The sequence below is a fragment of the Pleurodeles waltl genome, chromosome 12 (genome assembly GCF_031143425.1).
Source record: "Pleurodeles waltl isolate 20211129_DDA chromosome 12, aPleWal1.hap1.20221129, whole genome shotgun sequence".
NCBI classification, from domain to species: domain Eukaryota; kingdom Metazoa; phylum Chordata; class Amphibia; order Caudata; family Salamandridae; genus Pleurodeles; species Pleurodeles waltl.
In genome coordinates this window covers 164,095,736-164,167,824 of record NC_090451.1, presented here as the reverse complement: position 1 = coordinate 164,167,824, position 72,089 = coordinate 164,095,736, and positions in this window count along the sequence as shown.

The following is a 72,089-nucleotide window of genomic DNA, read 5'->3' as shown; positions in this document are numbered from 1 at the left end:
TACTGTCAGAAAGAGTATTCAGGTGTTGTTTCACCGCTGTTAAGGTGTTCGTTTGTACCCATTGTTGGCACAGCTTGCCCACACTGTATGTTGTGATTATACCAGCATGCTGACCTGACAAAAAGTGAGGGTCTGGTCTATGAATGGAAAAACCCCCTGAAGAGTTCAAAAAACGCCCCTGACACTCATCAGTATCGGTGGGCCATACCAACCATCCCCCGGGACTGGAAAGTGAAGAATTATAATCACCAGCCTTCACCAATGCATCTAACCTTTCCTCAGAAACATTTAGAAAGTGTTGCCAATCTTTAAATTTTGTCGGTGTAGGGATACTGGGCGTGTTTAGATCCTTTATTTTAGCTAATCCCAGACATGATGTCTGCTCAACAGTGTCATTTAAAAAAATCATTTGTACAGGAATTAAACAAGCTCGAAACAAAGCCTCCCTACCCTGTATCTGCCAATCTTGCGTCCCCCATACACTCTTCAAATCGATAGTGTTCTTCCAATATTCATAACCCTCAATAGAAAGTCGGGAAACAAAGGGATCTGAATAAATCAGTTTTGTATCCGTTAGCAACAGTTTTCTAATGTATGTTTTAGGTAATTTAAAATAATAAGATTCAGCTTTCGTTGTATTATGCCCAGAAAAGTATGTGAATTTGTCACTGTAATACTTTGGACTCCCCACCCGTGGTGTTGAACAATGTTCCCATTGTGTGTAGTTAAAAAGAGGCCTATATCTAGTTGCACGGTGCAGGTAGTGATGTCCCCAATTATTATAGCAGAACATTTCACCATAATTCATTGTAAAATCATATACATCATCACTTCCAAAAGCGGAGTAGTCCTTCATTTCAGTTAGCATGTAATCCACTGTTTGGACATCCCAATCATCAGAGACAACATTAGGTGTAATAACATCAGACATAGAAATTTTGAACACGTATGGTATTTGAATTATCTCTGTAGGCCCGTATATATCGAACGGAACTTTGTCCCAAACAATCCCATCAGAAATTGGAATAGCTGTAATATTGACAGGGGACAAATCACGTCGGACCTTATGTGACGAAAGATGTGGTGTTAAAATTACATCAATAGTCTCCACTGAGGAGCGATCAGCAATATAGTGACCATTAATTAGTAAAAAGAAAACAGTCACAAAACCAACCCATAAAAACAATGCAATAAATGTCAAACAGAACCAGAGATAGTTCCATGGATATATCAAATAGTTCTTTTTAAGCCATTGATAGAACTTGCTACCTCTGGAAAGTTTGTCATTTTCAGTTGAGGATGAATCTGAAGAAAAATCATCAATGTCCACAAAATAGCCAGAGGAAGTCTCCGCAAACACAGGACTCATCTAATTCCCATCCACTGTTCGTGGATGTTCATGATAGATGACGTTACCAGTCGTGGAAGTGTTAGTGTAAAATACAGCCAAATCCTGTAGCGGTGCGTTCTCCGAAGTTGTCACAGGAACCAACAAAAGTTCATTTTCCGCCCTCCCCATGGTCGAGGAAGTGTCTGGAACAGCAGCTGACATAATTGCATAGTCAGTAGTAGCGATGGTCATCCTACTATGTAGAGGGATGTCCTGTTGGGTAGTGAGAGGGGATCGGGAACCACCCAAGGGACCTCCTGGTCTACTGTGAAGAATCGGCCACATGGTGTAATTTGATGTCATCAATGGAGATGAATCTGTTTGATTTGGAACCAGATAATGGCGGAAGGATGACAGTCCTGGTGCCTTTTATCCCCAAGACCGGTACAGGTGCTCTGTATGCTGGACCAAATTCTTTTTTCACAGCGATCTTCTCACGAACCAGATCCCCAACGCTAGGAATCCAGCCAGTCGAAGTTTTCGCCAAATCCCTTATTCCCAAGGTGGCAGCGCTTGCAGATGATTTATCATCACGGAATTGTTGAAGCTCCTGTAAAACAGCGAGAGGTTCTTTTATGTCAAATGGTGTTTCTGCTGCCACCATACCAGGGGCATCAAGATCGGGAACATACATAGTTGTCCCAAAGAGAACCTCATATGGAGACTTTCCCCCCAAGGACCGTCTTGGCAGATTATTCAGTGCTCTCTGGGCCCCATATAGGTGATGTTACCAACTACGGCCTGAACCTAATACTCGAGCTGTTAAGGACTGCTTTAGATCACGATTCCGCCCCTCTCCATGACCGAATTTCCCTCGGGATGGTATGGTGAGGAGTAATGGAGTTCAACACCCATCGTCCTTATGGTGTCCCTGAAAGCCTTAGAGGCAAATGCAGGGCCCTGGTCCGAATGGAATGCTGCAACCGCATATGTACCGATAAAGATCAGCAAATCTTTTATAACAGTCCGGGCGTCAGCCGAACGTTGTGGCCATACCCACAGGAATCTAGAACAGGAATCTACAGCCACTAAAATCTACTTGTATGCACCATCAGGTTGCAAAGGACCACAATGGTCCAGGTACACACAATGGAGTGGTTTGTCTGACACTAAGAGAGATGTCTGCGGAGGGCGTCTGATATTCGAGCCCTTAATCTGCTGACAAATGTCACAGCAAAGGACATACTGTTTAGTCCGTCTGCATAGACCAGGCCACCAGTACCGTTGTTGTAGAATGGTGATAGTGGCCTGTATACCAGCATGTGCAGAAGCGACACCTTCATGTGCAGCTGTAATCAGTTCCAATCTTTGGTCTTCATTTGGGATCACTCGATCACCAACATCAGGAATTGTTGCAAAAGCAACATTCTGTGCACTGATATGATATGTATAGTTCGTAGGGTATCCTTTCGGAAGGGGCTTGCCTGCAGCCGAGGCTTTAACGGCAATCAGTATTTCATTATCCAACCTCGTCCGAGAATGAGTCACTGCAGCCACAGAAGCAGTAGCTACTGAAGCTTTGGCTGCTTCGTCAGCCAATGTATTACCGGCAACATGTATTCCTACACGTTGGTGCCCCAATGTATGAACTACATGGACACATGGCAGCTTATCCTTAAGATCAGCCACCCTTCCCCACAATATTTTGTGTTTAATGGTGTTCCCTTTAGAATCTCTAAACCCGTTCAGTATCCAATGATTGAGGTATTCATTGTATGACTGGACGCAGTAATACGAATCACAGACGATCAAAGTCTGTGTTCCTGGCTCTGAATGTTCGAGCGCTAGAAGAAGAGCCTTAAGCTCGGCCAACTGGGCTGTGCAGTCCCCTAAGGTCTGAGTGTACGTGTTATGAGGATGGAAAACTCCGTCTTCCATTACCCCGCACACGGCTGCGCAAGCTGCAGAGTATTGATGTTTAGTACCCACAGCCGGTTGCGCCGATCCGTCAGTGTAGATGATGGTATCATAACTGTCTATTGGCAATATGTGTAAGGGAGCGGGGCACTCTTGTTCATACTGGAGAAATTCTTGTGTCTGAAGTCTTGGGTCAAACACATAATCATCAGTGGCGGTCAGAGATGTTGCCCATTGAATCCAGCGTGGATGCAATGCCTTAGCGTTAGGAACGCTCGCTTTAGTGACAGCCTCTAAGGCCGGAACCAGGGAGACAACAACAATGCGTTTCCCCTGAGCAAGCGGTCTCTCCTTTATGACGGCAATCTGAACTGCCGTTAGAATCTTTTCAGTAGGAGCAAAACGTTTTTCTGCATTGGAGTACAAATGTGATTTGTATGCTATTGGCACTTTGTCACCCTCATTAAAGGTGACATAGGTAAATCCTAGGGCACCAGCTATTATTCTGATGACCAAATTCGTTTTAATGTCCCGTGTGTACAAGTGTCTAGCTTCTAGCATGTCTCGTTGTATGTCCCTTAGGAGGTGTGTGTGTTCAATTGTCCATCGCCTGCTACAATAATTGGGCTGAATTAAGTCATATAGTGGCTTTACGCGCTCAGCATAATCTGGAATATATGTTCTGCCAAAATTAAAGAAACCCAGTAATGACTGCAATTTTTTTTAAGCGTGTTCGGAGGCTGTAGCTGAGCACACTTCTCTAGGAAGTGTGGGGCCAGGCTCTTCCCTTCGTTTGATAGTTCATATCCTATGAACAATACACTAAGAAACGCTATCTTGCTTTTCTTAAAATTAAATTTATATCCGAAGGCGGCAAATCCCAAAATTATCCATTCGACCCTGGCAAGATGAATGTCAAGGGTGTCATCAGTGAGATAGATATCATCCACATATGATAATGCCTCGGAATCAAGCTCCTGTAAGATTGATGTGACACGGGCCGAATACAGTCCTGGGCTGTTTTTATAGCCTTGTAGTAAACGACAAAAGTGTTTCTGAGAACCATAGGAAAATGCACTTAGGTCTCTACTTTCATGTGCTAAATTCTGGCAGAAAAAACCATTAGATATATCCAATGTAGTTTTGTATTTCTTACGCACTATATTATTAATTAGTGCTGTGCTGTGTGAATTTTGTATAGCATAAGTGCGTGCATGACTATTCAAGTGCCTATAATCAACCACTATTCTATATGAATGATCAGGTTTCGCAATGGGAAATAGCGGATTATTCATTGCCGATGTACAGGGCTCATTTACTCCCTGGTATTCAAGTTGTGACAGCATCTCCGTCACTGGAGCTTTTGCTTCATGTTTAACAGGGTATTGTGGCTGCGGGTGTGGTGTTGACCGAACGGGAATAACATGACAAGGAGAGTCCTTGTCCCATCCTACATGATTACGGTATAATGCAGGTGCCTGTGCTAAAGCCCATTCAGCAGCTAATGCTTGTTTGTCTGTCTCCGGAACAAGATCGGAGAACGAAGGCAAAATGACATCTTCCCCATGTGGGAGCATGCGGACATGTTCAGGTGGCCAGTCTCTCTCGGCCAACAGGATATCACTAGTAAGTTCATCCCAAAATATTACACTAATAATGCGTTCCACGTCTCCCTCTATCTGAATTGTTAAATCAAAAACCCGATCGGGTGGAAGTACGCGGCCATCCGCCGTTTCAACTGCGATGTAATCGCTAGTTGCTGTCGCATCCAGATGATCTTTCAGACTCTGGCGACATATCGTGACCTCTGCCGCGCTGCCCAACAGAGTCACTGCCCACTTCTTGTCCCTCAACAGTGTTCTCAATACTACCGGCATTTTTAATGGTCAGTGCAGCCACTTTTTTCTTTTTAAATTGTGGCTTTTGTTGTGCAGTCTTTTCTTCTTTCTTAACAGTAGACTGTGGCGAGTCTTTCTTTTCTTTCACGTATTCCGGACGTCGATCTTGACGGCCCCCTCTCTCGCTACGTCTATCCGGTGCGTCCTGAAAGGAACGAGAAGGACGTGAATCAGTATATCTGTCTGGAGTTCTAATGTTATCCCTATTCCTGAGATTATACCTCCTTTCGGAGTACTCCGGATGAGGAGAATCAGCTCTTTTGTTTCTCCTATCCTTGAAATCCTTTTGTTTGTCCCAGCGCTTTTTAGACCCCTCTAGTGCTTGCCTTGTACCTTCCCTAAGGGTGGTACTTGGTATGTCCAATTTTTTAGGTTTGGCTCCTAGCCCATCCCGTCCTATACTAGTATAGGTATCAGAAATTATTTTCGGTAGCTGTCTCTCTTGTTCCTGGTGTGGAGTTTCCCGGAGACGCTGGCGTATCGCCAGTGCTACTGCTTCCCCTTTAATATTACTCAATATTATCGAGGAGACGGCGTCAAAGTTACGCATCAATTTCATCCCCAGATCTAGGGCTGGTGCAGCCCCATGCTCATTTTGTATTTGTTTCAACACTTCCGGCAAATTGGCCAGTGTAGGGGTACCATGCGTGGTAGTATAAACGGCAGCGAAGACTGTACCCCAAGTGGCACATTCATCAACCAAGGGAACCATCCCGAATGGCAAGCACATAGTGAGCAATCTATGTTTCTCCTGTGGCCCCGTATGGGGGAACACAGCTTCCAGCTGATTTGTTTTCTGAGCAATCCAGATTTTTTCTCGATCCGAGGGCACTTTACCCATAATGGTATGTACCGTTTGTGGATTAATCCCAGTAGCCAATTGATATCCACCAGCTACTGGCGGTGCTGGACACGCTGGTGTAGTGTTCAATGTCCGCATTACGAACTGGACCAATCGTCTATATAATGCTACTAATTCATTATATAATATCCTTGAATCTACAAGCGGCATAGTCTGTATGCCTGGGTGAGGTGTATATGTGGCAAACATGGGCCACGTAGGCCCTTCATTACTTAAAGGACCTAACCTCACCCACCGCAGTATATGTGGTAGGGCGCCTTCAAACCAGTTTTGATGCTCCTGATATGTGAGCGATATTTCATGATACTGGTATGCTTCGTACCTTACGGGTACGTCCGTAATGTCATAAGTGTGAAATGTGTGCGTTCGTTGGTCAGCCTCAGGAAAAGCCCCCCCAACAGTAAAATGTTTCTGTTTGGTATGCTTCAGTTGATTCTATAATCAAAGTAACTTCCCCGCCCTCTTCTGTAAGGCCATGTGCTAATAGATGTTGTGTAAGTGCATGTCTAGCATTCGCAGGAATGTCTATGGTATTAGTCATAGTTGTTTAGAGAAACGGAACACCAAAATAGGGGAAGTTTTTTCCTTTTGTGAGTTCAAGCTCGAACAACCTACAGCCTAAGCAGGTGTTACCTGCGTGGCTGAGGAGGATTCTCCCAAAGACCACGGACGTCTCCGTATAATGGTACTGAGGGTACCTGTTGTCTGTGAGACAGTGATAGTAAGGGTAACCGTAAATTAGTGCCTAAACACCATCGTTGGTGGCGCCATGTCGTAGTTTGGACTCTTGCTCTGAGCAAGACTGCTGGTCTCAGGATGACAGTACTTTCGTTTGTAGGTGACTAAGTCTCTTCCTACAACTATTTGTAACTGTTGTCCAAACCTTACCGGCTTACTAGCAGTACCTCACCAAAAACACAATAGTAAAAGGTGATTTGTAGCAGTCGCTTACGCATGGACTCAAAATACAATATCTCAGGGTTGTCGTGGTTAAACGGAAATTACCCTTTTCTCACAGATTTATTATGTCTCATACAAACAAAGGCAATAACACAGGTGCAGTAAAGTTATAATAGTTTTTATTCAACATAACTGCAATTTGTGATAAGTTGCATGAACTGCAATGATTAGGATAATGAATATACCAAGCAACAGTATTGTAAAGAGGAGAGTCATTGATATAAAGACCCCCACCATTATGCAATATATGAAAGAAATATATGTATATGTAAAAGATGGAATAAGCCCTAATACCCTAAGGAGAGTAGGTCTAACCTCCTACCTAAAAAGGAAGAGCTGGGTTCGTTAAACCTAATCTGCCAAAACTGTGTCCATGAGAGGAGCCCCCAACCCTCGTTACCTTGGAATGAGGTCTCTATCTCAGACTCCGCAGGGACACGAAGACTGGATCAGTGTCAAGATGACTGCAGCATCGGTATCAGCGATGGTGGCGATGCCCTCTGGTCGGAATCCCTCTGATTATCTGTCTAAAAGTGTGTTGTATTTATACAGATCTACAAGGTCCCCTGACATAAGTGTTATTCATAACAATAGATAACAGGCATGCTTGGGACGGCAATTAATATCAACAATCTCTCGAAAGTATAGAGAGGGAAAATCCCTAAGTGTGAATGCCTACTGTATGTTTGTCTTTCGTGCTTGATCTTGACGCCTTGGCGCAGTGACACTGATAATAGAACTCATAACAAGTGGCCTAACTATAAACAAGGCCGCCATTTTAAAGGAAATAGATAATTAAATGGACTAAGCCAGAGCAAGCTAAGTAGGTTAAAAGTCATTGGGTGACGGGGGCACGAGTTTACAAGCCTACGGCTAAGCTAACTCCTGTTAACCCATTAAAACAAACTAGGATTCACCACAGTGTAAAGTATTTGTACCAAGACACACAGTAATACAGTAAGAACACTACAAAAATGGACACCAAACCAGTTTAGAAAAATAGGTAATAGTTATCTAAATCAGACATGACCAAAACAACAAAAATCCAACATACACAAGTCAAGATATGAATTTTCAAAAGAATAAGACTCTTATTCCATAGGAAACAATGGAAACATTGATTTTACACAAAGTATCTGGTTTGCGTCAAAAATGAAGCCGCACGGGTGAGTGTGCATTAGAAAAGTCAGCAATTTGTTGATTCCTCATTCGCAAGTGATTCGGTGCATCACTTCTCCTCCGGTCGGGTAGGCGATGCGCCGATTTTCTCCCTCACAAGAGAGCGATGTGTCGATTTCAGGACAGGGCACCTCGGATCCGTACAGATTCACAATCAGTTTGACACCTATGCATTTGAAATCTGGACGAACGTTGTTGGAAAATTGCACTGCATGGGGTTTCCATTGTTATCAGTAGCTGCAAGCAGGTGTCGCATCGTTTCTCTAGTCCTGATGCATCGATCTCCCAGCCGCGATGGAGGTGGAGCATTGATTCTTGCAGCGAAGCGGGTGGCGTGCCGTTTTTTAGCCGGGTCGTAGGTGATGCATCAAAAATGTCCTGCACGGTGTTCGATGTGTGGATTTCAGCCCTTGTTCTTCCAACTTCACCTTTCAAGGGCTCAAGGACTGGATGGGGCACCACTTGGCAGTGCAGGAGTTTCAGCAGAGAGTTCAGGTGCTGGCAGAGGAAATCTTTGGTGGCCTTGAGACTTCAAAACAGGAGGCAAGCTCAGTCCAAGCCCTTGGAGATTATTTTCAAACAGAAATGCACAACAAAGTCTAGTCTTTATCCCCTTTCACAGGCAGAAGCAGCAACTGCAGTATAGCCCAACAAAGCACCGTCACAGGCAGGGGCGGCACTTCTCCTCAGCTCTTCTCCTTGGCAGAGGTTCCTCTTGAATCCTGACGTGATCTTGCAGAAATCTAAAGTCTGGGGTTTTGGGTCCACTACTTATAGCCTGTTCTGCCTTTGAAGTAGGCAAACTTCAAAGGAAAGTCTCTGTTGTTTACAGGATCCTACCTTACCCAGGTCAGGCCTCAGACACACACCAGGGGATTGGAGACTGCATTGTGTGAGGGCAGGCACAGCCCATTCAGATGTAAGTGATCACTCCTCCCTCCACTCTAGCCCAGATGGCTCATCAGGATATGTAGGCTACACCCCAGCTCTCTTCGTGTCACTGTCTAGAGGAGATTCACCAACAGCCCAACTGTCAGTCTGACCCACACAGGGAATCCACAAACAGGCAGAGTCACAGAATGGTTAAAGCAAGAAAATGCCTACTTTCTAAAAGTGGCATTTTCAAACGAATAATCTAAAAAACAAATTCACTAAAATATTGTGAGCTCGGAGACCCCAAAGTCTACATGTCTATCTGCTCTTAAGGAGAAACTGAACTTTAAGGATACTTAAAGGCAGCCCTCATGCTAACCTATGAGAGGGATAGGCCTTGCAACAGTGAAAAACAAATTTGGTTGTATTTCACTGTAAGGACATGCAAAACACATCAGTAAATGTCCCACCTTTAACATACACTGCACCCTGCCCACGGGGCTACCTAGGACCTAACTTAGGGGTGCCTTACATGTATAAAAAGGGAAGGTCTAGGCCTGGCAAGAGGGTACATTTGCCAAGTTGAATTGGCACTTTAACACTGCACACACAGACACAGCAGTGACAGGTCTAGACCATGTTTACAGGGCTACTCAAGTGGGTGGAACAATCAGTGCTGTAGGCCAACTAGTAGCATTTGATTTATAGGGCCTGGGCACCCCTAGTGCACTTTACTAGGGAGTTACTAGTAAATCAATTTTAGAAAAGCCATTTACACATACAATTTCACATAGGGAGAACTTGCACTTTAGCACTGGTCAGCAGTGGTAAAGTGCCCTGAGTAACAAAAACAGCAAAAACAGAGTCCAGCACACAGCAACAACCTGGGAAGTAGAGGCAAAAAGGTAGGGGAGACCATGCAAAGGATTCCAGCTCTAACAAATATATTGCATCCTGCCATCTGGGGACAATGTATAAAAAGGGAAGGATTGGGCCTAGCAAAAAGGTTAGTGTAGCAGTGCAAAACTGCATACACAGGCTCTGCAATGGTAGGCCTTAGACATGGTTGAAGGGCTACTTATGTGGGTGGAACAATCAGTGCTGCAGGCCCCTGAATAGCCTTTAACTTACAGGTCTTGGTCACATGTAGTACACTTTACTAGGGACTTACACGCAAATTAAATATGCCAATTGGGGCTAAGTCAATATTATCATCTTTAGGGGCACGAGCACTGGTTAGCAGTGGTATTTTGCATAGAGTCCTAATAATAGCAACAACAAGGTCAGAAAGCTGGCGAAGGTAGGCACAATGTTGAGGGAAGACCACCTTAAGGCTGTTGAGTCTAATAATTTGCTAAAATAACTGAGATGTTCATGTCAATCATACAAAGGTGGAAGTTGGCAGGGCAGTGGTGTAACATAATGTGAGGAGCCCCCCCCCTGCAAAGTACATTGAGGGGGCCCCCTCCTCCCCGGACCACCGCCTACTAATTTTGCTAAGGGTCCCCACTCCACACCACGGAGCCTGCAGGGGCTTTTGTTACCTCACTGAGACAGGAGCTATTGGGCACAATGTGGCCATATTTTTTTAATTTCACAAAGATAGTTCTCCTATTTTTGGTTAAAAAATAACCATTATGTGATGGTTGTTTGTGACAGTTGTGATGCTCCAGCTGAAATGTGCTGTGAAGCCAATGGAAGGGCAGGCAGGTAAAAAATAAATATGCCTTGTCAAGGTGTCTTCTGCCCTGAAAAGATGTAAATGGGTGCAATTGGTGAATCTGCAAATGTAAAAGTTACCTGAAAGCTGGTACTGGCTTTAATTAGTAGTCACTTGAAACTTGTGATGACAAATATGTTTTTTCTTTTTGAGAGGTACTGTAAGGGTGGTAGCAGCTGAGGTGTGGTGTGCATGCTTTTTAACAGACAAATGTTTGCACTAGGTACAGTCTGATTGTTTATAAATAAAATCTACATTTTAAAAGCACTTACCTTAAATCTATTTTTAGCGCTTTTTGTAACCACCTGTCTTACTGTGTGTAATAGTGCATGTTAGACCTGTCATCCTTGGTGTGGCTTCCCCTATCTTTTTGCCTTGGCTTCCTGTATTTTTGACTGTGTGCTGGACTTTGTTGTTTTTGGTTTTGAACTCTGGGCACTTTACCACTGCTAACCAGTGCTAAGGTGCAAGTGCTCTCTGTGTAAAGTGCATGGGTGATTGGCTTTTCCATGAGTGCCATATTTGGTATTCTATTAAGTCCCTACTAAAGGGCAGTAGAGGTGCCCAGGGTCTGTAAATCAAATGCTACTAGAGGTCCTGCAGCAATGATTGTGCCACCCACATGAGTAGTCCTGTAAACATGGCTTAGACCTGCCAGTAAAGTGTCTGAGTGTGCAGTTTTAAACTGTTAGTTTGACAGGCCCAAACCTTCCCTTTTTGTACATGTAAGGCACTCCTAAGGTGGGCCGTAGCTAGCCTCATGGGTAGGTTACAGTGCATTGAAAAGGTAGGGCATGTACTGATGTGTTTTAAATGTCCTGATAGTGAAATACTGCCAAATACGGCTTTTACTATTGCAAGGCCTATCGCTCCCATAGGTTAACATGGGGACTGCCTTTAAATATCTTTTAAGTGCAGTTTCCATTGGAAGCAAGTAGAGATATGGAGGGTGGGGTCTCTGAACTCACAATATAAAAATACATATTTTGTTAAGTTGGTTTGTAGGTTGTCAGTTTGAAATTGCCACTTTTAGAAAGGTGGCATTTTTCTTGATTAACCATTCTGTGCCTCTGCTTGCCTGTGGAATCCATGTCTGGATCACACTGACAGTTGGATTGTTTGTGAATTCTTGCTAGACAGTGATACAAAGGGAGCTGGGGTGTGTCCTGCATATCCTGATGAGTCTCCTGGGCTACAGTGGGGAGGGAGGAGCTGACACCTACACATGACAGGGCTATGCCTGTCCTTACACAATGCAGTCTCCAACACCCTGGTGTGAGTCTGGAGCCAAGGCAGGATCTTGTCAACAACAGAGACTTTCCTTTGAAGTTTGCCTACTTCAAAGACAGAAATGGGTATAAGTACTGGACCCAAAACCCCAAATTTTTAGAAACCTTCTGGATCAAGGGGAACCTCTGCCAAGGAGAAGAGCTAAAGAGCTAATGGAGAAATACTGCCCCTTTGCTGTGTGTGGTTGGCTGGGTTGGTCTGAAGTTGCTGCTTCTGACTTAAAGACTGGACTTTGCTATATATCCTGTTTGTTAAGTTTCTCCAAGAGTTTGGACTGAGCTTGCCTCCTGTTAAGAAGTCTCAGTGACAGCAAAGACTTCACCTACCAGCATCCCTAACTCGCCAGGTGGTGCCTATTCCAGTTTCTGGACCCATGGGAGTGAAAGCTGGTTGAAAATCCAGAAAAAACTATTAAAATGGTGCCCAGAGTGATGCCTCTGCCTGACCATGCAGAGCCGCCTGCAACCAAAGCTGTGGTCCCCGTTGGAGTGCAATGACCCCAACTGATATTGCAGGCCTGAAGCCGCTGCAGCCTCGCTGATGTCCCATGACTTCATGAGTCCCGGGTGCCGTGTCATGGACGTCACTGACACCTGACTCCACTGCATTACGTACAGCCCTGTGGCGTGACTGGACCACATGAGGTCATCCCACCTGGTCTTGACCTGCCCGACATCAACCCAACTGGAGCATGAGGACCTGATGCTTCACACCAACCCCTTTCTTATCTCCTGTGCTCCACAGCAAGGACCAGATGCTTTGCATCGATGCCTCTGCTCGATTGCTTCACAGCACCGGAAATGATGCCGCACCAGATCCTGCGATGCCTTGCTTACCCAACTCCATGCACCGGCTTGTTTCCTAACTTTCAAAAGGTACTGTACCTCTGGGTCCATGTGACTCCGTGACCGACATCATTCGCATCAGTTTGTTGGTTACGGCGCCGTGATAATACCACATTGAGGCATTTGTATTTCCAAGCGCTATATTGAAGTTTAATCTTTGAAAATTCATAACCTTGCTTGTGTATGTTGGATTTTTGTCATTTTTGTCTAGTTTTACTCAGATAAATATTGAGTGCTTTTGTGGTGTTTTCACTGAGTTACTGTGTGTGTTGGTACAAATAATATACACATTGCCTCTGAGATAAGCCTGACTGCTTGTACCAAGCTACCAAGAGGGTGAGCGGGGTTATCTGAGCTGTGTATCTCCCTTACCCTGACTAGAGTGAGGGTCCCTGCTTGGACAGACTGCAAACTGACTGCCAACCAGAGACCCCATTTCTAACAGTGTATTTCCCATTTATTAGTTTATGGTTGATTTATATTTCATTGAAGGTGTGTGTTATTTATATGCTAAGTGAAGGTCGAAATGCATCAAAATAGTTACTGAATATGCTGTACATTTTAGCCCCTCCTATGACCCCGCTGCCACACACTCTGACTCCACCCTCATTGCACTAAGTACCACACTTCACATATTTTTTTTGATACACTTAAATCCCTAGAGTTGCATATACAATTACAGTAGGGTTGCTTCGTATCTTTTTTTAATTAAATAAAGTCAACTCAGTCGAACCTACAATTTCAATTCATACTTTAAAAATAAGCTCTAAAAATAAAATGATATGTAGTATCGGCCGCTCAACGTTCTAAGTGGCAAAATGGCATTCCAGAATACTGTAATACAGAACGTGTCGGTTAACTTGAAAGACTGAAGTCAAGAAGGTACTCGGAAAAAAGACACTTGGGATATAAAAAAAACAAATGAAGTAGAAAATCTTTGAAAATAAGCAGAAAAAAATAAAAAAGATAAGAATAAAAAAAACGTGTGTTTGTCTTGAAGGCGACTATCTACAAGGCTTTAGTAATTGTTATCACTAGTCATTTGCCAACCCTTGTAATTAATGTATGCACTTAAAATAATTAACTGCTTTATCCAAAATTTTAATAAGCAATGGTAACTATTTAAAGGATCATTAAGTAAACACCCATTAAAGAAAATGCGGCTGCGTATTGTTTGATAAGAGAAACAGGCTCATCAGATTTGCCTTTTAATTCCTAATGTACCTGTTATCACCACGGGGCTGTAATTAGCGTGGAGATGCGATAAGGCTTTTTTTTGTTAAATGGCTACTGACAGTGAGTGATAAAAGCCAGGAGGTATTTATTACTCTACTTTTTCATACGTGGAGTCCAATATATATAATTTATATGAGAATATGAAACCGTGAGTTGAAATGCAGACTCTTCCTTGTATCTCCAAGGCAACAACAAAAGCAGAAAACACATTATTTGGCAGAGATGCAATCTACAATTCAAAGATACAATTATGAGGCAGTAAAAGCCTGAGAAAGTTAAATAGCTTGTCTTTCCATCTGCAGAGCAGAGTTTCACGGCTTGTAATATGCAATTCATCAAATCGGCATATTTCCAATGTTCCATCCCCAAACAAGACAAAATTAAACCTTTTCTACTCAGTTAAGATCCGCTTAATATTCAATATACCCCTTGTTTTGTTAATGAATATCCACGGAACTAGAAACATAGAAATGTGTGATACATTTTAGCATGAGTAGTTTTGGGAAAGATTATCTTTAAAGTTTATGCCCGTGATCACCTCGTTCAGTGAAATGGCGTGGGCCAACCTCTGACACAGATCTGAATGCCCAAAGTGCGTAGCTAGTCGAGTGGCACTAGGCCCTGCATGCACAAGCCTGTGTGATTGGACAAAGGTAATGGACAGAGAGTACGTGGGTCAGAGGGCCAAGCCCATGCTCAGAGGCACCTAAACACAGCTGAGGCTCTGTGCAGGAGTTCTCCTCAACTTAACACACAAAAGTTCCGACCCCGACTTTTTACCTAAGACAGCATTTGATCTTTGAGTTAGGAGGCAGGTTTAGTCATTCAGTAGCACCGAGAATAAACCCACTAGTGGATGACCTAGTGAAAGGGGACTCGGCTTCTCTTACTTCAAAGGTAGTTCCAAGTTCTCCGGAAAATGAAAGAACCCCATTCGTTTTAAAGGTGCATTAACTCCCATATTTTTTTCCATTTGGGGAGAGTCAGTGTCAACTCTTGAAGTAGTTGCTGTTTTTACTTCTTAATGACACAGATTTTGTCTAATCCCATTTCCTATCTACTGTGAGAAATCCAGCTCAAGGGTCTCATGGCAATCAAAAGTTACTGAAACACAAACCAGGACACTGGAGGGTTTCACCAGTGGTGTCATTGACCTTCATCGGTAGACCAAGCACAATTTTTCTCACATGTTACTTTCCTGTATGAACATGGAGGATGTAGGTGTGCCTGATGATTGGAGTATTCACTTTATTGGGTTGTGTCCCATTTCTGAAAAGAACATTTGAGAATGTCCAATGTCTGATGCTTTGAATAGAGTAAAAGAGATCTCAATGTTGCCAAATCATCAGTAAGAGGTTTTTGACTGTATCAGTTCAGAGTTGCAAATGGTGATCTGGGTATCAACCTGAACAACAATATTCCACTACATCTATTTAGCCCTGAAGAATCGATTTACAGCTGTGAAGCGTGTGTTAGCTGTGGCCATACTTGTAGCCTGTTGGTCTTATTGATGATTGTGATTTTAAACATACATGAAATTACAGAAAACGATTTAATTGAACATCATTGAGATCTTTCAAGATTGATTAAGTGGGAGATGTATGTGTGGATTATAATTTACGGTAGAAACACTGTTTTTACATATCTGTTGTTATAGTAGATATTGGAGCTACCTAATAAAAAAAAATATTTATAGAACAGATTTTTGATTTTTTTGACTGCCTAATGAGTTTGGTCCGTGTGTGGTGCCCCATGATGTTGTATAAACTGTACCTAAATGTGTGAACCAGTAGGGTTACTGACTTAATGGGTGGCAACCAGCACAGGGCCATTATTCTCCCTTTAATCCGATTTTTGAGAGTTTTAGTCACAATCGTAAATTACAAGTATATAAAACTGCATTACAAACTATACTAAGCGTCTGTATATTGCTGTCAGATCAGCGTATAAGCGACGGACTTCAGCTACTGTTTGGTTCTCTGCAGCAGGGTGAGGTTTATAAGTGGCCAATAAAGGCCAGGTAGGACCACCATTACTTAGAGGACCTAACCTAATGTATAAAGTTGTGTGGGGTAGGGTGCCTTCAAGCCAATTATTATGTTCTTGATAAGATAAAGGCATTTCTAAATATGCATATGCACTGTTTTGTGCAGGTACGTTTTACAGGTGTATAATGATGAAATATATTTGTGTTCCCATTAACTGCAGGAAATGTGACCCAAGAAAAAAAAAAGTTCTGTTCTATAGGCTGGGTGAGCATCAACAACAAATGTGACTTGACCCCATGGGCCGTTAGGCCATGTGACGGTAAATGTGCAGTAAGTGGTGGTCTCATATTGATTGCAATTGCTACCTATTGTGGATTCGCCATATTGAATTGTAAATTTGTTCAGAGATAAACACACCAAATGGCTATTATCCTTTTTAATTGTTCAAGCTTGAACAATCTACAGTGTTAGTTAGGTACTCCCTACTTAGCTGCAGAGGAAATCCTCAATACTACGGACATATCTGTATATAGTACTGAGCTCCAACACCTTCTGAGGCCCAAAAACATAGACTGCTCGCAAGCGGTCTCCCCACCTTTGAAAAAGAGGAAAGCAGGAGGAAAGGCCAAAAGCTCAAAGCGAGCTCCTGGTAACAAAAGGAAAAGCCTTTCCTTACCGGGGAAACCTGCTAATAGTTTGGTAGTCCCCGATATGACAAGTGGGTGCAGCGTGAAGGAAGTTTTTCCGAATTATGCTACCTATTTAATTGATTCTATACTCAAACCTTTATGCCTAGCTTTGGAAGAGAAGCTTATCAGCCTGATAACTAAGAGACTGGATCTTCTTCATACCAGTATGTCAAGTATGCTATTACAGACCATTAACGAATCACTCAATCTCGGGCTGCTGCACAACCAATATGTGACCCATAGAAATAGAAGTCTACCTTCGAACTCCTCATCAAATGATACTGGTTTATCTTCAGGTGGCCCTGACATTGTACATATGGAACTCAAGCCAAGCCCAGAAACCTGCAATGGGGGACTCTCTGGACACCGATCTTCGCCCCGCTCTTGCTCCAAAAAAATCTGCGAGGAGCCATTACAATTACCCCCTGCTTGTGCTCCATATGTTTTGGTCTTAGTAAATGTTCCCTCCTTGGATGCTAGCCATAATGAAGACGCCCAATCTCTAATCAGAAAGTCTGCCCACTGGTTGAGGACTAAATCAGGTTATGATGGAGATTTATTCAACAAGTTTCTTATGGCACGCAGAGTGAACTGGGTTGGTAAATCAAAGAAAGCATACAAGGGCGATTGCGTTGTAATTAACTTTGCTAATCCGCATTTAGTAAAGCGGTTGTTAGTTGACTTGGCTCACCCTGTTCTGAACAAGGAGGGGATTCAAACTTACTCTTTAAGTCATTTCTACGCCGCCCCAGTAGCGTGGCGTGATTTTAGTTCTGGCCTATCTCTGTCCCAAGTCCAGCCCACTGTTCATATTACTCACCGCTGCCTGGTCCCAAACTTTTTAGATGAAAATGATTGACTCTTAAGCACCAATAGACTCACAAGGGCTGTCTTTATGGGCAAAGTGGAAGGAGCCCTGCACAATACTTTTTAAATAGGGGATGGTATTGATGATGTGAGCATTTCACCTGGTGTTACTGTACCACTTTTTAATAGGAGTGATCAGGAGGCGAACTAGTCCGCAAACCTCTGAGTCTAATCAGTTGGAATGTTGCAGGGCTCCAGTCTAAGTCAAAAAACGCAGACTGGCTGAATCCACTATCCATGCATGACATAATCTGTTTACAGGAGAGCTGGTCAAAGGACCCCTTCTTATTGGATGGTTATGTATCTTTACACCAACCTGCAATTGCCTCCTCTGCGGGAAGGGCAAGTGGGGGACCTTTAGTTCTCATTTCTTTACAACTATCAAAAATGGAGGCAACCTTAATTTTGTCTTCCCCCTACTTTATGATTGTTCTACTCCAGATCGAGGGGAGCAAAGATATGTTGGAAATACATTTTTATAACAACATACCACGCAGCACTCTGAAAGGGAGCCTTGAGGAGGTAACAAATTTCTTGGATTCATCCACTTGGCTCCAAAAAAAAAAAGATCTAACTTTGATATGGCGAGGAGATTTCAATATGCCCCTCTGTCACCAGGAAGCCCCTTATGTATGCAACATCCGTATGGAGGGCAGACAGGTGACAACCCATTTCATCTACTCAAATCAAGGTGAAGACCTAAATTCTTTCATGTATAAGTATGACCTTGTACATGCGAGGGAGAAGGCCCCTGCAAAAGTCCAAAAAATTCCAACGTTTACAGGGAATCCCAGAGAGCATTTTATCCTCATTAATTCTTCAGATCTCCATTTAATTCTTAATTTTAAGGTAATCCCACATTGCGCTAGTGACCATAATCCCATATGCGTTATTTTAGCCTATAATTTTAAACCGGACATCACAAATAGGGAAGACATTTGTAAATCTGTATTTAAAAGAAATTTTGGAGTACGAATGAAATGGGAAAAGGTAGATCCTAAGATATTTAACCAGAAAAGTATTAAAGAAAATCTAGATTCCATCACCTTCTGTCTGTTGCCTCATCCAATTCATGAGCATATAGTATTGGAATATGAGCATTTAAGTGAAGTAATTTCTGAGGCACTGGTAAGGGACAAGATTTCTCAGGGTCCTGAGGCTCACCGCTGATTTAATTCTGCATGTTCAGCCGCTCATAATGATTTAAAAAAAAACCTCGGGTCTGTTCCCTTTTCCCGTGCTTTAGTAAAACTAGCCAGGGGTCAGTATAAGTCAATACTAGAAGAAAGGAAAATGGAAATTAGAATTAAAGCATGGACCTTATGGAAGCTACAGAACTGAGGGATACATCCAAATTCTGGAGGCTGGCAAATCACCCTTTTTTTTCCGGATATGAAACACAGGCTGATGAATGCCTAATCCCGAAATCTGTTTGGGTGAATCACTTTACAGGGTATTTCAGCCCAGTAATGCTTTGAATTTGGTAGGGGTTGATGGTATCGACCCGAAGCCTGCGGAACCCTCTGTGAATACAATAGATTTATCCTTCGAGCATCATGAAGTTATTACAGCAATTAAACATCTAAGGGCAGGCAAGGCTCCCGGCCCTGACGGGGTTCCTGCAGACCTCTGTAAATCTATTGCAAATTTTTGGGGGCCTTTTATAGCAAATGTTCTAAGGAGCATAGTAAAGAGCAACATCCCTTCCTCATGGTAGTTGGCCATAATAATCCCTATTTTTTAAAAGGGCAATAGACAAGATCCATCTTGTTATAGACAAATTTCCCTTATAGGCTCAACTGCTAAGATTTTGGGGAGCGTGATCCTGACATGGCTAGAGGAGTGGGCAACAGAGGCAAAGATACTCTCCCTGATCCAATATGGATTTAGACCTAGCCTAGGCACTGTAGAGCAAGCACTTAGGCCCATATTTATACTTTTTTAGCGCCGCATTTGCGTACTTTTTTGACGCAAAATCGGCGCAAACCTACAAAATACAATTGTATTTTGTAAGTTTCCGACGTTTTTGCATCAAAAAGCGGCACAAATGCGGTGCTAAAAAAGTATAAATATGGGCCTTAATTTACATCTTATTCTCAGTAAATACGTCACTGGTAGGAAGGAATCTATTCACATGGCATTCGTCGATCTGTCAAGTGCCTTTGATTTGGTTAACAGAGGCAAACTCTGGCAGATCATGAAAACCATGGGGATCGATCAGCACCTGCTGGAACTAATAAAGCGCTTACATACTGATTTACTGATCTCAGTGCAATATGGCATTCATGGTGAGAAAACTGACCCTTTTCCAAACACACAAGGAGTTCAACAGGGTGGCATACTAGCGCCATTTCTATTTTTGCTATGTATAAACGGGCTCTATGATTTTCTAGCAAATAATGGGAAGGATTTCCCTAGGATGAGATCGAGACAGCTTCCATTCCTTTTGTATTCTGATGACGCGGTTATAATCGCGCGCATAGCTTACGGTCTCCAAAATATGTTGGATCTTTTTTTAACTTTCATGCAGGATCTTGACCTGAAAGTTAATTACTCAAAGACATATGTTATGACCTGCGGCCCCCGAAATATAAAGTCAAAGCAATTTATTATGGGAGGAAACATCATTAACAAAGTTAAATACTTCTGTTATTCAGGTATTCACGTAAGCTCCTCTATGCTATGGAACACCCATCTTAGAATATAGACTCAGCAAATGGCGAGAAATGTCAAAGCAGTTTTTCGTTTTGCTCGTAAACTGGGACACAGACCTGCATATCAGATTGCTATGCTCTATAATTCTAAATGTGTCTCAGCAGCCACTTATGGGGCGGGCATACAGGGGGCTATACTAAATCAGATCAGCTCCAACGGGTCTAGAATAAATATGCCCACAGACTACTGCAGGTACCTAAGAATTTAGCAAATATTATCTGTCATCAGGAATTGGGCTTACGATATGTAGAGGATCTGACTGCGGTTGCCCCTCTCTTATTATGGGTCAGATGCTGGAGTAACCCCCAGGCTATTCTGGTACAAGACTGTTTGTCTGATTGTATCTCTTTGGCTAAAATAAATAGAATTCCCTGTTTTTTACACCTGCATGCATCCTTCCGAAATTTGGGGCTCAAGTCCATGTTCCTTGAGCCAAGGTCTTTACAAACAAACGCAAAGGAGTTGGTGAAAAATCAGCACTAAAAGTACATTTTGAATCTTAGAGTACATGGGGCTTTGAATCTGAAAACTTTCGATCCCTATGTTCAAATTTCAGCTACGGATACTCTGGAACCTTATTTAACCTGGTTCTCGAGCCCCCAAGTATGTTCTTTGTTATCCTCAATTAAATTGAATTTAATTCATTTTAGAGTGGCATTCCCAAAACAATGTGTTTGGCAAAAAGAGCTTCCAAATTGTCCTTGTGACGCTAGATCTAAGGAGAGCACATGTCACTTTCTACTATTTTGTACATTATATACTGCACATAGACAAGTTTTTATTCTGCCCAGTTTACATAAATTAAAATTTGCATCACATAAGGCTGCTCTGATCTATGTTCAAAAATTGTCAACTATTCAAATTTACAATTTTGTATTACATTTTATCAGGTCTGCTAGTACAGTTAGGAAGCGATATGAACAGTCCGATTAGGCTGTATTTTTGCATAATCCAGATATGGATAAATTCACAAAATTAACCTATGATTTTAACTTAACTAACTATACGCCACTTTTTTATTTTTTATATTTTGTATTTTATTTTGTTCAGTAGTACTGTTTTTAATCTGTTAGTTCTGTGCTTAGGCCTTTTAGGATACAATATGATTCCGAACTGTAGTGACATGCTCTTAATCTCTCATATATTGTAACCATTAATTGTTAACAATATGAATAGCCTGATAAGGCTGCATAACTCGGATATGATCAAGTTCACTAAATTTTCAGATTTTAATTTAATTAAGTATATGCTTTTATGCCAAAATAATAATCTGTCCAACTTGTTCAAAATGTCTCTGTACTTTTATGGCAACTTGCTGAATAAAGAACTTTTTGACTTTTTTTTAGTAGTATTGAGGTGTCTTTGTATGTAGTGAGACAGAGATACTCAAGAGGGCCCGAAAATTAGTGCCTGACCAAATGTTGGCAGCGCTATGTGACGTAGGCTCTCATTATTCTAATGAGACTACTGGATTTGAGCGACAGAATCATCTGCGGTGTGGGAGACTGAGTCTAACCCACTACAGGTGACACCTATCGCCCCAATCCGGGTTTTGCTCCGGCTAACTAGCAGTGCCTCATCTCTACCCAAGAGCCGGGATGATTGGGCAGTGGAGCGAATGACACAATTGACTCCTCAGGGAAATCGTGGTCACTCAGATCTCTTCCGTTTCTCTCAGTTACATTAGTCTCACATATACAAGGACAAGCAGAGGCAGTATATGTTTCAATAAGGTTTTTAATGAAGCAGCTGCATCTTAAACAATAAAGCATGTACTACAATAACCAGGACAATAAAGCTTGACAGGATTAATATTGTGACAAGGAGAGTAAAGCATATAACTAACGCTAGCATATTGGCACTAGAGTCAATAGACTAATTCCTACCTAGGCTATATCAGGGCACAGCATGATAAGCTCTAGTTCTGCCCTTGAAGTACCCTTGGGAAAACATCATCCCCCATACCGGCCTGAAGTCTGCATGAGCAGCTGTGGCAAAGCGTTGAGCAATCAGCATACAGTCGTGGTCACCTGGGTGGAATCTCCCTCTAACGTGAATGGGACAGGGAAGTGTTTTTCTAATAAAAAAGCTGAGGTTCTGAGAAAATGTCCCTACATAATGATGTGTATGTTTCTATGAATACCAGAAACAAATCGTTTCCACATTTTACCAGCAACCGATCTTACTGCAGCCTTGAGAGAAGCACAGAGTGAACAAGAATGTCTTGTTTAAGAACGTAGTGCTGGCCTAGGGAAAGAACAGCTAGATAGAGAGAAATAAACAAAACCGCAAATGTGGCTATTGCTAAAATAATAAACAAAGCCAAATAAAACATATCTAGGTTCAAGTGCACAGCGGCAGGCCTAGTGTGCTAAAATAAAGTGCATGGAGCTATAACTGAAATGGCTACACAACAAAACAATCACAAAAAAAAGTAACCTTTGTTCTGCCTTGTATTTCTCAAATGCCCTGGGAAGCTTTTGGCACATTGAGAGAGATACCTTCAAACAGGTACAGCAAAACAAATGTTGCTGCGCTTTTAACTTGACTGTTTGGCTTTGTGATGGCATGTATAAAGGAACCATTTTGTCATACATTATCAACAAAATAAAGTCTACAGTTCCCCAAAGGTAAGCACTCCCTCCTTCCACCAGCCACCATCAGTTACAGTTAGGCAGTCTCAAGTTCCCCAAAAAGTCAAATGAAAAGTAATAACCTGATGAAAAATAACCAAACAGAATTAAGACATTTCTCCACAAAATGCCATTTCATGGCGAGGAAGGAGTGTTTTGGCATGAACATGTCAGGGTCAAATTGTGTCCTAGATCATGTCAAGCCCAGCAAAGAATTTTATCTGCTGCTAGTCTGAGCAACAAGAAACATTGGTTCTCGCAAGCCTAAGCTCTCCTAGAGGAACAGAGCATTTTTAGAAGGACAAATATACATATGCATATTTGTATCAATATATTCATTTACTTATATACACAGTTGAACAGCATGTAGGTGCTCCACAAATGGTGCAGTGCAGGTGGATTGTGACAAGTGGTATTGCTGGAGCGCATGTGATATTTACAAAGAATGATAAACTGCGACTGATTGGCAGTACAACAGTGGTAGCACAGAAATCCAGTGCTCAGTACACTGTGCATAAATACACAATGAATGACAGACAACAGTGCAATACATCAACATTTCAATCCTCTACACCCAGTGGCGGCCGGCAGCTTTAGGAGGGAGGGGGGTGGGCAGGGCACACACACACACACACACACTCATTCTTTCACACACAGACATGCACGCACATCCATTAACAACACTCATACCATTCAAACATGCGGGCACGCACCAAACATTAAATTTGAAACATCACACACATACACACACACACACTTACCTTCGGCCTCCAGGTCCCAGGATGGTTGGGACTGCTGCCTTCCCTCATTGGTCAGCCAATGAGGGAAGGCAGCAGTCCCAGCCTCGTCACAGAGTCCCAGGGAGAGTGTCAATTGGGGACGCTTTCCTCATCACCCAGGGGAGGACCTTGAGGCACGTTTGCTGGGCAGAGGAGGTCACGCCCATAGGAGCTGTGATCTCCTCAGCCCAGCAAAGTTTAGCTCAGGCAGCCAGGAGTCTGCTCAAATCGCGCATGTCTGCTCCTGGCTGCCTGACCTGAACATGAAGAGTGTCTGTCAGGCTGACCTTTGTTCAGCCTGACAGACACTCTCCATGGGGGGAAAAAGGTGGAGGGGTGTGGCCCCTCCGCCCTAAAGGACGGGCCGCCACTGTCTACACCGCCATCTTCGTTAGGACAAACAGAATGGTAGCAACCCGGATAAGTGGTCCACTAATCTGTAAAGGGTCCTGCAATGAGAGGACCTCAAAGTACTTCAGTTTGGAGAAAAACCTGTTCTCTTCAAAATGAGTAACACACTGCCAACAGATCAGTGTGCGTACTGCCAGTCATGCAGCAGTGTCTAGGCAGACAGTGATTTTTGTTGCTAGTTTACTGCCCAGGTTCCCATGAATACCGGGTTGTCCCAAAACTGGTTTCAGACCACTTGTCTGACGCACAGAACAGGTCTCATGAGATTCAGGTCTATTCAGTCAGTATATAGCAGATACTCTTACTAGAATGTTTTACTGAAAGAAAGAAATACACGCTCTTTCTTAGAGATAATGTAATCCCTGGCACGGAATTATCGTTCTATACACAAGTTTGCATCCACAAAATACTTCTGTATTCAGAGAAAATTCCATAAGTGAAATACGTGATGATTTTAGACGCTTTAGAAAGTTTGTGGAAGTGAGGTCCACATTTCACTCTTGCAGCCTGTCAAATGTTTCCTCATGCCTTCCAGTTATATTTCCATGTGGAGGCTACTGACACATATTAACCTAAAATGAGATAATTTGTTATCACCTTTACACTGGCCAGTTGCCATCCTGGCACTACCATATGTAAGTTAGGACTCTGAAAGAATAAACATTCATAGTGCAGAGTATTCAATTACACAACAGATATTAAAATACAGTTATCATCAAAATCTGAGTTTATGGACATAGACGAAGGAACATTTTTTATTGTCAGCTGAATGTTACGCTCATCCCCAATCAAGAAAAAGCTATCACCGTACACAGTAACTAGAAGTGGCAGCATTAATCACAGTACTTTAAATGTTTATCCTCAGAATGAAGACTAAGTGCAGGAACTTGTGTTTGCTCACCAATGTTGGATAATTTTTGCCTGCCGTTTAAAAGATAAATGTGTCCAAGGAAAACCCTGAAGATGCCGGTAACACTGAAACACTTTTCATCCCTAATCCCAGAAATCTTATTTATCCTCGAATCAGAATTACCTAAAAAGTAATAATGAAGATATATTTAATTCATCTGGGAATATTATCACATTCACCAATAAATCGAGATTAAGGGACTAATTTATGGTTTGGTGGACAGGGTACTCCACAAAAAATGTGGTAAACCACTCTGTTCTTTAAACTGTCAGTCCACCCACTCCAATTGGAGTCAGGTGGGTTGTCAGGTTTCAGACAGAGGTAACCTCCCCGGCTCTGCCATTAGAAATCTTACTCATAGCCTGAAGGAGTAGAGGCGGTCGATGTAAGAACATCAGACTGCCCACCCTACTTAGAGTGTGACCACCAAGGTTGTGAACAGAAAACTAAAACTAATAACCCCAACATTTTGGCAGAAAACTCCAAGGATGTCACAGTCATTAGTATTTTGGTTCTTCTAAAACAAACACCTGCTTTGGGAGTCTGAAAAACAGTTTGGTCAGTGGCTGTCTGAAACACTGGAGCTACTCCCCAAACCTTTCCTGCATTCACGGGAGCGGCGGTGGCAGCAGTTCCTGTGAAGGAACCGGGACGACCACAGAGCTGGTGGTGATCTCAAAATATGGCTGACTGCAGTCTGCCAGGTTGGCAGGGGTAATACCCTCCACCACCGTGACGGATGTCGGGCCCCCCGCCAAACAATTAATTAGGATCAAAGATTGGAAAGTATAGCAGTGTATATTTACTGAAACGACACTACGACAATGTCATTATTGTTAAAATGATGGGTACTTGCGCTGATACACCCAAGTGAAAACCCCGTGACGCGAAGCTCATTTTGCTCTCGGAAAAGGGCACCTTTACAGCAGAAAACACCTTTCGAAGTAAATACCTAATGAGTCGTTAATGTGGGTTTGAGTTGAGTTTTCAAAGCTCCAAATATTACCGATACATAGAACTCAAAAAACTAATACATTTATGGGCCTTTTTAATAAATAAATATGTAGCTGGCTAGATTTCAACAGTTCATATAGTGATTAATATGCAGAAAACACGTTTTAAAGTGGAAATCGTCTTAGTTCTGTAAGGATAAGATATTTAAATTTTAAATGTAAAATAGTAAACACTATCACCTGAAACAATTTTTAGTATAAACTACAGTGAAGTAATACATTTCAAATCTCTGTTTTCGCCAGCACACACTTCTAAATCTTTACTTTGTGGTTTTGAATGCCAGCGATATAATTCTGTGCTCTCTTTTTTGTTTCCTTGGAGACTCGAGAAAATGTCTGCATTTGCAATCACTGATTCATATTCTGGTATAAATTATATATTAGGTGTTCCGCGAAGTTAAAAACAATTTCCAAAATTACTCTTCATTTTCATTTTCATTGCTCACCTTGAGCAAGCACTTTAATAAACCATCTCACAGGTTTTACTAAATATGTACTAATTGGAGGCACAGTTACAACAGGTGACTCTAGAATTACTGTACAAACTTCACAGGCAAACACTTTATTTTCTCTCACGTAGCACGTAGCAATCTTCTTTTGTATTAATGTGCATCTAACTTTAAATGCTTGCATACACACTCTTAACATCACATTTGAGAATAAGAGCCTCTTATTAGGAGGGCAAATCGTGGAGTGAGGTACGATAGAGAACGTTATGCGTTTTTGCAATGCCAGTGAAAATGAAATGAATGTAGCTCAAAACACGTTATTTAGAACAAGTGTAGCAGTTACACGTATTCACATTACTTCTATACATGGGTAAAATCCATATTATTGTCACTGTACTTTGTAAGCGGCCAGAAATAACACAATACTGTCTCTCAAATTGTCTAAATGACTTGTCAGAGAACCCCATAAATAGTCAAATGGCCTACCCAGTGTAACTTTGCCTCAAAGGTTCAACTCATATATTCGAATTTTGGATTAAAATACATAACTGCTAAACATTATCGGCATTACAAACACCACATGAAGAATGACAAAGTGTAATTTAATTCCCTATTACTAGTTTTTAGGCAGTGAAAGGGCACTATCTTACGCTGAAGGCTATGCTGCTCAAGAGTCAGGGCCCACATTCAAGAAGGTTAATTGATGGCATACTACACCCCTGCACATCTACATGCATTTTCTCTATCTCTCTTTTCTCTCTCATCTCGCCGCACCACCCCTTTAGGAGTAGTAAATCACTTAAGGGCATATATACAATGTAAGACCATGTCATCTAAAACACAGGAGACTGGGGCAAGTATTAGAACTGTCGGCTTTGTGACATGCAAAAACTACAAGGCCTGCCAATCCAGCAAAAATATGCAATCTTTCACTATACCAACTACCAATCGGAAATTTAAGATTCTGAAGGTTCTAGTACCATCCACAAGGTGAAAGACGTATATTGGAACACATGAGAGCTGTCATCCGGTGTGACAGAGACATTTCAGGGACTTTCATTCAGGTAACACTGACCTGCTGCAATTCTTTGCCTTTGATCAGATCCCTGTGAACATCCAAGGTGTGGATGAGTGTGATCACTTAGAAGGTTGGAATCTCAATAAATAATCTATTCCAGCATGATGCACCCATCAGGGCTCAACATGAGTAAAGAACTGGTAGTACATCTGAAATAATGGGTATAATGATTCGGTAGTCCTACTCTGCCAACCTGGTAACTTTAGCTTTTCAACTGAGCCCCCTCCTTTTTAACTATGTTGGTTTTAACTGTGTATTTAAAAAAAAAAGAAATTCACACAGGTCTTATTGTGTAGCCTGTGGCGTCAAATAGGGGGCTACTGAAGCTAAGCTTGAACGTTTTTGTTAATATTCTTGAATTTTTTAGATGGAACTCCTTCAGGGTCCACATGAATTTAGTTTGTGGTTTATGCATGTTGGTAGAAATAAAAACAATGTCATCCATGAAATGTGTGCACATAACAATGAAATTGCATCATTGTTGTCAATTCCACATGATGTGACCTCCTCATCAACCCCAAGTCAGAAATACGTGGTCAGACTGTACTGCCATTTGATAAAGTTTGTTTTGACCAATGACTTTGTGTTTCACCACTGCGCATATTAGTTGCTCAATGTTCACCAGTAGCACATGGTATGTTTTGTTCAGTTTAGCCGCCTATGGGCTTTGACATGGCATTAGCCATTACTTTCTGTATTCAGTTTAGCCGCCTATGGGCTTTGACATTGCATTAGTCATTACATTCTGTATTCTGCCTATTGGCTTTGACATTGCATTAGCCATTACATTCTGTATTCTGCCTATTGGCTTTGACATGCTGTATCCAGTCTAGCCGCCTATTGGCTTTGACATTGCATGCCTATTGACTTTGACATGATGTATTCAGTTTAGCTGCCTATTGACTTTGACATGCTATTAGATATTCTGCCTATTGGCTTTGACATGATATCATATATTACATTTTGTATTCAGCTCAGCTGCCTATGGGCTTTGACATGATATTATACATTGCATTTTATATTCAGCTCAGCTGCCTATTGGCTTTGACATGACACTAGACATTGCATTTGATATTTAGGTCAGCTGCCTATTGCCTTTAACATGACATTGCATTTGATATTTAGGTTAGCTGCCCATTGCCTTTAACGTGGAGTTAGATCTTGCAGTTGAGAATCCAAGCTGTATTTTTCCAAGCTGTGTTTTTGCACCAGAGAACCAAGATGTTTTTCTCACAGTAGACTAGACATGATAAGAGAGAGTACATGGGTGTTGTTTTTTCTTCGCTTGAGCTTGGGAACAGGAGTAGTCTTGGAGACCTGGCCAGTCTCCAAAAGGCTTGCTCAGTTTCCCAGGTCTGAGAGGAGGGGGCACACCTTTGTAACGAATGTAACAGGCTGCAGAGGGTCAGATTCGAATCTGCCGGACCTCGTGCTGGAGCTTGGCGCCAGCTGCCAGCATCCCGTGTGGGTAGATGAAACTCTTTCTCGCGGCTGACAGGGGTCATCAGCTTGCAGACCTTAGAAAGATGTAGCTGTAAATAGTTCCCACACGGTGAAGTATTTGTTTTGCTTTGCATTCAATATCTTATAAATATAACCTGCTGTGTATATTGCAAACTGATATATTTTGTTTGATTAACGCGGACTTGAAAGCTACTAATTCGTCATTCATAAAAATTGGGGTTGGGGAAGAATTAACAACAATAAAAGTCTTCTTTGACCTCACAAGTGCATTTCTGTTGTGTTATGTTAGTGCTTAGAAACTAGATAAGAGGAAAGCACTACACAGACATGCCCTGCAACCTAGGCCTGAAGCAACTGATTGACAGATCAGAGGTGAGGTGACATGTAGCACGTAGACAAACGTGCAAATAGGAAAAACACAGATTGATCCATCAGATAGGCAGTGACCCGAAAATACTTATAGGAGAGAAACTTATTGGCCAGAGGCGTGCTCGTTCCCAAAACACCATAAAGTTAGATGCCACACAAAGCTGGGAACACTCAGCTAATCAGACCACACCACATATGCAACAGGCAGTGATCATGCACTCCCTATGCCCGACATCTGGACATGTTATCTACTGGCCCACAATATGTCCATGCAAGGTCGAGACCCACTTGCACACTTTATCAGATGGTCAGATTTATGACTCCATGACTAGGCCCGGATTCCTTTCTGCAAAGAATGCACAGAATTGTTTTATATATCCCTTCAAAAATTGTATATAAAGGTGCTCAGAACTCTGTAATGTAAAAAGACAGTCATTAGCCCCTGACTCTGTACTGCCATCTCCCGTCCGCTGCGCTTAATTAAACCAACTGATCTTGTTTTGCCAAACGCCTCTTGTCTTTCATTTCTGTAAGGTAAATCTGCATTCCAACAACATTTTCCAAAGCCAGCCAGGAAAGATTTGTCCTTTGAGCCCATAATGCAGCTGAAAGAAGGGGACCCCACCCATACAGATTCACATCTGTGCAAATAAAAAGAGGTGAGAAGACCCCGCAATTGACTGAAAGCTCTGCTGAATCTACAGGGCGGAGATCCATCCTGAAGCTGCCATCAGTGGGTAAGAGACTACCTACATCTGATCCTTAGTCCCAGCATGTTCCAGAGGGAAAACTAGTGCTCTGCTTGGACCGCTGGACAAGACACAGATGGTACGCATGTCCCTGGGTGTGATATAGGGCTCTGCTTGGACCGCTGGCCAAGACACAGATCTTATGCATGACCCTGGTTGTGATAAAGGGCTCCTCTTGAACCGCTGGGCAAGATACAGATGGTACACTTGATCCCTGAGTATGACACAGGGACGAGGCCTCAATGCTTGGACCACTGGGTGTGACACAGATGGTACACATAGGCTCTGGTTGTGATGTAGGGCCAACACCTCAATCTTATTTTTTAGTCTAAAAGCGTTTCTCACCACTAACCGGTCTCTTAAACACTGGTGGTGCCTGAAAGAAATGAGAGGTTTTATTTGCTTGGGCCACTGAGCGTGACACAGATGGCACATTAGGGCCCATATTTATACTTTTTTAGCGCTGCATTTGCGTCATTTTTTTACGCAAAAGTGGCGCAAAATTACGAAATACAATTGTATTTTGTAAGTTTGTGCCGCTTTTGCGTAAAAAAATGACACAAATGTGACGCTAAAAAAGTATAAATATGGGCCTAAGTCCCTACGTGTGAAACAGGGTGCAATTCAGGTGCAAGGGAAAATAGTTGGATCTTGGTAATTGGGTGTAGCTTGTGTTTGGCAAAGGAGGGCTTGTAGTTGTCGAATTGTTCCTTCTTCTCCGCGTAAAGTTTTTGCTATCTTTGTCCTTGAGCTTACATTGACAAATTATTGGGCTCAGTTAGGGCCAGATGTAGGTAGGAAAAATTTAGCGAGTCAGAAATTGCGAGTCAATGCGAATCGCAATTTCCGACTCGCAAAATGGGATCCAAGAAAAAAAAGCGACATCAATTTGCGACTCGCAAATTATGTCGCACCGCAGATTGCGAGTCCGCTGTTAGCGAGGTTGCTTTTTGCGACCTCGCTAAAAGCGAACTCGCAATTTGCGAGTCGGGTGACGCAATTTGCGACTGGCCCGCAAATTGCATGCAGGTGCAGCAAAACATTTGGAAAAACACTTCCTGGCTCTTGCTGATGACATCAGAACCAGGAAGTCATCAAATACACCTGGGAGGAGGGAGAACCACACCCTTTTCAAACTGCTGTGCAACTACCTGGAGAGGGGAGCTGCTTTCTCCCATGGAAGACACAGGCAGTGCAGGAAGGAAAAGGAAACTCAAGTTCTCAAAAAAAGAACTTGAGGCGCTAGAAGAAGAATGCTGCCAGCACCATGACCAACTTTTTGGTAAGGCAGCCCTGAGTGTCCCAGACACTGAGAAGAGGAAGATCTGGCTGGAAATCCAGGAGAGGATAAATGCCATTGGGGTGAGCCACCAAACCCTTGATGAAATCAAAAAAAGGTGATACGACCCGCGCTCAAGAACAAAGGAGAGGGTGACAGAGCGCCTCAGGGAAATGAGGGGCACAGGAGGAGGCCCATCCACCATCCCACCACCCACAGCCATGGAGGAATTGGTGGAGCAGACACTGGAGCCTGAGGCTGTGACAGGAACGGGAGCACTGGACACGTCAGTGCAAAGGACATCCAAAAGTGAGTACCATGAAATATGCATGTACCCCTACATATGCTATATCCACATGGGCCACATTAGCCACGCAGTTGACATGTTGGAGGCCAGGCAGGTGGCAAGGGGCACGGGAGAGACCCCTCAGGACAGTGAGGAGGGGTCCACTATCAGCAGTGTATCTGCCACTGACACATGTGTACTGAGGAGTGGAAGTGCACGTCAGGGGTCAGCTGACCCACCTGGGACGAGCAATGCTGGCCAAACCAGGAGGAGGATGTAGGCAAGAGCACAGCAGGACTAATGAGGCACATGCAGTTAATGTGTCCTCATAAAGGGTGGACATGTGCAGCCCCTTACAGACAGTTATGTTCTTTAGACATTTGGTTCACTAATTAAAAAGTTTTGTTTGTTCCACTACACAACTGGGCTCTTTGTGTGTGACATTAGTGAGTGTAGTGTCAGTTGCCACGTACCTTCCATTGGGTTTCAATGTGGTCCGTCTCTGTCTGCCTTGATTTGCAATGCATCTATCTCCAGGCTGCCGATGTGGTAGCTCTTGCTCCTCATCCTCCGAATCTGGGGCTGCAGGGGTGAGATGTAGTCCACGTCTGGTGGCCATGTTGTGTAGTATTGCACATGCACAAACTATCTTGAATGCTGTTATTGGGGCATACTGGAGCGCACCTCCACTTCTGTGGAGGCATCGGAATCTTACCTTTAACAGTCCAAAGGTCCTCTCTATGACATTTCTGGTCTGCCGATGTGCACTGTTATATCACCTCTCATTCTCATTGCTAGATTTTAGGTACAGGGTTAGTATCCATGGTCGTAGCGCATATGCACTGTCACCTGTTTCGCAAAAATAAGCAATATTAGCAGGGCATGGATGGTTTCTACAGTGACCTGTGTGTATGGCTTCAGGGTGTATTCAGCAATACCTAAGAGATATCCGTCTCCAAACTCCCCACGTTCTAGGCGTTGGTGTATCCCACTGTGCCTGAAAATGTAAGAGTCATGTGTACTCCCTGGAAATTTGGCTACCATGTCAGTGATGACATAATGGGAGTCACATACCACCTGGATGTTCAGTGAGTGGGTACATTTCCTATTGCGGAACAGATATTCCAGATTTGCAGGAGGGCAAATTTGTATATGTGTCCCGTCCACACACCCTATTACATGAGGGAAGTTGGCAATTCTGTAGAATTCCAACTTGGTGCTGTTAATTTCTGCCTCATTCCTGGGTATGTATATGTATCTGGACATGTGTGTGAGTATGGCATCTAGGAAACATCTGAAGAACCGTGAGAGTGCACTTTGGGATACCCCACATGCCACTACAATCACCCCCTGATAGCTACCCGAGGCCAAGAGGTGCAGTGAGCATAGCACTTGTACATGTGTAGGGATGGCGCTGCCAGGCACAGTCTGGCGTTGAAGCTGCGGATTGAGTAGATCAATTAATTCTAATATTGCTGCACTGCTGAGTCTGTATTTGTGATATATCTCCTCCTCAGTTTGTTGGGAAAGTGTCTGCCTGGTTCTGTATATCCTCTCTTGTCTCTGGCTCCTCCTCCTCCTCTGCTGGGCGGCGTGGACTCTCCTCCTCCTTGCTATCACATTTTTTTCAGCCATTTTGAGTAACCCAGATGCCTTCTGGGTCTCCTTTTATACTTTGGTTCTGGTTACCACCTGCTCTGACTTAGTGGTAATTTGGGTGTGCAAAATGGTCTTTTTGCGACTAGTCGCAATTTGCGAGTGGCTTTTTCAAATGGTTTGTGACTCAAAAATTGCGACTTCCTATTTGCGGGTCGCAAAATCAGGTCGGTAATGGCTTCCATCGCAATTTGCACTTCGGAAATGGGATTTTTGCATCCCATTTCTGATTTTGCGGGGTCGCAAGTTGTGATTCTGGCCTTTTGCGACTCGCAACATTTTTCTACATCTGGCCCTTAGTCCCTTGTACCATGCAGAGCCTCCGATCGACACTGGGCAGCATGCACTAAGAACAGGCTAAGGGATTTTTTTGGACAAAGTCATCATTATTTATCTGTCATTTATTTTCTCTCTTTTTTCTCTCTTCTTTCTTTACTTTCATTGTGGCTTTTCAATTGATGCATTGTTGATGTTGTGCTGATAAACTATTGCAACTATATTTCATATTGAAATGCTATGTCTTGTTAAATGTTTTAATGTGTATATGAAGAAGCCGTTATCTTTCTCCAACAAATCGTTATGCCGTATCTGCGATTCCGCTGCTAAAAACAGTTGATAATGGTTGCACTAACCATTACACTTTCTTTCCAGTTGTGACCCTTCCTATGCGTTATTTTATGTATTGTGAAATGTCTGTGTGATGCATCTCTGTCTAAAGTTGAGCGTGTAGCTAGTAATTAATGCTGGAATATTCCTGTGTCCATATTTCCCCATGATCAGTGTAGAATTTAGGATTGATAAAAACTCAAGAAGGTTAGACTATACGAGTCCCTTAAAAAGGTTCCCAACCCATCATGGAGCCACAGTTAAGTCACATGCAAACTAGATTCTCCACGCAGTCTAAAAAGCTAGATAACTACTGCTGTGAATGTCACACACATACTAAGGCACATAAATTCCCCGGGCCTGAGGGGGGAACTGTCGACATCAAGACAATAGAGCACATGAGGACACACATTCAGACAAAATTTGTAGGCAGAAGGAAGACTAAAAGAGAAGCACTGTTACAACTATGGACCATCTTCAAGGTGACCTTGACCTGCAACCACCTAGAACCCACCGACAAGGTTTCTGCACCTCCCCCACCATATGTAGGTAGGGAGGTGCTCTCTCTGATGCCTGCCATCTCAGCTTTCCCACACTAGGCTACACCAATCAACCAGTTGTGGGACCTAGAGGGCCTCTGCCGGGCAGCAAAGCCACTGGATCCAGGGGTGGGGGGACACCAGTCCCAGCCCAAGTAGGTGCTGGGGTTCTCATAAATCAATCTCCCCACATCTGCCACGTTAAATCCATCAAACCCTAGTTTCACAGGGAACATGCATTCCTGCCCATCTAGGCAGACATGCACGGGCAACAGGATAGGGGTTTTGGCATGCCTGGCAAATGAAACAACACCCCAAGGAGGTGTCCACCCCAACCACATGGGGAGAGTCCCAGTGTCAGAGGTGGGCAGGCCACCTCCCCACTCCCCATGCAGCAGCCCACTTGGAAAGGTCAAAAGCAGGAACCAGTCCAGAGAAGGTCTGTTAAGGCAGGCCCATATAAACTTAATAAGACCACCCTTAAAGGAGTTACATTGGCCGCAAGTGTGCAAATGGCACCAGTCTCAAAGGGAGCTCCACTTCAGAACCCCAGAGGGTTTCCACCCAGTTCTAACAGGAGAGGTCATGGTGGCTGGCAGCTGCCAGACCTTAGAGAGTGCTACTACTGCCACAGAATGGGCAAATGGCTGACCGATGCCACCTAAAAGCATATCATGAGCAAAGAGCAAAAAGTATTGCCCAGTGCCCGCAAATACCCCATCCACAAAACCAAGCCCAGGTCTACCCGTATGCTTCCTACATTCAGCCGCAAGGAGGTCAGGTACCCAGCACACCACTCCTGAAGGGAGCAACTGGTTGGCCAAACCCGTGGCAAATCCAACAGTCTGGGAAGGCAGTGCCTTTATACAATCACAAAATCCAAGTACGCAGTTAGTCCGAATTCCCCAATAAGTTTACATTCACATCATACCCACTTCGAAACTCATTGAAAAAAATAAAAGACTAGTGACAACATGAAGAGGAAACTCATGCCTTTACTTGTGGTCAGAAAAACACATAACTGCTGTACACTTTGTCGATCAGGAATCCACACTAGAGTCTGCCATTCAGGTGCCTGTGGGGGGCCTAAGCCCACTCTGCTGCTGGTCCCCGAGGATGGGGTTGGCTGGTCACTCCCCAGGAAGGGCAATCTGACAAGGGGCAGGGTGGCCACCCACCTATCCATGAATGCAGGCACCCAGGTCCCCAAATCCAAATCCTAATTGAGACGGGTTCCTATGACCAGATCAAATAGTCCCCGTTCAAGGACACCTAGCCCAGGACCAAAGTTCCCTCGTGGTGCATAGCCCTCAACTGCAGTGCCTTCAAAGGCCAATGGAGGCCCCCTATTAGTTCCAAAATTAAGTGATGTTCCAGTGCCGGGAGCCAGGTTTCCAGAGCACATGAGATAATTATGTCCTCATAAAGCTTCAAAGTCCACGCAAACCTGACAGTTTACAAAGCAACTACATGGCACCCAGTCAGTAGGGAAATTAATAGGAGTAATCAGCCCTCCCATTTGTTATTCATACTGGGCAACCTCGACAAGTCCTGGCCGCACACCTGACTCCCATTTCAAGCAAATGCTTTGCCTCCTCCTCCTCCCCCAAAATATTCCAAATGTCCAACTTCTGCTTGTCAAATCTTGTTCCTCCAAAACAGCTATAGTCGCGTGTTGCTAGTTAGAAGTCGTTGGCCATGGCCAGGTTCGCAGGCCTTAAACATCCTGAATCTGAGGAGAGAGGGTGCCGGGACCATCTCAGTCCCATTTAAGTGACTCGGATATTTCTCACTGCTGCGTCCGGCCTGTCGGTCAGATCACACGAGGCCTTTCACACACACACACATCATCCGGGAAAGCAATAGGCCTTATCCCAGCAAATGACACATCCAACTTATACGGAGGCCACGAAGAACCTCTCCGACCCCCTTTGACATACTGCAATAAAAAAGCATTGTATAAAGATCTAGGAAAGCGCCCAGGTACCCGCAAAAGAAGCCCAAAATGGAGTTTCCAGAAAAGGGGCGAGGGAGAACATCTGACTCCGTTAAGGAGAACCTCATTGCATGCCACGTGCAGCAATTAGAGGGGCACACATGTGTCCTCAGAAAATTTTGCAACCACCAGCAACACCCAAATTCTCACCCCCCCCTTCCTTTCACACTACACTACACACGTATAGATCAAAAGGCTCCAACCACATCAATAAAGCACACACAAGTTAGAGAAAATAGTGAGGGAAAAAAGAGATAATACCATGAAGATCACCCAACAGAAATACTCTTCTCTGTCATGGCAAGAGGGGAGGGCCAAATGGCCGGCAAAACAAAACTAATTCGATCCACGTCTAAAACTCACACCATTCCCTGAAATAGTTGCCCCTACTGGGGCCACGTCCGAATAAAGGTAGAAAGCATAAGTAACAAAGAAAGGCACAGAAATCTACAGAGACTAAAAAATGATATGTTTTTCTAAAGCTAACCTACATCCCACAGCTTTTATCCAACAGGTTTGCGATGAAACCACAAGTGCACCACCTTTACAGTGGCCTGCCACTTCTTCAGCAACGACTCAAGTGTGCAAAGACAAAGACCATGGACTGTTTTTGGACTGTTCGTACAGGCATCCTTCTATGAACTCTGTTTCCAACAGCAAAGACACCCCCTGTACTACGGCTGTTTTTCCAAAAGCAAAGAAACTGCTGGTACTGCAGCACTTTTGCCAGGAGCAGAGATACCCCCGACCACCAGATGATCACAGATGTTTCATCAGGGAACCATCCCAAGACCTACTACACTCCAAAGGTTATGTATTCTTGTACCATTGTATACCTTCTGTTTGTTGGTGGGGTGTGGCCGCATCCATCCATAGTCAGAAATCTGCCTACTCACACAAAGTCCTCCTCAACATTACTACAGCCCTTGCACAGGTGCCTTTCCCACATCATTTATAATTACACTGATCCTAATGTTAGTATTCCATATGCACTACACAGTGCTCTCTTACACAACACATGGTATCAGCACATGAATGACTGCCATGGGTACCCAGATATCAGCCAGACCGTGCTATATCTTTTCACTGATACCATACGCTGTAGGCTCAGACAGACTTTATTTATCACTGGCGATAGCCCTCGAGAAAACAGAATGTCTCATCCATCAGTACCTATGTAGGATTAGTGCCAAGTTACAACCTAGCAGGGTGAAAGCCCATAGGGTGGAAGTAAACATCACTCAGTCTGAGACCAATCCCACTGAACTGTATCTTTACACCGAGCCTAGCGATATTCAAATCGAGATAGATAGTGTTGCTTGAATGAAAATTTACCTTAAATAAATAAGAGACAAGAGGCATCTGGCAAAGCAGTAACAGTCGGTTTAATTAAATGCAACAGCTGGGAGAGAGCAGGACAGAGTTGGGGTCTGATAACTGTGTCTTAAAGTTACAGAAGTTTGAGCGTCTTTTTACACATTGTCTTGAAATGCAGTAAAACGATTAAGTACATTCTTTGGAAAAGGGGAATCAAGAGCATCTGAGAAAGTGTGTAGATGGGTCTCGACCTTGCGTGGACATATTGTGGGCCAGTAGGTAACATGTCCGGATGTCTGGCATGGGGATCAAGTGATCATTGTGTGTAGTGTTTGTGTTGTGTTCTGAAATATATCGTATTTTGGAAATCCCTCCAGTCAAATGTGTTTTGTTAAGGGGCAATTTCCTAGGACCTTTGTGGTGTTGCTGCCTATCTGAGGGATCAATCTGCGTTTTCCTGTTTTGTGCATTTGTCTATGGGCTACTTGTCACCCCAACTATGATTTGTCAATCAGTTGCTTCAGGCCTGGGTCGCAGGGCCTGTGTGATCTCATACTTCTGGCTCAGGGTTGACAGGGAGGTCATGTTGAGTGGAATCGACAATAGCAAAGCAAGTTTGTGGTTATGCTGGGACATATCATGACAAACATTGACATTGTTTTATGCATCTCAGTAACAGGATGCACAGGAAGGGCACTACAGGGAAGGACACTGGTTGGCTCTGAGACTTCTCAGAAAAGATGTTCTTGGAGGTAGCAAACCTACCGGACCAGTGCGCAAATGCATGAGCTCCTTCCTTCCTCTGTGGTCCCAGGGTGGCTATTAGCATGTCTGGGGTTAGCATGTCTGGGGCAGTCTTCTTTAATAACAAATGGACCCCTGACATGAAGTTCCTGTGTAGGGCCTTCCATCTTATGGATACAAGGGGAAACAAGTCTCATAGGGGAGGATTGAATGCCAGCATACCCCATGTCAAGAAATCTGGGATGCTTAGTCAGATAGGTACACATGGTTGGAGGGAAATAAGCAATCCCTAATTTTACAGAAACTTACACAGTATTCCTTGTATTTCAGAGGAAAAGGAACAATCTCTCTCATCACGAATGGGAACTGTGAACCAATACTGCACATCACAGACATGCACTGGGGCATCTCCGTGCTGATGGACTTCTACTGCCAGTGTGGAGAATTCACCTATGTTCAGCTCGTCCCCAGATGGTGGGGCGTCTGCTCCCTCATGATCATACATATCACTACCTTGGTCATCCCTGGAGAAGATCTGTCAGAGTTTTTTCAACATCTGCTACAGAAGAAAACAACTCTGTTGCATCAGGCTTGAGGAAAAAAATGCCAATTTTTTTGGCTGGGCTAATTACAAGGACATTCCAGAAGAATTCAGACCATTCACTGAAGTCCATACCCTCCTCCACCCTACAGACAAAAGCAAACACCCACTGTTTGCAAATAACAAGGTGGGAAATGCTGAAAATGTTCAACAACACTGAGCTTGGTCTAAATGTAATCAAGGAAGAATTAAGAGCCATCTGCCTCCTGGTGATGGAACATCGGTGCGTGTTGGACTTAATGATCGCAATGGAGGGTGGGGTTTGGGCCAAGATTGGCACATTCTGTTGCACATTGATCCCTGGTAATGACTTGAACAATGGGACACTAACTTTTATCAACCAAGCACTGCATTGTCTATAAGCTAGCATCAAGAAGGAGGGAGGTGCCCCATAGCAGGACTGGTTATTTGATTGTTTTTCCTGGTTCTCCAAGTGAGAGACCAGACTGTGCATGTCATTGCTTCCGATCCTCATTGTTGTGCTATTTTTGTGGATGCAGTCCCCAAGTTAGGTAGAATGCAAATAACTAGGGAAATAGTAATAGACATGACAGGAACACGCGAAACCTCAAATAATGTGACTGTCATGAAGTATGAGGTGGATAGTGTAGTTGAACTTTCAACTAGAGGATGGAATTTTCTTAGAGATACAAACAATGTCAATGTATGCCATGAAATGCCCGCGCATAATAGCAAACTTGCATCACTATTGTCGATTTCACCTGAACTCATCAACCTTGAGTCAGAAATACATGGGCAGGCAAGCCCTTTGACCTAGGTCTGGAGCAACTGATTGACAGATCACAGGTGGGGTGATACATAGCCAATGGACAAATGTGCAAACATGAAAAACCCAGATTGATCTTTCAGATAGGCAGTGACACCACAATAGTCGTAGGAGATTGGCCTCCAATAAAAAACACATTTTGCTTGAGGGGTGCGCATTCCCAAAACGCCATAATGTTAGATGCCACATGAAGCCAAGAACACCCAGCCAATCAGAGTACAATACACACAACACGCAGTGATCGGGCGCTCCATGTGCTGAACATCTAGACATGTTACCTACTGGCCCGCAATATGACCACGCATTGTCGACACCCACCTGTGCACTTTATCAGATGGTCAGATTTATAATTCAGTAACTAGGCCCAGAGTCCTTTCTGCAAAGAATGTACAGAATTGTTTTATAACCCTTCAAGATCTATATGTAAGGGCTCACCGAACTCTCTAACTCTGAGAGACATTCATCAGATCCCGACTCTGTACTGTACTCTCCCGGCTGCTGCGTTTAATTAAACCAGCTGTTCCTGTTTTGCAAAATGCCTCTTGTCTTTCATTTCTTTTAGGTAACTCTGCATTCTAGCAACATGCATATGACATTCCAAGGTGATAGATGGTGGGTTACCTTAACAAACAATGGTTGCCATGTTTGGGTGCAATTCGTAAATAGCATAAAAAATGACATGATTGTCGAAGACTGCTCATTAATTATGTTCTTCTTGGAAAGGCAGAAGAAACCCACGTAGGTTTGATTGTTTTACATGTTGTGTACGGATGGCCATTTATGATTATGATTTTGCTTGCACTACCATTCTGAAACCTTTTTTATGTTATTTTGCCATGTGCAGTAATGAGACTGTTATTTGCTTTCTATAAAATGTGTCATGCGAGCTTCAATTTAAACTGTTGTCTGTGGCACGGATATTGATTGACTATATTGTATGACTACACAGGCACAGTATCCAGAAAATTTACATTTACAACACTAACTGTGTGACATCTGCAGCAGCTGCCCACTAGGGCACTATGTATATAATCTCTATGTAGCATATTCTCTGCTGGTTTGTTTTTATGTGTTTGCTCACATATCATATGGCTCTCACCAATTTATGCTGTGGCAGAGTACAATTCACGTCTCATGGGCTTTACAACAAATTGGTATCCATTGCATTAACAGGCTGTACTTACTATTTTGAAAACCATCCAAGATGGCGTTGAATGTTAGGTGGGACAATGTCCCCAGTCTTTTGCTTATCTATTTTCCCATGTATTTTTCCACATAATATGGTTAACTGTCCTTCTTCACTTGCAAGTGATAATCTGTGAATAGGATAATGTGCCATGTTAGCTTTAATTTATACTATTGCCTGTGATGTATACTCAAGCAAGTGATTTTATGACTACACTATATGATCACATAGACACAACATTCAAAGACTGTTTACACCCCTGACAAGTGTCACTCATAGGGGTTAGACTAATGCATTATGGGAATTTCTGTGTATTACCACAAGGCCTCAGACTCCTCACGCATATCAGCTGTTGAACCAACAGTAGGTACTGTATTCTGATCACAACCCCTCACACCTTCTTCTTATTCTGCCCCTTGCTGCCTCATGCAGTCAATCGGAGGAGGTTGACAGGATTCTGTGCTGATGTCCCTGCTCCCAGGTAGGACTGAGTTTACTGATTGGCCCTCAGCTAGTGTCGCTACCTGTGCATTGGAGAGCACAACAGTTTCCTTGTTACTGCATTTGCCTCTTCCTGTTGGCCATGCTCCAGCTCTAGTTCACAGGCCGACTCTCCTTGTCCTCCGGCTCCCAAGAATGTTCACCCTTCCCACTGGCACTCACAACAGCAGCCTGAGGTTTCCAGCTCCGTGTGGTTCTGCTACGTCCCCTGCCACCCACGTCTAACAACCAGCCACCGGAGACCGAAGCCCATCTCATACTTTGCAAGTGATGGCGTAACTCAGCGATGTATTTGGGTGAACATGTGAATATCACAGATGAGGCCGGTGATGTCTGTGCAATGCCACAAACAAAAATGGCTGGTCTCTGAGGTATACTATGAGGTATACTTCCGAGGAGATTGCATGTCTAAATGATATGGTTTATTAATATAAGAAGCACTGGGTTAGTAATATTGCTCACATTGATTTGGCCTTATAAAACACTACAAAGGAGGAGTAGTCTTACCGAGTTTCAAGAAGTTTTTTTTATTTTTTGTAAATGTGCATTTTATCACACAGTGGGCAGGACGGGTTTTATCATCAATGATGTCATTTCAAATGTTGGAGTGATGTTATCAGTGATGTTATAGAACATGTCATGACTGATGTAATATATGGGATATTTAGCAGTGCATGGTGAGGTCGTGAGTTATTGTTACTTTAGGGCAGCAGCTATAATTACTTGAGATAACTATGATTCATAAATGTCAGGTTTTTTTCAGTTGAAAACGCTAAGTTGTCACAAAGTTTCACTTGACTATAACATTACTTTACCCTCTGTTTTATTCAGTGAATTTCTCAGGTTTCTTAATGTAAAATATTATTTTCTTACTATATATAAAGCCAAACCCACGCCATGTATGGCCAAAGGTGTGGGATTTGCCCCAAGGCCTGGCCTGCAGTAAGACCCTGCATCTAATACACCACAGGCAACAAAGTTCCTTCCATGCACCGCTGTGGCCAGGCTCTACATCCAACCCCTCGCAGGCAAGCAACCATATACGAAACATGCTTGCAGTAGGTCTTACAGGACCTGGCTGCACTCAGGCAGACTTACTGAATTTGTCAAAGAGTCACAACACCAAAATATAAAAAGTTAACCTATTGGCTTTATAAAGGGTTAAGCATATCAATATATATATTAAGCATATCTTTCATCTTGTCCAAAAATAACCAATTAACTGTATACTTCAGTAATTCACACACTGCAAGGTTTAATATTAGTGATTATTATAACTGTTTAATAAAGATCTTTTTTTTAAATCAACATGTTTGTGAGTCTTTCTTTTCACATAGGTTTTATTATAGCATTTTGTAGTCTGAAAAAAATTAAAAGAAAAAATCAGACGTATTCTTTTTTAAAATAAAAAAACACCATCTCTCTGAGTCTTTTTTTTTACTGTTTTCAGCCCACAAAATGCAATCATAAAAACAACCACAAGATAGATTTGTACTCCAGTAGAAAGAGTTCCATAGAGCTCCAGCTATGAGTGCTTTAAAACATATGGTAAGTTCTCCAGGAGACTTAAAGTTTTTTGTAGTGCTTCTGGGAGCTGGTGCACTCCCTGCAGCACCCCAAACATTAAACTAATTAGGTGGTGTCCCTCCCCTTCCTATTCTAGGGACATAACGAAGCTCAAATAACATATAAGTATCCCTTACAGGGCATTATGGAGCACTCCTTCAAGGAGCTGTGAATAACAAACAAGGGTTGATTGGGGAACCCAGGAGCCCTTGAGGTCCTAACCGGATTCCACAGTAGGTAGGGGTGGGAGCTGGCATGTTTTTTAATAAGTGGGTAGCCCCGTGCCCATCCAGGGCACCCATAGCTCCAATTTGTGTTGGGGGAGCCCTAGAGTCCCTGCGGCCCCAGCAGGTTTTCCTGTTGGGCGTTGGCCTTTATTTTAAATGCAAGTGGGTGCACACGGGGCATCCACAACACTGGCAAGTTAGAGGCCATGGGGGAACAAAAGGTGCCTCCACAGCAACAACCAGCTTCCCTTACAGAACCCAGCAATGTTTAATTATAGGTGGGCGTCCTGGTGCTCACCAACTGGGTTAGCCACACTGCAGGGGTCACTGGAGGCTCTTGGGGGAACCACAATGTCCCTGCAATCATAGCCAGCACCAAGGCCAGCACCATACTGGGTGCTGGCCAAAACAAACACTTTCTCTTTGCTATCACTGGAAGGAGAAGCATTTCTTAACTGCTCTAGCTGGGCATCAGAAAAACGTGTGTTCCCTGCCCTTGAGAGTGCAGGCAGGGTATGCCCACTCTCTCTAGGGCAGAGAACCACAATTTCCCAGGGGTCAGCTTCCTGAATACTTTACACCATCCCCAGGGCTGGTGGGGTCCCTGGGGCCCAATGCAGAATGAATAGCGGGTGCAGTGGGTCGTGCAGCAACCTCCCCTTTTTAACAAATTTGGCTGGAGGTGATGGGGTCTTTGGGACCTGCAGAGACTCAGGGACGGGAGCTCTATGTGCCCTTGCACGTAAAAAAAAAGGATCTGATCCCTGGGAGTGGGGTCCTCAGGGCCTGAAAGATGCTTTGCTCCAGCCTCCCCTTTTATTTACATCACAGGCCCCAGGGGATGGGGTCTACAGAACCAAAATCGGCTTAGGGAGGGAGGCGACACATATGCCACCCTCTCCGAATACTGAATTGACCCCTGGAATCTGGCCACCCTAGTGGTCATTCAAAGTTAAAAATGTTCACAGTTGCTATTTTCTTTTCTTTTTTTTACCATGATCCCAAAAGAGTACAGTGGGATTGTTACAAAAAACCCAAATTTGTAAAAATATTTGGCCCCTGGAGGTTCTCTATCTAGGATCCCACCCCCTTAAGGGCTAGCGAGCACTGTATAAATCTATTCTGCACTCTTGTATTGTTGGAAAGTAGATTATTGCTAAGGGTTGGTAAGTACCTACACTTAGCAATAGGCCACTAACCCCTACTAGTTTCAGGTAGGTCTCAATAAATTAACCCCAGCTCAACCCTTGTTAGCCTGGCAACGAGTGACAAGGCTTGACTTAGGAGACTTTGTGGAAAGCATTCAAGTATCACAAAAAAGTAATTAAATAAAACACAAGAAACAGTTTAAAAATCCCAAACCAATGTATAAAAACAGGAAATATTTTTAGCTTCAAAATGACACCAACACAAATAAAATCAGACAAAGGGAACTGAAGATATGATTTTTTTTTAAATTACTATTTTTTAGCACTTAGAAATCATTAGACCAATCTGGTTATCTGGTTGCACCTCGAAGGGGGCAAAGTCAAAGTTTAGGCTGACCGCGATGGACCCCTGCTTGGCTACAGCAAGCGGGAGGCCTTGGTCAAAGGTTTACCTCCAGATTTAGTTGTTTTCTTGAAGATTTTCTTCAGGGGGATGAAGTCACCTGTCCAATTCGACCTCCCTGGAGCTCTTCCTCGGATACGTGTCGCTAGAGCTCTCAGTGGAGATTTCTACATACAGACTAAGACAATTTTTCGAGATGAAAATCCTTCGACCGGGGCAAACCTGAATCTTGATCCAACGTCCCTGGAGCCCTCTTCCGATACACTGTGTGGGAGGTCCCTGTCAACTTTCTACATTCTGACTTAGTCACTTTTTTGGAGATTTTGTTCAGCAGGACGAACCTGCAAGTCAGGCAGGGTTGTGATTGAGGCAAGCCATCTAGAGTTGCTGTGGTGGGTTGGTCCCTTTAAGGAGCTTTTTCCAAAAAGTTCTCCAAACTTCTGAATCTTCTTCCAGAAGGTCATTTAAGGTCTTTTAGGAATCCACAGCTCATATATAGATAAATATAGATATATATATATAGATAATCACCTCAAGCTTTTAGAGGATGGAATATGTTTATAACTTCTGAATGTTCCATCCTCAGATTTCCATACACAATTGGATACAACACAAATATCCACTTTTTATGCATTCAACACATGAGGCCAGATGTATCATGCATTTATCGTTTGTGATCGCAAAAATGCATTTTGGTATAAGTTAATCCCAATTTGCGATTCGGTAACTTGTTACCGAATTGCAAATTGGAATTGCAACTAAATACCGATTTGGTATTAGGAAGGGGAAGGGGTGTGTAAAGTGTATCCCTTCCTAATACCGAATCGCAGAGGTATGTAGGAATGTTTTGTGATCGAAATGCGGTTGCAAAACATTCACATTTTATCACCTACTTTAGGTAGGTGGTAACCTATTTGCAAATGGGAAGAGGACACACAGGACCTCTTCCCCTTTTGTAAATGCATGAGAAAACATTTTTTAAGAGCAGACAGTGGTCCCACGGACCACTGACTACTCTTAACAAATGAAAAGAAAACCTTCCATTTTCCTTTTTTAAACGCACCTCGTTTTCCTTTAAGGAATCACAGACATAGTGGTCTGATGAGCGTAGCTGGCCACCATCCGTGTGATTGTATCTATTGACAATGGGTTGCAAATTGCAACCTACCTCATGAATTTTAATGAGGTAGGTCGATTTGAGAGCCGTTGGGAATCGCTAAACGAAACTCCTGGAGTTTCATACTTTCAAATAGCGATTACCAAATTGAGATTAGCAAAAAATCGCAATTAGGAAAAATATACATCTGGCCCACAGTGAGATATTGAACATTAATCAGTTATGGCCTCCACGTTGAACAATGTGCATGACATGAACCGTTTAGGAGAAATTTCCCCACTCAGGGCAAGATTGTATGGAGAGATAACACAATCTAAACTCTGTTGCTAAGATCAAGAATATTATAACAAAATATCAGGTTCAGATATGGTTTAATGTCAAAGCCTACGTCTCATGGGCATAAGCATACTGCAAGCCACTATAGACAATGGGATATGGTGATTATAACAACAAACATTTATTTCATAATGAATTTGATTTTGATTTGACCTGTTGAGGGTGTAGAAGGTTGGTTCCGACTGTCAGATCTGCCCAGATTTCTTTGCTTTTGGATCACCTGGTTTTCAACCTTTTACTGTGAAGAAGCCTCATAGGTTGGGACTCACCCACGGAATACTGATGGTAAAATGGACTGCACATGTTTACCACCAGTGCCGCCTTTTAAGACAAGGTCACTGTAATGCAACAAGTATAAGAGGTACATGGCTGGTTACATGTGACCACATGTAGAAACTTGTTTGCACCTGTGTGAGGGCTGAATCGGAAAAACTCCTCTCATGCTTAGCCAAAGAACTGTGCACAGGCAGTTTGTCACAGAAGAGACTATGCAGAGCGGATGGTGACCTGGAAGAGGCCTTATGATGCAGGTGTGCACATGTAAGAGATAGTCAGTGTGCTTTACCGTCCTAACTGTAGTGACACTCCTTTATTTTCCAATGGGAAATGTTGCCCTAGGGCCCAATTCTAGGTCTCTAGGGTCCACAGACTCCATAGTTGCATCAATGTACACGGCAACCTGTATGAAAATAACACTGCTGTGGAGTACAAAAGAATATCTGTACAGCTTATGGGTCATACAGGGATGTCATCTTTCCTAACTCAACTTAGAATCATGGCACTGGCCTTTTGTGATCTTGCTGGGCTGGATTTATTACTGTTCTCTCCAGCTGCAGGAACAGGGCCCTGGATCAGTCAGCCAGCTGTCATCCTGTGCTAGGAACAGGGTCTTCCCCAGGTCAGTCAAAAAAAGAAGGAGCTTGGCTGCCCAGCACGCGTCTGTCTGTAGGATCGGGCAGGCCAGAAAGAAGTGCTGGCTCCCACGCCAGCACGTGAGAGTGTGGCTGTGCGGGGAGCTGGCGGGACCAACTGGGAGTGGGATCCCTGAGCTCCTCTTCAACGTTGTTGCAGGCTGTGGGGTGCCCGGGTGGGACTTGGCACCCCCAGGAAAAGGAAGTCTGCAACACGAAGCCCCAGTAAAACAAAAGGAAACAAGAAAAGCCTAAGAAGGAGAAGAAGACTGCTCTCCCGTGTGTAGTGAGAGAGAGGCTGCTTCAAGATTCAGTGAAACATGCTAGGCACCCTGTGGGGCCTGGCCCATATTTTTCAACACAAACTGCAAATTTTCGGCTCATGGTGGTCCTTAGGAGTATGGGGTCGCCACCAAAGGAGAGCAAATATATCAGAGGATATACAGGAGCAGCACAGCCTCCCCCAGTAGGACGATGTGCAACCCCACCCTAGGTTGGATGGGACTTGCAAATGATAACCCCTCAAAAGTTTTGTGATACTTTTGAGTATTCCCCCTTCAGGAGCTTTTGTTCTACAGCTATGAATGATGGTCCCTCTTGTGAGGAAACCGCATGGCTACAGGGTTGTGGCCTAGAATAGTGCCATGTGTATTTTCATATGGAAAGGCCCCCTCTAGGGGTGGATGGTAGAAATGACAGATGTGTGCACTTGCAGAAATGATGTCCGTGAGGACTATGTTAAAAATGTGATAATGTACATGTGCAGTGACTGATAAATGTTGCACGCACCTCCTAGGGGTGAAGGTCTATAAATGCAGAGCATTGTAATTATAAATGTGATTAACTTGCGTTATTCATGTTGACAGTAATGATGAGTACACTGCACTCCCAGACATGCTTAGCTATAGCTCTTGCTAATGCTTTAATTGCATAATGGGACTGACAGCCACTTGTGATTAAAGTGTGCCTGCTTTGTTACCAGTACTAGGTTCTCTCAGTCCTGGTAAGATATAATTTTTGCATTTATTCCAATGGTGAAGTGCTTGATTAGGTAGATCGCCACCTGCTTTGGTGCCGGCATTCACTCCAAGTAATGTTCAACCCATGGCATTTAGGGACAAGGTAATGTTTAAACATGTGAGTTGTGGTACTGGACCTATCTGTAGGGAGAGGTAGGAGTGATTACACAATGTTTTCCAAAAGAAATACCATCAGCTCGTGTATATTTGTGAATTGTTGCATAGTATTGAGTGTTGTGTGTGTGATAAATGTACTTTTTCCGATTTCAAAAGAAAAAGCACTGAATGGACAATCATTGATTAAGTGTTCTTATTGCATTCTATGAATTGTGATTACTAGCCCACACCACCTTCCTTGAGAAGGCCTTGGACTGCTCTGCTTCACTACCCTATGAGAGTCAAGCGCTACAATGGAGTGTTTGGTTTCCAGTTGTGGACAAATGCGGACCTTTTCCTTGTGCAACCCACACAACTAATAAACCATTTTCCAACAATAGGACTATCATTGTGCTGAAAACTAACGTAAGAGAAACTACATAATTTATTTATGGGCATGTATATTTATATTGTATTCATTGCTTTAAATGTAATAGTTTGGTCTCAAATCTGAAAGTGGGTTACATGAATAGTAATGAATTAAAAAGATAATCAGTTAAGGTGACCGACATAGATGCATTCCCTTTAATTGTCTTTGCGACGTACCGTCTTTTTAGTTGATGACCACACAAAAGTAAATATAATTAAATTTTCAAGAAATTCACTAACAGTGAAGAAGGCCAGTGAGCTACAAAGTGTCTGTTTTATCTGGCAACAAACGTCTTGTTAAACATTTCTTTCCCTGTGTGCCCATTATTGCTCCCAAATTGGGACGGTTTTTGGTAATGAGGACCGCCGTCATGGAAAAGAGCACCGCTGTGGAGCGGCAGCACAGGTGGAATATATATATATATATATATATATATATATATATATATATATATATATATATTTATATATATCACCAGTAGGTAGTTGTAGTTAGGACTTAGGCCCTCATTTTGAGTTCGAAGGACAGAAAAGCCAATCGGGGAGGTTGCTGCCAATGTGGCTGCCTCCCTGCTGGAGCCATAACAAGTTTCCCACTGGGTCAGCAGGAGGAATGCCTACAGCATTGTCACCAGCTTGTAATAGAGCTGGCAGCAATGCTGTAGTGCGTAGGGTGCACCAGCAAAGAAGACAGTGAACTTTACGACAGTGCTGGCCAGCGTGGTTTTCTACACTGCCCATGCTAAGGGCATTGGCAGTGGAGGGACCCCTCTGGGGCACTCTGCACCCCGTCACTGCCCTCCATGAAACCGCTGGTGGAGAAGGGAGTCATAATGCCGTGGCAGATTAGGACAGCCAGCACCACCACACCATTGTGCAGATGAAAAATGGTGGCACTGCGGTCAGAAAGTGGCAGTCGGACCCCTGCCACGTACGCAGGGGACAGAGATGAAATGCTTCAGCAAGCAGAGAGCTGCTGTCAAAGCAGCTCTGTGCTTGCTGAAGCAATGGCACTACAGAGACTCCTTATGGCTTTCCCTGCCATGTCAGGTAGCCAGTAAAGGGCATTTTATTAAAACAAATTAAATAAAAAAATAAATGTACAAGGAGGGACCGCAGGGGAGCCCTTAAGAGCTCCCTCGTGGTCCCAGGTAACTTTTAAAGGGCATTTTATTTGAGAATTAACATTAAAAAAAAAATATAAAAAAAAATAGGGACCACAGGGGAGCCCTAAAGGCGTCCCCTGTGGTCCCAGATAACCCATAAAGGGCTAAACAAAAAACACAAAAAAGAAAACCCTTAAGGTCATAGACCTTCACACTGAGCATTGGGGGTTCGAATCCAGCTGGACAATTTTTATTTGTAATTATTATTCTTTTTTAAATAATAAATATATTTTTTAATTGAAATTGTACACAAATATGTCATTGTAAGTATATCAGACATCAAATCCTAAAAAAAGTCTCTCTCGCTCACTGTCTTTCTCTCTTTCTGCCTCACTTTCAGTCAATTTCTCCTACTCACAGACCCACTCAGACACTCATGCGCACACTCATAGACCCACTCAGACCCTCTGGCACTCACTCATAGCTCCAGTCAGACCTTCACGTACCCACTCATAGACACACTCAAATAGTTACACACCCACTCACACACCCATTTAGTCTGTCCCACTCACAGACCCACCCACTCACACAGCCACTGACGCCCATATGCACACACTGATGCACCCTCTAAAACACCAATGTATGCACTCTCACACCCAGACAGACAATCTGACAGCCATTCTCACCCCCAGATACGTCCTCTCACACTTATTCCTACACCCAGAGAGGCGATGGCGGAGGCGCTAGTTATAGTTACCTTAGGGCACGAATTATAGTTAGTTGATATAACTCTAACTTTAACTGGAAAATTTCTAAGGTTTTGTATGTTTAAAATGTGAGTCTAACTATAATATAGGAGAAACATCACTTGCAATGTGTCAAATGAAACGCAATGCCTTTACCATGCATATGTGTTTACCATGCATGGCTTTACCCCTCATGCCTTTACCAGGAATATACCTTTACCACACATGCCTTTACAAAAGTTTCGTTGTAAAGGCATGAATAGTAAAGTTGTATGCATGGTAAATGTTTTAAATGTAAGTACAAGTAAGTATCAATTGGATTGATTGATTGATACATATACATGGTTGGCAGTCAGGTTACCCCCTGTCCAAGCAAGGACCCTCACTCTAGTCAGGGTAAAGGACAATCACCCTCAGTTAACCCCCACTCACCCCCTTGGAAGCTTGGCATGAGCAGGAAGGCTGAACTTCAGAAGCAATGTGGAAAGTGTTTGTACCCACACACACAGTAACACAATGAAAACACTCCAAAATGACACAACACAGGTTTAGAAAAATAAGTAATATATATCTAAACAAAACAAGATGAAAATGACAAAAATCTGATATACATAAGTCATGTTACGAATTTAAAAAAGAATAAGGCCCTCATTACAACATTGGCGGTAAAAGCCGCTTACCGCCGTGCAGAAGACTGCCAACACACCGCCGCGGCCGCGGAATTCCGCCACAGCTATTATGACCCACATCTCGGAATCCGCCAAAATTCAGACACCCACATAATTCCGCCACACCAAAGGTCAGTGATAAACTGGCGAAAACAAAACCTCCACCGTCACGCCAACAGAAATACGCCCACACTATCACGACACATGAATCCACACGGCGGTCTTTCAACCGCAGTATTCCATTGGCGGTACACACCGCCGCGCTCAAAATATACACACATCTCCAAAACACCACCACATTGGACTATTCGAAATACACACACCTGATACACATACACACACCACTCCCACACACCCAATACAATATAAAACACACACCCACATCACCCACAAACCCCTACAACAAATTTACTGAGAGAAGGCCAGAGAGAAACACCATCAGCAAGAACAACAGCATCCACAGGCACACAACACCATCACCCACAAAACTTCCATGCACCTCACACAACACACTACTACATATCACCACACTTATCACCACACAATCCACCCCACACATCACCTACACCACCCCATGGCACGGCAAAGACACCCCAGGTTCTCGGAGGAGGAGCTCAGGGTCATGGTGGAGGAAATTGTCTGTGTAGAGCCACAGCTATTCGGATCACAGGTGCAGCACACCTCCATTGCAAGGAAGATGGAGCTATGGCAAAGAATAGTGGACAGGGTCAACGCAGTGGGACAGCACCCAAGAAATTGGGAAGACATCAGGAAGAGGTGGAACGACCTATGGGGGAAGGTGCGTTCCGTGGTCTCAAGACACCACCAGGCGGTTCAGCGGACTGGAGGCAGACCCCCACCTCCTCCCCCACAACTAACAACATGGGAGGAGCTGGTCTTGGCGATTCTGCATCCTGAGGGCCTCGCAGGAGTAGCTGGAGGAATGGACTCTGGTAAGACAAAGCTTTACTATTACATCCCCCACCCTACCTGCATGCCTGCACATACCCCCACCCTCACCCTCACCCCCAGCATCCCTACTTCTCACAAATGTCCCAGCATCACAAACCACACATCCCAACACCAAGCCCTGCATGCAACAACAAGGCATGGACACACATCACCAAAGCATGCCCACTGCACATACCCATACACCCCCCTAAACCATCATCACACAAGCTCCCACACAGGAATGCTAGCACTGGGGTACACGGTCACCCACCCATTGCACACCATTACACACACAGATTTAATAAACATCCTTTTATACCCCTGCAGGACCCCTACCCAACGTCACCAGACAGGAGGGTCCACACATGTCCACACCACCAACAGAAGAGGCCCACAGTGATGACAGCACCTCTGTCCAACTGGATCTAGATGACAAACCCAGACCATCGGGGACCTCTGTACAGTCGGTTCCACTCACACAGGCACAGGCCACCACAGACCTTCCCCCCTATGGAAACACCAGCACAGCATCCACCCAGCGGGCCCATACCTCCGTCCCCAAGACACGTCAATCAGCTGTGTGTCCACCACTACAGGGAACACAGGTTAACCCACCACCCCAACAACAACAGGGACCTGGGGGCAGTGGTAGTGGGCACACGGTCCAGGGGACGGAGTCACTGGAACACAGGGGAACTGGGAGGGCTGCCGTCCGACAGGGGGCGGACAGGCCAAGGGAACCCACTCTCCACGAGGCCCTCTCCTCCATCATGGGAGCCTACCACCAATCCCAGGAGACGATGGCAACGGTACTGGCCAAGTTTCAGGAGACCCAGCGCCTGCAGGAGGAACAGTATATGGGCTTCAGGGAGGAACTCAGAACCATCAGCTCCACCCTGGGCACCATCGTAGGGGTGCTGAAGGAAGTATTCAACACCAGGAGGGACACTGTGGCACTACAAGGGGCCCCTGACACTAGTATGGACGACGAACTGCCCACCACCTCCGTCGGCGCTAGTGGACAGGACGCCCCGCCACAGGACCACCACACCAGCACCCCACCCCCTGCAGAGGAAGAAACACCCCTCAAACGGTCCCTGAGATCCAGGACAAAGACAGAGCACGATGCCAAGACCCCCGCCAAGTAATGAGACCACCCTGATTGACATCCTACTGTCCCACCTTGTCACCCTGTCCATAATTAAACTGCCCCAGCTCCACTTCCTACGCCCATATGAGCAAAGCACCTGTGAGACTAATAGACTGGACTCTGCCATGGACACTCCTCCGCCATCACCCCTTACCATTTCACTACCCCCTCCAATTTTGAGCATTTAAATAAACACACCTAAAGCACAAAAAGATCTGGAGTCTGTCTGTGATTTTGAAATAGTGTATTAGCAATTACAGTGACAAAATGTATTTTAAAATAGTTATGTCAACATACCTATGTCACACAGCTCTAGTCCATGAGGAATCTAAGCAGATGTCACATAGTGGGACCCAAATCTGTGAAACCGTAAGGGAAAGTGACAACTCAGTGACCATACACTGGGTGAAAACGACAGACAGTAGAGAGGTAGTAGTGTTAAAGTACATGTAGTAGGCAGGATTGTATTCTTACCTGTGTATCACTGGAAATATTGCAGGATCACTGAGTCCCTGTTGTGCATGTCTTCTTCCTCTGCTTCCTCCTCATCACTGTCCACAGGCTCCACAGCTGCAATAACACCTCCATCTGGACCATCCTCCTGCAAAAAAGGCACCTGTCATCGCAAAGCCAAGTTGTGAAGCATACAGCAGGCCACGATGATCTGGCACACATTCTTTGGTGAGTAGAATAGGGATCCACCTGTCATATGGAAGCACCTGAACCTGGCCTTCAGGAGGCGGAAGGTCCTCTCAATCACCCTCCTAGTTCACCCATGGGCCTCATTGTAGCGTTCCTCTGCCCTTGTCCTGGGATTCCTCACTGGGGTCAGTAGCCATGACAGGTTGGGGTAGCTAGAGTCACCTGCAAATGGTGAGGGGCAACTGTTAGACACACACTAACCTGGAGGGATAACCCCAGACCCAGACACCCATTCCCACTGACTTGCTTCCAGGTGCTCAACTAATAGCCACACATGGTGCCTCTGGAGTTGACCCATCACATAAGGGATGCTGCTATTCCGCAGGATGTAGGCGTCATGCACTGAGCCAGGGAACATGGCATTCACATGGGAGATGTACTGGTCTGCCAAACATACCATCTTTACATTCATAGAATGATAACTCTTACGGGTTCTGTACACCTGTTCACTCCTGTGGGGGGGGACCAAAGCCACATGGGTCCCATCAATGGCACATATGATGTTGGGGATATGTCCCTGGGCATAGAAATCACCTTTCACTGTAGGCAAATCCTCCACCTGAGGGAAAACGATGTAGCTCCGCATGTGTTTCAGTAGGGCAGACAACACTCTGGACAATACGTTGGAAAACATTGGCTGGGACATACCTGATGCCATGGCCACAGTTGTTTGAAAAGAGCCACTTGCAAGGAAATGGAGCACTGACGGCACCTGCACTTGAGGGGGGATTCCTGTGGGATGGCGGATTGCTGACATCAGGTCAGGCTCCAACTTGGTACACAGTTCCTGGATTGTGGCACGGTCAAGCCTGTAGGTGATTATCAAATGTCACTCCTCCATTGTCGACAGGTCCACCAACGGTCGGTGCACCGGAGGATGCCGCCATCTCCTCACATGTCCCAGCGGACGGTGCCTATGAAGGACAACAGCAAGCACAGAGTCAAACAACTCAGAGGTACGTCCCTACAGTTTACTCAGAACACTAATCATACACAAAAGGTGGCCTGTATGTGTGTTGAGTCTAGGCCTAGGTATGTGTGATGCAGTTGAAAATTAAGCCATGTGGGCCCCTGAAATGGCAGCTGCCTGACCTCTAAAGTGGGACAATGGGATGTGAGGTAACAGCGCTGGCGTTGAACACCATCGCGGTAGGCGGTTGAAGACCATGGCGCAATGCTGCATTGGTTAACATTGGACCCTATGGGTCCCAGGAGCCAATAGCGATGTACGCCGGCGGTGACGGTACGCACTGCCGCGGACGTGACCGCCATTTTCTGTCACTTCAATCACTCGATACCTGATCTTCGACAGGAGAGGACCTACACTGCAAGTGCTGCTGTGACCTCAGTCAGGAAGAGACAATGGCTCGTGCGTCTTGGGAAAGGGCCCCTGCCTTCACATCGGAGGGTTTGGAGAAGCTCGTTGATGGGGTCCTCCCCCAGTACACGCTACTCTACGGTCCTCCAGACAAACAGGTAAGTACACAGGGAGCATGTTGTAAGGGCTATGCCTGTGTGGAGAGGGCTGGATGTAAGAAGGAAGGGGGCAGAGTGCTGCGTGCATGAAAGACGGTGAGTGCATGTGCCACATGGCAAGGGTAGGGATGGGGGCCACTCACTTTGATGCAGCAGTTGGTAATGACTTCTCTTCCTCCCCTGTACATTTCATGTAGGTGAGCGCCCACCAGAAAAAAGATATTTGGTGTGCCATCGCCAAGGACGTCCGGACCCTGGGGGTCTACCACAGACAGAGCACCCACTGCCGGAAAAGATGGAAGGACATTCGCCGCTGGAGCAAGAAGACAACAGAGGCTCAGCTGGGGATGGCCTCCCAACGTGGGAGGGGTGTCCGTCGAACCATGACCCCCCCTGATGTTCAGGATCCTGGCGGTGGCCTACCCGGATTTGGATGGGCGCTTGAGGGCATCACAGCAGACACAAGGGGTGAGTACACTCTCATTCAGCTGACTTTGCGTGCAGTGGAGTTGTCTGGGTGGGGGAGGAGGGCTGTGGGTTTCCATAGGCCAGGGCGAGTTCCGTAGGCTAGGCCCCTCCATAAGGCATGGCCCTGTGGGACCCCACCCCACCTCTGTAGAGTGCCAAGTACAGCTATTCATGCCCCTGTGTCATCTATGTGTGCAGACGTCGTCCATAGCCTTATAGGCCATTTCCCAGGAATTGAACTGTGGAGCCCAAGAGCACGGCGTAGTGCAGGGGGCCTCTGTGTCTGTCTTGTCTGCCAACGGTAGCGGTAATCCATGCACTCAACATGTCTTTATTCTGTCTCCCCCCCTCTTTTTGTGGTCTTCCTGTTCTTGTGTGCATTAGCATCATCAGGCGGAGGAGCAGTGGCACCGGAGCATGAGGGAGCTGCATCCCACATGGCCCTGGAGGGCAAGACTACGGACTCGGAATTCACCAGTGGGACGGAGGATGAGGAGAGCTCCACGGCGGGGACAGGAGCTGAGACCAGCGTCACGGACTCGTCCTCTGATGGGAGTTCCCTTGTGGTGGCGGCAACATCTGTGCCCCCGCATCTACAGGTACAGCCGCCACCCCCCCTACCAGCACCGCCCTCCCAGCAGCCCCTCAGCCCTCACCCCGTGCCCGCTCACCCAGGAGGGTGGGCATCACCTTCGCCCCAGGCACCTCAGGCCCTGCCCCAGTCACCCCTGCTGTCCTCAGTGAGGAGGCCATTGACCTCATCAGGTCACTCACTGTTGGGCAGTCTACCATTTTGAATGCCATCCAGGGTGTAGAAAGGCAGTTGCAACAAACAAATGCATTCCTGGAGGGCATTCATTCTGGTCAGGCGGCCCTTCAGCGAGCTTTTCAGACTCTGGCCTCAGCACTGATGGCAGCCATTGTCCTTGTGTCTAGCCTTCCCCCTCCAACTTCCTCCACTCAGACCCAATCCCCTGTACCCCAGCCTCTCCCAAGCACACCTCTAGACCAGCATGCACACACGTCAACACACAAGGGAAGCTCAGGCAAACATAAGCACCACACATCCCACAGGCATTCACGCAAGCAACACACACATGCAGGCACACCAACATCCACTGCCTCCACTGTGTCCCCCTCCTCGTTTCTCCCTCCTCCCTCCCAGTATCGTCTACACTCACTCCTGCATGCACTACCTCTACAGCCACTACGTCCCTCACCAGCACACCCTGCTCACGTGCAGTCACCACCCCCACTACCATTCACCCGTCCCCTGTGTCCTCTCCCAGTGTGTCTGTGATGCCCCCTCCGAAGATACACAAACGCAGGCACCCACCCACCCAACAGCCATCCACCTCACGACAGCCTCCAGCGCATGCACCTGCACCCAAAGTCACCAAACGTACACCTCCTACTACCACCATCTCTTCCTCCACTCCCAAACCCCCTCCAGCTACCCGTCCCAGTGTGTCCAAAAGAATTTTCCTGTTCAGCCTTGACCTTTTTCCCACACCTCCCCCACCCTGTCCATCTCATAGGTCCCGAAGTAGCACCTCAGCCACAACATTTCCGGGACCAGTGGTGCCTGTAGTCACAGGTATGTGGAGTGCACCAGCCACCAGGACAGCCAGTGTGGCACGGAGCCACAGCACAGCCATCCCCCCCCCCCCTGTGAAGCATCAGAAGTAGGCCACTGCCCGGCTGGAGAGGGGGAGGACTCCAGCCACCAAAGCCGCTCCCAGGGGTCCCGGTGGGAGTGTGGAGTCAGCTGTTACACCTCCCAAGGTGGGTAAAGGCCACAAGAAACCCGGCAAGTCTGGGAAGAGCTGCGCGGCGGAGAAGACCGCCATCATCCCCGCTGCCCAGGAGGCCACCGCCAGCCCCAGCCCAGCTGCCCAGGAGGACCCCCCAAGCCCCAGCCAAGCTGCCCAGGAGGGGCCCGCCAGCCCCAGCCCAGCTGCCCAGGAGGGGCCCGCCTGCCCCAGCCCAGCTGCCCAGGAGGGCCCACCAGCTCCAGCCCAGCTTCCCAGGAGGCCACCGCCAGCACAAGCCCCGCTGGGCCATGAAGGACCGCCAGCACAAGACCCACTGGGCCATGAAGGACTGCCAGCACAAGCCCCGCTGGGCAATGAAGGACCGCCAGCACAAGCCCCGCTGGGCCATGAAGGACAGCCAGCACAAGCCCCGCTGGGCCATGAAGGACCGCCAGCACAAGCACTGCTGGGCCATGAAGGACCGCTAGCACAAGCACCACTGAACAGGGTCCCGCCAACTCAAGCACCACTGAACAGGGCACCGCCAACTCAAGCACCGCTGAACAGGGCACCACCAAGTCAAGCACCGCTGAACAGGGCCACGCCAACTCAAGCACCGCTGAACAGGGAACCGCCAACTCAAGCACCGCTGAACAGGGCCCCGCCAACTCAAGCACCGCTGAACAGGGCACCGCCAACTCAAGCCCTGCTGAACAGGGCACCGCTGACTCAAGCACCACTGAACAGGGCACCGCTGACTCAAGCACCGCTGAACAGGGCACAGCCAACTCAAGCAACGCTGAACAGGGCACAGCCAACTCAAGCAACGCTGAACAGGGCACCGCCGACTCAAGCCCCACTGAACAGGGCACTGCCAACTCAAGCACCGCTGAACAAGGCACCGCCAACTCAAGCACTGCTGAACAGGGCACCCCCAACTCAAGCACCGCTGAACAGGGCACCGCCAACTCAAGCACCGCTGAACAGGGCACCGCCAACTCAAGCACTGCTAGCCCATGAGCGGCAGGGGCACTGACGCAACTGGGTCCATCACGGGGTGAGTGATGCACTCTGGGCACCAGTCCCCCTCCAGAACCGGTGGAGAGATCCATCCACTACCTCTGTCCTTCACAGGATGAAGCACTCTGGGCACCAGTCCCCCTCCAGAACCAGTGGAGATATCCATCCACTACCTCTGTCCTTCACAGGATGAAGCACTCTGGGCACCAGTCCCCCTCCAGAACCAATGGAGAGATCCCTCCAGAACCAGTGGAGAGATCCATCCACTACCTCTGTCCTTCACAGGATGAAACACTCTGGGCACTAGTGCCCCTCCAGAACCAGTGGAGACATCCATCCACTACCTCTGTCCTTCACAGGATGAAGCACTCTGGGCACCAGTCCCCCTCCAGAAACAGTGGAGACATCCATCCACTACCTCTGTCCTTCACAGGATGAAGCACTCTTGGCACCAGTCCCCCTCCAGAACCAGTGGAGAGATCCATCCACTACCTCTGTCCTTCACAGGATGAAGCACTCTGGGCACCATTCCCCCTCCAGAACCAGTGGAGACTGTTATCCACTTAAGAGACTGTGGCTTTGCACTCCCCAGGATATAGCAGTGAGCAAACCACCCACTTTAGAGACTTGAGAGACTGTGGCTTTGCACTCCCCAGGATATAGCAGTGGGCAAACCACTCACTGTAGAGACTTGAGAGACTGGCTTTGCACTCCCCAGGATATAGCAGTGGGCAAACCACCCAATGTAGAGACTTGAGAGACTGTGGCTTTGCACTCCCCAGGATACAGCAGTGGGCAAAGCACCCACTTGTGAGACTTAAGAGACTGTGGCTTTGCACTCCCCAGGATATAACAGTGGGCAACCCACCCAATGTAGAGACTTGAGAGACTGTGGCTTTGTACTCCCCAGGGTTGAACAGTGGGCATTGAGCCCCCTTGTGGATCTGGCGTGGTGCACTCATCCGGCTGAGGGGCCCCCCCTCTCTTCCCCCTGAGATGCCTGTTGTATTTCTATCTGATGCCCCTGCAGTGTTCTCTCTGTTTTGATCAGGTATCGAGTGTGGGCCTCGCCCATGCATTTTGGGCCCAGTGGTCCACCGACTATAAATGGTGCAATACCTGGACTTGTATAATTGGTGTTTATATTTGTTTATAGTGCATATATATTTTGGAGTACTGGATTTTAATATATTACAATCGTTACAATCATTTCCTTTTGTCTTTGCATTCTTCCGGGAGGCTTGGGGGGTGTAACTGTAATGTTTCAACATGTATTAGTGTGTGTGTTGTAGTGGGTGAGGGTGGGGGTGGGGGTGTTGCGTGTGTGTGTCCCTGTTTTTTGCCTCCCCCTCCCCTGTGTCGTAGGTGCAGTACTCACAGTGGTCTTCGCTGCCGGCGTTCATGCTCCTGGTAGAGGAGCAGGAAGACTATTGCAGGTAGAATTTGGAGTTACAATTCCATGATGTCCTCGTTCCTCGTGGGGTGTGTAGAGGTGAGAGTTTTCCCTTCTAAATTCCTGTTTCCGCCGTGTTTTTATCCGCAGTGAATCCGCCCCGGAAAAGGTGGCGGATTGGCCTGTCATAATAGTGTGGGCGGTACATTGTCCTCCGCCTGTCTGTTGGCGGTGACCGCTGCGCTGTTTGTTTGTACCGCCGTGGCAGTCTGAGTGTTAAAGTGGCTGTTTTGTTGGTGGTTTCCGCCACGGTGGTAATTGCTATTTTTTTACGTCCGGCCTGTTGGTGGTCTTACCGCCGCTTTGACACCGTCCGCCAGGGTTGTAATTACCACCTAAATGTTTTAATCCTTAGAAAACAGTGAGAACACTTTTATTTCACTAAAGTACCTGGGTAGCGTCAAAATAAAGCCGCACAGGTGAGTGTGTGTCGAAAAAGGCCAGCTCTGCGTCAATTTCTCACCCAAAAACGAGAACGTGCGTTGTTCCTCCTTCGGTCGGGTCAGCGTGGGTCATCTCTTCTCTCCCACAAGAGAGCTATGCATCGATCTGGACGGGCACCTCGGGTCTGGGAAGGCTTTGTATGGATTTTCCACACCCAGAGATGTTGAGTTGAAATCCGGTTGCACAGTGTCTGGAAACCACGCTGAGTGGGGGCTTACGTCCTTGACAGCAGCTGCTGCAGGTGTTGCACATCATTTCTCCAGCTGCGTTGCATCGATCTTCCAGCTGCGATGTAGGTGGAGCGTCCATTTTAGCCACAAGGCCGGCGGCACGTTGTTTATCAGCCGCAAGGTGGGTGGTGCGTCAAAAGCTTCCCTGCACGTTGATCTTTGCATGGATTTTCAGTCCTTCTCTGACAGCTTCACCTTTTAAGGGCCCAGGAACTGGATAGGGCACCAACTGGCAATGCAGGAGTCTCAGCAGAGATTCCAGGTGCTGGCAGGGGAAGTCTTTGATGGCCCTGAGACTTCAACAACAGGAGGCAAGCTCAGTTCAAGCCCTGGGAGATTCTTCTTAAGCAGGAATGCACAACAAAGTGTAGTCTTCGTCCCCTTTCACAGGCAGAAGCAGCAACTGCAGGATAGCCCAACAAAGCACTGTCACAGGCAGGGGCAGCACTTGTCCTCAGTTCTTCGCCTTAGCAGAGGTTCCTCTTGATACCAGAAGTGATCTGATCTTCAGGGTTTTTTGGTGCTTTCGTTATACCCCTTTCTGCCTTTGAAGTAGGCCTACTTCAAATATAAGTCTCTGTTGTTTTCAAGATCCTGTCTTGCCAAGGCCAGGCCCCAGACACATACAAGGGGGTTGGAGACTGCATTGTGTGAGGACAGGCACAGCCCTTTTAGGTGTAAGTGATCACTGTTCCCCTCCCCTCCAGTCCAGATAGCCCAACAGGATATGCAGGGTACACCTCAGCTTCCTTTGTGTCACTGTCTAGAGGAGAGGTGCAAACAGCCCAACTGTCAAACTGACCCAGACAGGGAATCCACAAACAAGAAGAGTCACAGAATGGTTTAAGCAAGAAAATGCCTATTTTCTATAAGTGGCGTTTTCAAACACACAATCTAAAAATAAACTTCACAAAAATATGTATTTTAAAATTGTGAGTTCAGAGACCCTAAACCCTACATTTCTATCTGCTCCCAAAGGGAATCTGCACTTTAATAATATTAAAAGGCAGCCCCCATGTTAACCTATGTGAGAGATAGGCCTTGCAACAGTGAAAAACAAATTTCCCATCATTGCACTGTCAGGACATGTAAAACACATAAGTATATGTCCCACCTTGAACATGCACTGCACCCTACCCACGGGTCTACTGAGGGCCTACCTTGGGGTGCTTTAGATGTATAAAAAGGGAAGGTTTAGGCCTGGCAAGTGGGTACACTTGCCATGTCGAATTGGCAGTTTAAAACTGCACACAGACACTTCAGTGGTAGGTTTGAGCCATGTTTACAGGGCTACTAAGGTGGGTGGCACAACCAGTGCTGCATGCCCACTAGTAGCATTCGATTTACAGGACCTGGGCACCTCTAGTGCACAGGACTAGGACTTACTAGTAAACCACATATGCCAATCATGGAAAGTCAATTACACATACATTTTACATAGGAACACTTTAGCATTGCATAGAAGTGGTAAAGAGCTCAGAGTAACAAAAACAGCAAAAAACAGAGTCCAGCATAAAGACATACGTGGTAAAAGCATATGTGTGGTAAAAACATTTTGTGGTAAGTGCATGCATGGTAATGACCAGGCATTGTACTTACTGCGTAGTAAAGTCATGCGTGTTCCGTCATACATCCGTTCCTGTAACCGTTTTTTTCAGTGAATTATTTCAGTGAAATATATATATATATATATATATATATATATATATATATATATATATATATATATATCTATTCGAAGTCCGTAGTTTCCAAATGCACACTCTCAGGCATTGAACAGAATTGCAGAAATATTTTAATCACTTCAATAAAATAATATATTTCTGTGATTCTGTCCAGTGCCTGAAAGAGCGTGTTTGAAAACTACGGACTTCAAATATGTGTGCCAGTTGCTCAACTGTTTACACTCCACCCCTCATGGGACCAGGATTAATATGTGCGTGTGCTGTCTGATATATATATATATATATATATATATATATCTTTATATATATATATATATATATATATATATATACATATATATATATTTTAAAATTCTATTTCCTAATTATAATGTCCCTGTTGATTCCCTTGTTTTCTACTGCAGCCTCCAAGAGTGTTCTAAAGAACAACTAGAGTGCTAACAGTCTTACTCATGAAAAAAGGTGGTGCACACTTGAAGCCATTTTGGTTGAATCAAACTGGTAAAACTTAAAACATTTAAGTTAGAAAGGAACAAAATGAGGGGTTTCATTTTGTCATAGAAATTACGGTTAATGCTGTAGAAAAATTGGGAGACATTTTAAGTGAGTTCTCAAATATCTTTCTATTTTACTTCATTAAAACATTCTGACATATACACTGAAACATACACTTTTAACACCAGTAGCAGACTGCCAGTTAACTCCCTGGTGATCAGCAGTTTACTGTGGTATTCTAATGAGCAACTAGAGTGCTAACATTCTGAATATATGTCAAAGGTGTGGCACATCTGACCACCATCTTGATGGAATCAAAGTGAAAAATGGCAAACATTTTTAGAGAGTATTCTTCAGTAAATGTGGAGTTTAGGGAGTTTCATAACAAATAAGTCTCCCAAGATGGCCACCAAAAGAAAAAGATCCCAATTGTAGCACACATATCAACCAAATGTAGCTCAGGTATTGTCCAATGTCAGAAATGTGCAAAACAGTATTTGGGAACCCAGAAAATATGTTCCCATTTTAGTTTTTTACAGGAATGGGAATAATACCCTCTGATTTTTGTATAATTTCTAAAGGAAATGCTTTAGGTATTACAGCTTTGTTTACATCAAGATTATGTCAGGCGTGCCACACTTTTGTAATAAAGTTAGAACTTTAGCAATCTAGTTGTTCACTCAAATACTGTGGGAAGGCAGATGTCAGGAGCGCAGACTCAGATAATTGTGAGCAGGGAGGAGGATTCAGGGGCAACAAGTTTATCATGCTGGGCAGGCAGGAGGGGCAGTGTCAGCAGAATGGACCATGAGGGGCTGGGGAAAGGGGGTGGGGACAACAAACCAACCAATCAGGACAAGCAAGAGAGGCTGTGGCAATATAACAGACCATTGAGGGCAGAAGGAAGAGGCAGTGGCAGTACAACCATACATGCCAAAAGACCTGTTTCTGAGAGGTGACTCCTGATGTTTTTATGCCCAAAAAAGCTTTATTTTATTTGTTTCCTGACTAAATTCTCCTCTTTTTCAATGTAAATCAATGGGGAAAATCAATTCCCCTGTTTTTTTTCAAAATCTCCCTTTTATCAAGTTCAAAATGTTGGCAAATACAGTACATTGGATCACTTAGGGTAGAAGGAATGGGGTAGGGACATAGAGTTGGATAACAGAGGGCAGCAGGGAGATGGGCAGGGGCACCAAACTGACCTTACAGGCAGGTGTCATGGTTGCAGCATCACAATATACCACACAGCGCAAGAGGGCCTGTAGGAGGCTGACTCAGTTTATGGTGTACACCTATTGTGTGGCACCCTATACTGAGTCCAGGCAACCCTTAGTGATAGTGTTTACTTGTCCAGATAGCAAACGCTTTCTAAGGGTAGCTGTGGTGAACAGCTAAAGCTTATCCAGGTGGAATGTAAAGCACTTGCAATAGCACAAAAGTCAGTCATTGATTGTCACGCAAGAAATAACCACACCAGGTGTTGCAAAAATAATGCATTCATTATGACAATGCTACTACTATACTAACACCGGTATATCTCCGCTTGGAGATACCTACACACAAAATATACACTTAGCAACAAGCAGGACAAACATAGAAATATATGGAGCCCTATGGGGGGGGCAAAACAAATACTAAGAAAGTGGTATAAGAATGGAGGTGCCCAACCAAGGTAAGTGTGTTAGAATCCCAGGGCCTAGGAGAGTAAGGAATTACCAGAGGTAAGTATCATAAATCCCACAGACGCCTAGGTGCAAAGTTGTTATCAAGCTGGCTGTCCCATAGACGAACAGACAACCATTGTGGTTGGACGTTTTTGGATCCAGGAGCCTTCCCAGAGGAATCAAAGGAAACTAGTTGGCACAAAGAAGGTTGGATAGTACCACCATCCGTGGATACCTCAAAGAATGAAGTACCTACAACCGGAAGTCCAGGTGAATAGGGGTGAAGTGACATTGGAAACCCTCCTTGGACTCAATGCAAGCCTCGATAGTTCAGTTGCTGATGTGACCCTTGGACCAGGCCGGTGGAACCCAAAGGTGGATTTCAGGGGTGAAGAACCTGAAAAAGAAGGGGACCTTCTCCAAACCACTCAGAGATGTCCAGGCAGTGCAAGTAGGCAATGCCCACCCTCCTAGAGGTGAAGTTCCTGGAGGTCATTGAAGGATGAAGTCCAGCTGCGGAGTCCAGGGGATGCAGGAAGATCCTTGGAGTCACCCATAAGCTGTCCCACATTGGTCTCTGGGCAGCAGGAGGGTCAGTGGTCAGCAGGACCACCAACAATCATTTGTAAATGCAATCAGAAGTTACAGGAACATTGCAGGATTTTGGGGACCAGCACGATCCAGTAGACTCGACCTTTAACCCCTTTGCTGCCAGGCCTTTGCCCTCATAACTTTTTGTCCACATAAGCTACCCACGCCAAATCTGCGTCCTTTTTTTCCAACATCCTAGGGATTCTAGAGGTACCCAGACTTTGTGGGATCCCCTGAAGGAGACCAAGAAATTAGCCAAAATACAGTGAAAATTTAGTTTTTTTCAAAAAATAAGGGAAAAAAGGGCTGCAGAAGAAGGCTTGTGGTTTTTCCCCTGAAAATGGCATCAACAAAGGGTTTGCGGTGCTAAAATCATCATCTTCCAGCTTTGAGGAACAAGCAGACTTAAATCAGAAAACCCCATTTTTCAACACAATTGTGGCATTTTACTGGGACATACTGCATTTTTACTATTTTTTGGGCTTTCAGCCTCCTTCCAGTTAGTGACAGAAATGGTTATGAAACCAATGCTGGATCCCAGAAAGCTAAACGTGTCTGAAAAGTAGACAAAATTCTGAATTCAGCAAGGGGTCACTTGTGTAGATCCTACAAGGGTTTCCTACAGAAAACAATAGCTGAAATAAAAAAATATAGAAATTGAGGTGAAAAAAAACAGCCATTTTTCTCCACGTTTTACTCTGTAACTTTTTCCTGCGATGTCAGATTTTTGAAAGCAATATACTGATACGTCAGCCGGACTCTTCTGGTTGCAGGAATATATAGGGCTTGTAGGTTAATCAAGAACCCTTGGTACCCAGAGCCGATAAATGAGCTGCACCTTGCAATGGGTTTTCATTTTATACCGGGTATACAGCAATTCATTTGATGAAATATAAAAAGTGAAAAATAGGTATCAAGAAAACCTTTGTATTTCCAAAAAGGCCACAAGATAAGGTGTTGAGAAACAGTGGTTATTTGCACATCTCTGAATTCTGGGGTCCCTATACTAGCATGTAATTACAGGGCATTTCTCAAATAGACGTCTTTTTTACACACTGTCTTACATTTGGAAGGAAAAAATGTAGAGAAAGACAAGGGACAATAACACTTGTTTTGCTATTCTGTGTTCCCCCAAGTCTCCCGATAAAAATGGTACCTCACTTGTGTGGGTAGGCCTAGCGCCCGCGACAGGATATGCCCCAAAACACGACGTGGACACATCACATTTTCAGAAAGAAAACAGAGCTTTTTTTTTTACAAAGTTCCTAGCTGTGGATTTTGGCCTCTAGCTCAGCCGGCACCTGGGGAAACCTAGCAAACCTGCGCATTTTTGAAAACTAAACACCTAGGGGAATCCAAGATGGGGTGACTTGTGGGGCTCTGACCAAGTTCTGTTACCCAGAATCCTTTGCAAACCTCAAAAATTGGTTAAAAAAACACTTTTTCCTGTCATTTTGGTGACAGAAAGTTCTGGAATCTGAGAGGAGCCACAAATTTCCTTCCACCCAGCGTTTCCCCAAGTCTCCTGATAAAAATGGTACCTCACTTGTGTGGGTAGGGCTAGCGCCTGCGACAGGATATGCCCCAAAACACGACGTGGACACATCACATTTTCAGAAAGAAAACAGAGCTTTTTTTTACAAAGTGCCTAGCTGTGGATTTTGGCCTCTAGCTCAGCTGGCAAGTGGGGAAACCTAGCAAACCTGCACATTTTTTAAAACTAGACAACTCGGGGAATCCAAGATGGGGTGGCTGGTGGGGCTCTGACCAGGTTCTGTTACCCAGAATCCTTTGCAAACCTCAACATTTGGCCAATAAAACACTTTTTCCTGTCATTTTGGTGACAGAAAGTTCTGGGATCTTAGAGGAGCCACAAATTTCCTTCCACCCAGCGTTCTCCCAAGTCTCCCGATAAAAATGGTACCTCACTTGTGTGGGTAGGCCCAGCGCCCGCGACAGGATATGCCCCAAAACACGACATGGACACATCACATTTTCAGAAAGAAAACAGAGCTGTTTTTTACAAAGTGCCCAGCTGTGGATTTTGGCCTCTAGCTCAGGCGGCACCTGGGGAAACCTAGCAAACCTGCTCATTTTTGAAAACTAGACACCTAGGGGAATCCAAGATGGGGTGGCTTGTGGGGCTCTGACCAGGTTCTGTTACCCAGAATCCTTTGCAAACCTCAAAATTTGGCCAAAAAAACACTTTTTCCTGTCATTTCGGTGACAGAAAGTTCTGGGATCTGAGAGGAGCCACAAATTTCCTTCCACCTAGCGTTCCCCCAAGTCTCCCGATAAAAATGGTACCTCACTTGTGTGGGTAGGCCTAGCGCCCGCGACAGGATATGCCCCAAAACACGACGTGGACACATCACATTTTCAGAAAGAAAACAGAGCTGTTTTTTACAAAGTGCCTAGCTGTGGATTTTGGCCTCTAGCTCAGCCGGCACCTGGGGAAACCTAGCAAACCTGCACATTTTTTAAAACTAGACACCAAGGGGAATCCAAGATGGGGTGGCTTGAGGGGCTCTGACCAGGTTCTGTTACCCAGAATCCTTTGCAAACCTCAAAATTTGGCCAAAAAATCACTTTTTCCTGTCATTTCGGTGACAGAAAGTTCTGGGATCTGAGAGGAGCCACAAATCTTCTTCCACCCAGCGTTCCCCCAAGTCTCCCGATAAAAATGGTACCTCACTTATGTGGGTAGGCCCAGCGCCCGCGACAGGATATGCCCCAAAACACGACGTGGACACATCACATTTTCAGAAAGAAAACAGAGCTGTTTTTTTACAAAGGGCCTAGCTGTGGATTTTGGCCTCTAGCAAAGCCGGCACCTGGGGAAACCTAGCAAACCTGTGCATTTTTTAAAACTAAACACCTAGGGGAATCCAAGATGGGGTGACTTGTGGGGCTCTGACCAAGTTCTGTTACCCAGAATCCTTTGCAAACCTCAAAAATTGGTTAAAAAAAAAAAATTTTCCTGTCATTTTGGTGACAGAAAGTTCTGGAATCTGAGAGGAGCCACAAATTTCCTTCCACCCAGCGTTCCCCCAAGTCTCCTGATAAAAATGGTACCTTTCTTGTGTGGGTAGGGCTAGCGCCTGCGACAGGATATGCCCCAAAACACAACGTGGACACATCACATTTTCAGAAAGAAAACAGAGCTTTTTTTTTACAAAGTGCCTAGCTGTGGATTTTGGCCTCTAGCTCAGCTGGCAAGAGGGGAAACCTAGCAAACCTGCACATTTTTTAAAAACTAGAGACCTAGGTGAATCCAAGATGGGGTGACTTGTGGGGCTCTCACCAGGTTGTGTTACCCAGAATCCTTTGCAAACCTCAAAATCTGGCCAAAAAAACTCATTTTCCTCACATTTCGGTGACAGAAAGTTCTGGAAGCTGAGAGGAGCCACAAATTTCCTTCCACCCAGCATTCCCCCAAGCCTCCCGATAAAAATTATACCTCACTTGTGTGGGTGGGCCAGGTGCCTGCAACAGAAAAAGGCCAAAAACTTGTAGAGATTGAGGTGAAAGCACAGCGAGTTGATAAGCACATATTCTTCTTTTATACATCTTTAGGCTGACTCTGCTTTGGGGACCCACACAAATGAGGTGTAATTTTTCTTGAGAGACTGAGGGGAACGCAGGGGAGTAGGAATTTTGTGCTGGAGCGGTGATCGTACAAAGAAAAGTCAGGAAAATATGTTTTTTTAAGCACATTATGAGGTTTGCAAAGGAGTCTGGATAAGAAATGTTGGGGGATCCACACAAGCCACACCTCCCTGGACTCCTTGGGGTGTCTAGTTAAAAAAATGTCTGGGTTTGGTAGGTTTCCCTAGATGAAGGCTGCACCCAGGACCAAAAACATAGGTGCCTCCTCCCCCCAAACACAGGTAGTTTTGCAATATATCATTTTGATGTCTCCACATAAGTCTGTGATGTGCCAAAGACTAAAATTGTGAAAAGAAACGCACTTAGGTTATGTGAAAAAGACCCCTCACCCACCAATCAAATTGGTGGCATGCTTCATCATCGGGGTCCCACCTGAGACACCTAGCGTGTCACAAGTGTGCTGCAGCGCCTGATTACAGCAGAGCAGGTTTTTTAATTTTTACCACACATACTGGTTGGATTTGGCACGAGGGTGAGTGATGGTTCAGTAGATCAAATTTTATTAACAAGAGATTTCACAAAAGTGAAATGCACTGGTAATAACTGAAAGGCCAAAAAACTGAACCAATGACTCACAGCCTGTGAGCTGTAAAGCCACGGCAAGGCACCAACCGCTTTACAGTCCATTCATACACCTTTCATACATGACATGCACAAGACCATTCATGCCGCCAGCCACGGGCCCAGCACATTACAACACTCGCATCGACAGATAGCGCCACTCAAGGGCCCATCACTTTCATACGCCCACATGCCTGATATAGCAATCACACCAACTGATGTGTGTGGACTGGCGTTTGGCTGGCACCGCCAGACAAGCGCCACCCCACACACACCGCCAGCTAAGCGCCACCCCACACACACCGCCAGCCAAGCGCCACCCCACACACACTGCCAGCCAAGCGCCACCCCACGCACACCGCCAACCAAGTGACACCCCACGCACACCGCCAGCCAAGCGCTACCCCACACATACCATCCCTTTTTTTTGTTTTTAAACAACAAAGAAACAACTAATCATAAATAAGTACAAAACTACAAACACAAAAGCTCTAACTGAATACATGACTAATGCCACCCGTGAAACTGAACATATAAAAATATAAAACAACAGTTTACGCTCACGGAATTTCCCAATAATTCTTCTGTGTGTGGTAGCTCCTGAAACAGCCACCAACACACAGCCCAGGCTTTGAAGGACAATCAGGGCAGTACATCCTAGCCTCCTTCCTGAGACCTCTTCGAGCACAGACTCTACATCTCTTAGCAGGAAAGTTTTTTTTGGCTGTGGGAGGAATGTGCTCCACAAAGTGGCGATCTTTCAATCTAGCCACATCCTCCACCACTGCTTCTCTAGGAACTCTTGCTTGTTCCAGCACAACAAGGCTAGCTATGATAGACTCCTGAAATTTCACAAATGTCATCCTTGACTCTGGAGAACTATCCTTGAACACAACAAAAGCATTAAACGTTGCCAAGTGGAACAAGTGAACCGCTAATTTCTTATACCAAACATAAGGCTTACGAGCAGCAGTGTAAGGTTCCAACCTCTGATCTACTTTATCAACACCACCCATGTGCTTATTATAGTTTAAGATGCACACAGGTTTGCGCACTTCGGCAACCTGACCCCAAACAGCCACAGGTGAAGTACTCTCATAATGGATGGTACTTAGCATGTATACATCCCTCTTGTCTACAAATTTCAGAGCTAGCAGGTCATCATTCCGCAAGGCACTGCACTGTCCCTTCTCAAGTTTTTTACAGACAAGCTCTCTTGGATAGCCTTTCCGATTAGAGCGGATTGTGCCACAAGCAACAGTGTCCACTCTGAACAACTCCTTGAACAACTGAACTCTAGTGTAGAAGTTATCTACATATAAATGGTGACCTTTGTTAAACAGTCGTCTACCAAGTTCCCACACAATTTTCTCACTAACTCCAAAAGTGGGTGGACAACCAGGGGGGTCAATATTGGAATCCCTACCAGTGTAGACCCGTAAATTATAAACATATCCTGTACTACTTTCAGACAGCATATATAGTTTAATTCCATACCGTGCCCTCTTGCTAGGAATGTACTGCCTAATACCAAACGACCCTTGAACAGGACCAAAGACTCATCTACAGATATTTCTTTGCCTGGAACATAGATCTCTGAAAACCGATCTACCAAATGATCAAGAACAGGTCTAATCTTAAAAAGACGGTCAGAATCAGGATGATCTTGTGGCAAGGCTAAAGCATTATCTACAAAATGCAACATCCGAAGAAGAAGCTCATACCGGTTACGACTCATGATGGCAGGAAATATAGCAGTTGCCATCAAGGGACTAGTAGACCAATATGAAGACAGCGATGGCTTCCTTAGCAGCCCCATCAAAAAAGTTAAACCCAATAACTTTTTCAACTCTTCCAGATTTGTGGGAATCCACCAGCTAGCTCTAGAGTGTGGCTTAAGTCTGGCAGCATTGTCCCTCAAAAACTGCTCTGCATACAAATTAGTCTGCTCAACAATCTCTTCCAAAAATATATTGGCCATAAACAACTCAAAAAAGTTGACGGGCAAAAAGTTTTCCATATTAACTCGACACCCTGGAAAACCAGTAAACACAGGCAACTGTGGCTGCTCCATGTTTGGTGCAACCCACGTGTCAGGTCTTCCAATGGGAAGCCTTTCAGCCGCTGGCTCCTGCACCATCGGCACATCAGTGTCCTCCTCTAAAACAGGCCCTTCATCAGCACTGAGAGTGGGTTCATCATTAGATGATTCCTCTCTGACAGAAAATTCACTTCCAGAATCTTGCACTTCCTCCTCTGCCTCAGATGCAGAGTCAGTC